This window comes from Mus caroli, unplaced genomic scaffold, assembly GCF_978045245.1.
Source record: "Mus caroli unplaced genomic scaffold, Mus_caroli_1 scaffold_3, whole genome shotgun sequence".
In the NCBI taxonomy this organism is placed as follows: domain Eukaryota; kingdom Metazoa; phylum Chordata; class Mammalia; order Rodentia; family Muridae; genus Mus; species Mus caroli.
In genome coordinates this window covers 384,495-456,583 of record NW_028227258.1, presented here as the reverse complement: position 1 = coordinate 456,583, position 72,089 = coordinate 384,495, and the positions used below count along the sequence as shown (strand labels likewise).

At 37.0% G+C, this 72,089-nt stretch overlaps 1 protein-coding gene and 1 pseudogene across 3 annotated transcripts; one reads left to right on the top strand and one right to left on the bottom strand.

Annotated features, from left to right (window-relative positions):
* Window positions 1–17,807: 17,807 nt before the first annotated feature.
* Window positions 17,808–18,669, bottom strand: LOC110291954 (developmental pluripotency-associated protein 2 pseudogene; annotated as a pseudogene).
* Window positions 18,670–24,246: 5,577 nt separating this feature from the next.
* Window positions 24,247–53,997, top strand: Depdc1 (DEP domain containing 1). Of its 3 annotated transcripts, none has more exons than XM_021158239.2 (12): window positions 24,247–24,294; window positions 27,071–27,336; window positions 38,874–39,030; window positions 40,215–40,336; window positions 40,727–40,857; window positions 41,590–41,637; window positions 45,648–45,788; window positions 47,344–48,174; window positions 48,590–48,762; window positions 51,310–51,486; window positions 52,698–52,883; window positions 53,706–53,997. In XM_021158239.2, exons 1-12 carry the CDS (start codon window positions 24,247–24,249, stop codon window positions 53,838–53,840), a joined length of 2,415 nt encoding a protein of 804 aa, XP_021013898.1. In that variant the 3' UTR covers window positions 53,841–53,997. The 3 variants fall into 3 exon arrangements, with proteins under 3 accessions (XP_021013898.1, XP_021013897.1, XP_021013899.1); XM_021158238.2 differs by having other exon boundaries at window positions 53,700–53,997; XM_021158240.2 differs by lacking the exon at window positions 47,344–48,174 and having other exon boundaries at window positions 53,700–53,997.
* Window positions 53,998–72,089: the final 18,092 nt, after the last annotated feature.

The window sequence follows — 72,089 nt, the reverse complement described above, 5'->3', positions numbered from 1 at the left end:
AAGATATTTGTCCTGAGTAGTATATAAAGGATAAAAGAAAAAATAAAATCAGAGAGAATGGGAAAAAATTAGAGTTTGCTTCAGCCATAATAAACCTGTGTATCTTCTTATCTCTGATCCCACATTTCCCTCTCAGAACCCTTATCTGCTGGAGCTGGCCTTTGGCAGAAAAAGAGTTAGAGGGTGATATTACTATTGTATTATGACTTTCTTTTAATGGTTGGGTCATAAGTTAGTGAATGCCTATAATATTTTAAAATATATAAACAAATATTTTGGAGACAGCTAAATTTAAACAGTTTAGTGGCAATTGAAAAATAGTGTGGGGAACATTATAATTAAATAGATTTAAACAGTGTAGATGCATATTTTGAAATAATAGCCTTGACAGTTAAAGTTACCTGAGAAAAGTTAGACCAGCTGGATATTCATTAGAGTGAGGGGAAGTGTTGTCTTGGCAAAGAAAAACACAGAAGGCAAACTAACTGCTATGAGTTAGGATTTTATGACAACCCAACCAAACTCAGATCAATCAAACAGGTGCATTTCAGGTTCTTGCTTTATGTACAGCTGCTTTGGAAAGCAAAAGATGGTAGGAGAGGTATCAACAAGTTCTACATTTGCACTCCATAATTTGTGGATACATTCAGAGTTTGAGTGTATTGTCATGGCGACATGAAACAAGGTTTATGAAAATCCATTTCTTCAGTATGGTGGGATAAGAACTTTGTAACCTTTCAAATCATATGTACTTCAAAAGGATAATGATAATAAAAAGGTAAAAATAAATAAATAAATAAATAAAAATAACTAATGTTATTTTAAGCAATCAAAATTTATTTGCATTTTCTGACTTTAATAAACACCTGCCAAACTTTCTTCTCTTTTTAGAAATTTCATCAGATGTTATCAGAATTTAGGTTGTACACTGTTTTTAAGATATAAGCTGTGTGCTAAGATATAGTTTCCCCATTGCAGTATATAGAAGATTATGATGTGATACTGACCAAGCCATCACAGTCAGTCAACAGGGTCTCAAGGGAGAGAGTGAGGATTGAAAAGAAAAAGACAATTAGACAACACTGCAGCATGACTCCAGCCAGTGCTGAGGCTGAAGTGGATTTATTTTTCTCCAGACTGCTTTTATATCATCCTAGATACATCCAAAAAAAATAGGATCAGTTCTTAAACCAAAGACAAAGTAATCAAAAAGGTAATAAACAGAGAGATCAAATAAGGCAATAAACAAGGCCCTCTCGGCACTGTTTCTAGGGGCTTATCAGGATGACCAAGATAAAAGGAATGACACACACTCTTAGGCTGAGTTTACATTGAGCTTTGTATTAGCCCAAATGTGAATATTCTTTTCTGAGCCTATGTGACAAGTGCTTGCCAAGTTTCTAGAAGCTGGCTCCAAAAGCACTCCACATGGTACATCACAGAGAGGGCACACAGCCACATAAACCTTGTCCCTCACAGAAAGTGTTAGATTAGTAATATTACCCTTTGTACATGTTTGATCATTTGGCTTGTCTGCTTCTGTTTCTAGTCTTACATGAAATCTAGCTGACCTTTTAGCTCCACACTCATGTTAAACACAGTAGATGCAAGTGCATTGCATACAAATTTTCTCTATAGCACACACTCCCTAGATTCTGACTTGTAGACCAAACATGGGACAGGATCATTAGCATTTTCACAGTGCTTATTGGCTATTCTAGCTTGTGAAAAGGTGACTACTTCCACTTGAGTTAAAGGCAATAAATGACAAGAATAATTACTTTGTTGATCCCTAACAAAGAAGAGGAGTAAACATTGAATTCCTGGTATGGGCTAAAATTTGGTGATATCCACTGGCCAATGGGAAAATTTCAAAGATGCTTGTTATGCACAAACATTGGTTTTGTAGGCTGATGCACAGTTGATTTAACCTAGGAACTTAATCATCTTGTGTAAACATCCTAGCTTTGTGGATTGGTCTGGGCCTTGTAATAAGATTGAGGGACTATACCGATACCATGCAGTTGATTCATGAAATCAAATTGAAGACCCAGGAGTAAACCCACACAGCTATAAACACTTGATTTTTTATAAAGAAGCCAAAACTATAAAGTGGAAAAATAAAGCATCTTCAACAAATAGTCCTGGTCTAACTGTATGTCTACATGTAGAAGAAAGCAAATAGATCCATATCTATCACCCTCCACAAAACTCAAGTCCAAGTGGATCAAAGACCTTAACATAAAACTGGATACACTAAATTTGAGAAAAGAGAAAGTGGGCAATATCCTTGAACCCATAGGTATAGAAGACAACTTCCTGAACAGAACACCAACAGCTTAGGCACTAAGATCAATAATTTCTAAATGGGACCTCATGAAACTGGAAAGCATCTGTAAGGCAAAAGACACTGTCAATAGGACAAAACAGCAGCCTACAGAATGGAAAAGATTTTTTAAATTAACTTATTTATTTATTTACATCTCAAACTGCTGCTCCTCCCTCACCAAGTCCCTTCCTCCATTCTCCCTCCCATTCTCCTCTGAGAGGGTGGGACTTACACTGAGTATTCCACCACCCTGGCAAATCAAGTCTCTCCCAGATTAGGTATACCCTCTCCCATTGAGGCAATACAGGGAAGCCTGTGAAGACTAAGCTGCCTGCTACATATGTGCTGAAGTGGGAGGGGGATGTCTTTGTTTCAGCCCTGGTATGTTCTTTGGTTGGTGGCTTAGATTCTGAGAGCTCCCAGGGGTCCAGGTTTATTGACTTTGTTGGTCTTCCTGTGAAGTTCTCATCTACTTCTGGACCTTCAATCCTTCCCCCGACTCTCCCATGGGTGTCCCTGAACTCCATCTAAACTTTAGCTATGGGTATCTGCTTCTGTTTATAGCCTCTGTTTCTCAGAAGATATTATGCTAGGTTCCTGTCTGAAAGCATAACAGAGTATCATTAATAATGTCAGGGATTGGTGCTCACCCATGGGATGGGTTTTGAGTTAGGCCAGTTGTTAGTTGTCCTTTCCTCCAGCCTCTGCTCCATCCCTGCTTTTCTCTTAGACAAGACAAATTTTGAAAGTTTAGTGGGTAGGTTGGTGTCCCTATCCTTCCATTGGGGAATCCTGCCTGGCTACAGGAAGTAGCCATTAAAGATTCCATTCCCCTACTGTTAGGCATCTAGGCTAAGGGCTAAGGTCTCTTGACTACAGGGATCCTCTCCTATATTAGGTCTCTGGAACTTCCTAGAGATTTGCCCTACCCTGACACAAATCAGAGATGCAGGTTTCCATTCATTCTCCTGCACTACTGGGCCTCTCTCCTGTCTTTCCCCCTGCCTCTGCCTCCTATGACTATTTTCTTTTCTGTTCTAAGTGTGAATCAAAGCATCCTTTGGGCGTTCCTCTTTATTTAACTTCTTTGAGTCTATGGGATGTGTCATGGAAATTCAATACCTTATGAGTAATACTAACTTATCAGTGAGTACGTAGCATGCCTGTCCTTTTTAGTCTGGGTTACCTCATTCAGTATAATATTTTCTAGTTCCATCCATTTGCTTGCCAAGTTCATGATGTCTGTGTTTCTAATGGCTGTATAATAGTCCATAGCATAAACAATCTACATTTTCTGTATCCATTCTTAGTTTGAGGGACATTGGGGTTATTTCTAGTTTCTGGCTATAAACATAGTGGAGCACATGTCCTTGGAGTATGGTGGGGCATCTTCTGGGTATATGCCCAGAAGTGGTATAGCTGAGTGTCTGCTTTCTTCACATCCTCTCCAGCATGTGCTGTCCCTTGAGTTTTTTTTATCTTAGTCATTCTGACTGATAATCAACGGTGGAATCTCAGGATCCTTTGATTTGCATTTCTTTGATGACTAAGGATGCTGAGCATTTAAGTGCTTCTTGGTCATTCAAGATTCCTCTGTTGAGAAATCTCTGTTTAGTTCTGTAACCCATATTTTAATTGGGTGATTTGGTTTGTTGGAGTTTAACTTTTTTGAGTTCTTTATCTATTGTGGGTATTAGCCCTCTGTCAGATGTAGGGTAAACGAAGATCCTTTCCCAATCTGTCAGTTGCCCTTTTGTCCTGCTGACAGTGTCTTTTGCCCTACAGAAGCTTTTCAGTATCATGAGGTCTCATGTATTGTTGATGATCTTAGGGCCTGAGACATTGGTGTTCTGTATTCCTGTCTCCTGTACTATTTTGTGAGCTCAAGGTTCTTTCTCACTTTCTCTTCTGCTAGGTTTAGTGTATCTAGTTTTATGTCAAGCTCCTTGATCCACTTGCACTTGAGTTTGGTGCAGAGTGATAAATGCAGATCTATTTGTATTCTTCTACATGCAAACATCCAGTTAAATCAGCACCATTTGTTGAAAATGTTTTCTTTTTTCCATTGCATATCTTTGGCTTATTTGTCAAAAGTCAAGTGTCTATAGGTGTATGGGTTTATTTCTGGGTATTCAGCTCTATTTAATTGATCAATATGTCTGTTTCTGTACCAATACCCTAATGTTTTTTATATGTTCTTAGATTCAATTTGCAAAAATTTTATTGATTTTGTATCAATGCTTATAAGTGAAATTGGTCTGAAGATCTCTTTCTATGTTGAGTCTTTGTGTAATTTAGGTATCCAGTTAACTGTGGTCTCATAGAATGAATTAGGTAGTGTTCCTTCTGTTTCTATGTTGTCGAATAGTTTGGGGAGTATTGGGATTAGTTCTTCTTTAAGTGTCTGGTAGAATTCTGCACTAAAACAGGCCCTGAATTTTTTTTTTTTTTTTTTTGGGAAACTTTTAATGACTACTCCTATTTCCTTAGGGTTTATGGGATTGTTTAGATATTTTACCAGCTCATGATAACATTGGTTAGGCTATTAACATAAGACCTAATGATTTTTTGGATTTCCTCAGTGTCTATTGTTATATCTCCCTTTTTTATTAATTTGGATACTGTCTCTGTGCATTTTAATTAGCTTAGCTAAGGATTTGTTTAATCTGTTGATGTTCTCAAAGAACCAGCTTTTGGTTTTGTTGATTCTTTATATTGTTCTCTTTGTTTCTATTTAGTTGAGTTCATTCCTGAGTTTGACAATTTCCTGCTATCTACTCCTCCTGGGTGTGTTTGCTTCTTTTTGTGCTGTTAAGTTGTTAATATGAGATCTCTCCAATTTCTTTATGAAGACACTTAATGCTATGAATTTTCCTTTTTGTGTTATGCCCAGATGACAAGGTTTCCACAGACCACCAAACACCACCAGGAGTCCAACTCATATGCAAAAGCAAAGAGTTTTTATTCAAGTTCAAGTTTGGATCTCCAACCTCTCCTGCACAGAGGATGGTGTGGGAGGTCCTGAGATGACAATAGCTTTGCCTTTTATTATGGTAGCAGGGTGAGGGACTTTCCAACTTGGCAGTTACATGATTGGTTGACATTCGCTTGGCTAATTTCTATTGGCTAGTAATGATTTCAGCTTGGTATGAAAAATGGTTGCTAGCTTAATCAATCTACTTTAGACATTAGGCATTATCCTTAAGAACTTACTGATTGTTGCTGGGAGTCAAGTGGCTATTTGCCCAGGGAAATTGTTTTGTTACCAGGTGACATCGCTCCTGGAACAGTCAGGGTTTTTCCAGTAGTTGAGTTCATTCAGAGAGCAAGTTAATCATAAAATGGAGTCTGAAAGCAAAATGGAGTTTGTAATGTTAAGCTGAGCCCTTCATTTAGCACTGCTTTTATTTTGTCCCATATTATATTAGTAATTATTAAGATATTTTATAATAGGATTGCTATTAAGTCCTTTCTGATGTCAAAACTGTAATGACAACTCTGTTAGTCTTCAAGTGTCACTAGTTAATTGTTTCTGAGATAGCATGCAGGCATTTACAACTTAGAGCATTGCTACGCCCCGGTCGAGTCAACTGGACAAGCCGAGAGGCTTAAAAGTCACTCATGAGGCAAAGAGTTTCAAAGAAGCTCTCCTCCTGGAGTCTAGCGTTCCCTAACCATACAGTAATTTTTCATTCCCGAGTTCCATTCCCGAGTTAGTCTAGTGTATGGATCCACGTGCTCTCTTTCAATATTTTCCTAAGTGCCTTTTAAGATTGAATTCCGACATAGCTAAACCAGTGTTCCAACAGTCCTAGTTCGTCCTTAGCAAGACCTTGGGCTTGGATTTCAGTACTGCCCCTGGTATTACACTAAAAGTTAGGTCACTGCCCTTCACAGGAATCTACCATCACCTAGGAAGAAAGAAGTTTCTGACCGTAGGGGAAACCAGAATAGATGCTTAGTATTATAGCTGAGTTACACCTATTACAGGAATTTACTATGGTTTAGGAAACAGATCAGGCTGTGGTTTTAGAGTATTGCATTATTCATGAGATGGTTAGCTAGAACGGAACTCCCTAGTTAGAACCATGACTTGGGTGTGAAAGCCCTTGCCCTAGGAGTGAAAAGTTCTCACACCTGGCTTCTATGACTATAGCTGACCTTAGATAGAGCTGACTTTGTCTCAGTTATTTTACTGCCCAGTTCCTTCCAATCTTTGTGTTTTCATTCCTCTGTTCTGTGTAAGAATCATTAAGCATCCGGTTACCTCATTTGTACCTTGCGGGTATGTCACCCAACTTCTTTATTGTCTTCTGTATAAAAAGTCTGAAGCTCGAATTGTAAAATTACATTCAGATTCTACACACGAACTCTCCTGTGTGTGTCTGTTTGTCACTCGCTCATCCACACTTTGCCCACCCGCGACGAGAGACCCCATTCCACGCAGACACAGGGACCCAGAGGGTCTGCGGCAGAGCATATTCCAATAGGTTGTAAAACAATTAACCAAAGGCCATAAAAAGTGAACTAACCATTTATTACAGGTGCAAGAGCAGAAGATAAAATATTGACTGGGTTTATCTGTACAAAACTTCAATGACAACTTAGTTATGGTCTTTAACTCTCCATGAACCTGAAGAGCTAATGACAGATAACAAATGGTTAGCCAGATAATTACTCTTAGTGGATATGCATGTAAACCTTTTCTGTTGTGAACTTCTTTTCTGTTGTGAAATTTATGATTTGAATTTATGTTTGAATCTTTAGTGAACTTTTATATATAAAAAAGGATGCTTAGAAAAATCATGTGATCTATTCTCCTTTTAAAAGTACAAAAGACTAGGAAAAATTACATTGCATGGAATTGGGAGTAAAGGCATTGGAAGCAAGGACATTGTCACATCAGAGCAAGAGGGGAAAGAAAGTTTAGAAGAAGAATACAGAATAGAATAAATTAGAAATTATAAGGCAACTTAAAAGTTAAGAGAGCAATATGCAGAATGCAGATGGAAAAGGGGGAAAAGAAGAAGCTGCAGAGAGAGAAGGAGCAGACAGGCTTCTCCTTATCATGGGACAGAACAGGATTTTTTATAATTGCAAGGCAGGCTTATTCTTGCTAAAGAAGTCAAAGTTTCTTCTTATAGACTTGAGTTTAACTCATTTAGCAATAAAGGGATAGAAGCATTTCCTTTATCTACACAATAAAGATTGGAGCTCATTTTTCATGTAGAATGAGTGAGTTCTTTTTGCACTGGTCTTTTGTTCCATTACATATGTAAATATGGAGGTGTATATGTAAGTATGTAATTATGAGGTGTGTATGCAGCTGAGCCCAATTGGATTGAATAGAGATGTATGAATGTTTAAGCATGAATTCTAATATACATTTATGTGAGTTTATCCATATTTGCTTGTGTAAAAGTTTTCCTTCTGTGTGTATGACTCTCCTATTTCAATAGAAGTTTATTGCTCCAAACTTTCCCTAGGACCTAGCAATTAATTCTTTACTTAACTCCCTGCTGTTTTAGGATAAGGTGCTAAATACCAGAAACTTCATTCAGTTTCTGGCGTCAGAGGAACTCAGACAGGCAGGTCAGCCATGCAACAAAGTGACTTAGACTTAAGAGAGGTAAAAATTTTATTATGGAGCAGCAACCCAAAATATCTCATAAGACTAAGTCTTTTCCCCCACCAATGCTCTTCCCTCCTCGGCTTACCTCAAGAGAGAACCAGAAGAACAAAGAAGTGCCAGAGCTGGCCCTTCCTGGTAAGTTGTCTCTGGTGTTGGTTTGTATGAGTGGCCTTTTGGGAGGCAGGTAGAGCTGTGTGTGTGTCCTTAGAGCCTGTCTGTTGGATTTGAACAGCACACTATAAGGTCTTCTAAAAATTGCAAAAACTATAATAAGCAAATGCACTTGAATTCAGGGACTTGAAGCATATGTCCTGCCATAACCACATTATTTCTGTGGGAAGGTCAAAGGCCTGGAATAATTTCTTTTGGCTCTTTTCACATGACTAGATGTGATAAGATATAACATCAGGCGAATTCTCTTGCTGCACTTATATTTGCTTAAGCTAAGTGTAAATGCCACCTAATGTTTTGCTTGTTTTAATAATAAAATTGAGAAGTGCTTCGTTTGTAATAATGGAGCTAGAGTACTGGAGTACCCTGGTTTGTCACCACTCAGATCTTTGAAATATATCTTTTTATACTGAGACTTGCTTACCATGGGGCACTTTTTCCTGCCCTGCTCTTGCAGTCAAGCTCAGAGCCTTACATAAGACAAGTACATGAGATATACCCAGATATCACAAAGACTTTTCATAAGCAATGAGAGGTAATCATCTCTACATGCTTTGATTTCTATTTGTTCTTTTCCATATCCAATCTAATATATAGCTTATCAATTCAGTAATTGATTCTAATACACTTTCTGGCCTGAAGGACATACCTCATCTCCTTCTGAAGAGAAGTTACTTTTATTTTGAAAGATATTTTATTCTAGCCACTAGCATGTTGAAAATCAGAATTATCATATTGAAATCACATAGCTGCCATTTCTTACATGAAACCTTCGGAAAATTTAACCCATTAACATTGTTTCATGGATGTGAGGTAGAGTTGTAACTTACACATGCGGTTTACCAGGAAGCCCAGGATACAACCATACTCATCCAGGAGGGGCTTAATAAGACCCTGCTCCTTTTTGAGAATATATAAATTATTAACAATTCCTGGTGGGGATTTTTTTATTTAGTGGTGTTTCCCATGTACCTGTAAGTAAGTGCTTACCTATGTTCTTATAAACAACCCTAATTACACTGATTGGTTAACCAAGTTAGATATGGGTAGAATAATTTCATTGGTCTGTTTTTGTTCTCTTATCTTAGGTGAGTAGATGTCTGTTCACACTTCCCCAGGTGAAGTTCACACAATTGTAGGTAGCTTCTATAACAGCTCCATTAAGATCCCACAACTACCTTCTAGTATTTGTACATTTTGATAGTTTCTTTCCCTTGAGTATTGACTGAAATCATTAACTAATTCTGACAATTATTCTTCTCTTCCTTGTTCACTCTGATGAAGCCAGCATCCACTTTGTAAGTAATTCCACAGAGATGTTCTGGTAAGAAACTGAAAGCAGCCACAGGCTACTCCAGTAGAGAACTGAGGCTTTGAAGAAATAAGGAGCTAAAAGCTGCCAACAACCAACTGAGGTTTCCTGACAGATGTTCAACAACAAGAAATCCTCTTTTAATGATCACAGCTTCCAGTTTGATGACAGTCTTCCAAAAACACTGATTCAGATGGCTTAAATAAGCCAGCTCCAGGTTTCCAACCCAAAATATGGCTAGATAATAAATGTGGTTGTTTACAGACAATGAATTATGAGCAAAATATTACATAACAGTACTAAGGTAGAACACTGAAGGTTTGTACTTGGTTAAACAAAATCACTGCAAAAAACACACAGCACCAGCAATAATAACAAAACCTTTGCCCCCACAGTAATGTTATTTTTTATTTCTTTATTATGAAATTATTTCCTTTACATTGATTTTTATAAAGCTGGACTCTCATTATCTAGTAATTAAAATATGTAGAGAAAGACAAGGTGAAAGATCATAAGTAAGGATGTCACAGAGATGAGGAAAGTGAATTGGTAGCTCCAGTCCACCTTCAGTAACTCATTTAAAATCTTATACACTGATCAGGCATGGAATGTGACAGTAATCTTCTTATCATACATAGTACTTTTAACTGTATCAACAATAGCTAATGGAGTGAAAGTCTTCATGTGTAAGAATTAGTGATGGGCAAAACTGACTCTTTAATTTTGAAGGGGGTTGATCTCTAGAGCTAGTTCCTGATAACTCAGCTCCTCTCCAGCAATCCTGATCACAAAAATTGGTGCAAAGGATCAGAAGTAGCACTTAGAGTCAAGGGCCTTTCCAGACCATTTAGAGAAGTATATATATATATATGTATATATGCCATATTATATATATGCCATATCCACAGACACTACTGAAAGAAATTTGAACAGTTAATATGAAATGCATCAAAGGAAATCACTCATGTAGTGTTCTTTATCTGTTCAACTTGAGCTTATCATTGATGTTTTCCTACCATTTAGATGATATTTCAGAAATGTCATAACCAGGCCTTATTTTATGACTATGCTACAATTAAGAGCTTAACTGTTTCCTTGGTTTTGATTCCCAATATTATTTCATTCTTTTAAAAGAATTATCCCACAAAATAGAAGCAGAAGGTACTCTACCCAATTCATTCTATAAAGCCACAATAACTCTGATACCTAAAACACAGAAAGACCCAACAAAGATAGAGAACTTCAGACCAATTTCCCTTATGAATATCGATGCAAAAATACTCAATAAAATTCTCGCTAACAGAATCCAAGAACACATCAAAACAATCATCCATCCTGACCAAGTAGGTTTCATTCTAGGGATGCAAGGATGGTTTAATGTATGGAAATCCATCAGCGTAATCCGCTATATAAACAAACTCAAAGACAAAAGCCACATGATCAACTTGTTAGATGCAGAGAAAGCATTTGACAAAATCCAACACCCATTCATGATAAAAGTCTTGGAAAGATCAGGAATTCAAGGCCCATACCTAAACCTGATAAAAGCAATCTACAGCGAACCAGTAGCCAACATCAAAGTAAATGGTGAGAAAGTGGAAGCATTCCCACTAAAATGAGGGACTAGACAAGGCTGCCCACTTTGTACCTACCTATTCAACATTGTACTTGAAGTCCTAGCCAGAGCAATTCGACAACAAAAGGAGATCAAGGGGATACAAACTGGAAAGGAAGAAGTCAAAATATCACTTTTTGCAGATGATATGATAGTATATATAAGTGACCCTAAAAATTCCACCAGAGAACTCCTAAACCTGATAAACAGCTTCAGTGAAGTAGATGGATATAAAATTAACTCAAACAAGTCAATGGCCTTTCTCTACAAAAAGGATAAACAGGCTGAGAAAGAAATTAGGGAAACAACATCTTTCTCAATAGTCACAAATAATATAATATACCTTGGCGTGATTCTAATTAAGGAAGTGAAAGATCTGTATGATAAGAACTTCAAGTCTCTGAGGAAGAAATTAAAGATCTCAGAAGATGGAAAGATCTCCCATGCTCATGGATTGGCAGTATCAACATTGTAAAACTGGCTATCTTGCCAAAAGCAATCTAAAGATTCAATGCAATCTCCATCAAAATTCCAACTCAATTCTTCAACGAATTAGAAAGGGCAATCTGCAAATTCATCTGGAATAACAGAATACCTAGGATAGCAAAAACTCTTCTCAAGGATAAAAGAACCTCTGAGGGAATCACCTTGCCCAACCTAAAGCTGTACTACCTAGCAATTGTTATAAAAACTGCATGGTACTGGTATAGCAACAGACAAGTAGATCAATGGAATAGAATTGAAGACCCAGAAATGAACACACACACCTATGGTCACTTGATCTTCGACAAGGGAGCTAAAGCCATCCAGTGGAAAAAAGACAGCATTTTCAACAAATGGTGCTGGCACAACTGGCTGTTAACCTGTAGAATAGTGGGAATCCATCCATTCCTATCTCCTTGTACTAAGGTCAAATCTCAGTGGATCAAGGAACTCCACATAAAACCAGAGACAGTGAAACTTATAGAGGAGAAAGTGGGGAAAAGCCTCGAAGATATGGGCACAGGGGAAAAATTCCTGAATTGAACAGCAATGGCTTGTGCCGTAAGATGGAGAATCAACAAATGGGACCTCACAAAATTGCAAAGTTTCTGTAAGGCAAAAGACACTGTCAATAAGATAAAAAAGCCACCAACAGATTGTGAAAGGATCTTTACCTATCCCAAATCAGATAGGGGACTAATATCCAATATATATATAAAGAACTCAAGAAGGTGGACTCCAGAAAATCAAATAACCCCATTAAAAAATAGGACTCAGAGCTAAACAAAGAATTCTCACCCGAGGAATACGAATTACTGAGAAGCACCTGAAAAAATGCTCAGCATCCTTAATCATTAGGGAAATGCAAATAAAAACAACCCTGAGAGTCCACTTTACACAAGTCAGAATGGCTAAGATCAAAAATACAGGTGACAGCAGATGCTGGCAAGGATGTGAAGAAAGAGGAACACTCCTACATTGTTGGTGGGATTGCAAGCTTGTACAACCACTCTGGAAATCAGTCTGGTGGTTCCTCAGAAAATTGGACATAGTACTACTGGAGGATCCAGCAATACCTCTCCTGGGCATATATCCAGAAGATGTTCCAACCAGTAAGAAGGACACATACTCCACTATGTTAATAGCGGCCTTATTTATAATAGCCAGAAGCTGGAAAGAACCTAGATGCCCCTCAACAGAGCAACGGATACAGAAAATGTCGTACATTTACACAATGGAGTACTACTCAGCTATTAAAAAGAATGAATTTATGAAATTCCTAGGCAAATGGATGGACCTGGAAGGCATCATCCTGAGTGAGGTAACCCAATCACAAAAGAACTCACATGATATGTACTCACTGATAAGTGGATATTAGCTCACAAACTTAGAATACCCAAAGATACAAGATACAATTTGCAAAACACATGAAACTCAAGAAGAAGGAAGACCAAAGTGTGGACACTTTGCCCCTTCTTAGAATTGGGAAAAAAACACCATGGAACATGTTAGAGAAACAAAGTTTGGAGCTGATACAAAAGGATGGACCATCTAGAGACTGCCATAACCGGGGATCCATCCCATAATCAGCCTCCAAATGCTGACACCTTTGCATATACTAGCCAGATTTTGCTGAAAGGACCCTGATATAGCTGTCTCTTGTGAGACTATGCTGGGGCCTAGCAAACACAGAAGTCGATGCTCACAGTAAGCTATTGGATGGATCACAGGGCCCCCAATGGAGGAGCTAGAGAAAATACTCAAGGAGCTGAGGGGATCTGCAACCCTATGGGTGGAACAACAATATAAACTAACCAGTGCCACCCGGAGCTCGTGTCTCTAGCTGCATATGTATCAGATGATGGCCTGGTAGGCCATCAGTGGAAAGAGAGTCCCATTGGTCATGGAGACTTTATATGCCTCAGTACAGGGGAATGCCAGGGCCAGGAAGTGGGAGTGGGGGGGATAGGGGAGTGGGGGGACAGGTGTGGAGGACTTTTGGGATAGCACTGGAGATGTGTATGAAGAAAGTACCTAAAAAAAAAATTATCAACAACAACAAAAAAAAAACCTCAGACTTTTTCTGTTTTCCTAATCTACTATTTGTAATATAATCAGTAACAAAATTAAAAAAGAAGCTGACTTATGGATGCAACTGAAATAACTTGGAAAACAAGAACAACAAAAACAAGAACAAACCAAATCCACTATGGAGGGGAATAAAAATCAGAGCTAAAATTAATGAAATAGAAATAAAGACAACAATACAAAGAATCAATGAATCTAAGAGCTGCTTCAGGTCAAATCCACAGAGCCTTGGCTCAATCAAAGTGAAACAAAGAAAATCCAAATTAACAAAAGTAGAAACGAATAGGGAAACATTATAACAGACAGTAAAGAAACTCAGATTATAAGGGTTTAAAATACTGCATTCCTGGGTTGGAGAAATGGCTCAGGAGGTAAGAGCACTAGTTGCTCTTTCAGAGGTCCTGAGTTCAATTCCCAGGAACCACATGGTGAATCACAACCATCTGTAATGGGATCCCAGGCCTCTTCTGGAGTGTATAAAGAAGTAACAGTGAACTCATATACATAAAATAAATATTTTTAAAATCTGTATTTCACTAAGTTATAAAACTTTAAAAAAAGAAGGAAGAGGAGGAGGGGGAAAGAAGAAAACAAGACAAATTTTTAGATTCAGCCAAAACACCAAAATTAAACAATGAGACCAACATCCTAAACAGACCTCATAAAATGAGGATATTTAAAAGCCTTCCAATTAAGACAGCAAGTGAATTGGTTCCAGAATTTTCTAGACTTTCTAAAAGATCGACAAGTGATCCTTCTTAAACTCTTCAAATGTGTGTGTGTGTGTGTGTGTGTGTGTGTGTGTGTGTGTGAAGGAACACTCCCAAAGGTCTTATATAAATCCAGTATCACACTAATATCAAAACTAAATTAAGACACAACAAAAAATAAACTATAGTTCAATAGCTTTGATGAATATAAATTCAAAAGTCATAGGTAAAATGCTGGCAAAATAAGTACAAACATACATCAATAAGTTTATCCACTATGACCAAGTTAACTTTTTCCTAAAGATCCAGAGATGGTTCAACATATGCAAGTCAATAAATATAATAAATCACATAAATGAACTTAAAAACAAAAATCACATAACCATCTCAATCGATGCAAAAAAGTCCTTTGACAAAACTCAACATGCCTTCATGTTTAAAATCTTAGAACAAGTAAGGCTAGAAAGATCATACCTTGTTATGGGAAATACTAAAAAGTGAACCGGCACATTCCCACACAGGTACCTGTACCAGTGGGCCACAACACTATGTCCCAGAGGGGTCCTGCCAGCTCTGTCCCACATTCCAATAACCTCAATTCTTATAGTTAACCAGATTTATATGTCAATAAATTCTCAATACACAAGAATGTCAACACAATAATTTCAGAACCAGCTGATAATGATAAAAGCTGCCTACCTAGATTACACAAATTATCCCAATACTCTAACCCTTTGCTTTCATAACTCTGGCTGATTAAAGCCACACTGGATTATGTAGGCCTCCATTCTCCTTCCTCTCTCTACTATGAGACACATCCTGTCTCTGCAACTATTAGCTCCGCCTCCCTTTCCCTGATCAATCACAGGCCTCCCACTGCCCTAATGTAATGGACACGGAAAATCCTGCTACAATACCTAAACATAACAAAAAAAAAAAAAAAAAAAATATATATATATATATATATATATATATATGAGAAACACACAGCCAACATCATCCTAAATGGAGCAATTCTTGAAGCAATCCCATTGAAATTAGGAATGAGACAGGAATGCCCATTACCTCCACTCCTTTTCAATATTGTACACTAAGTATTAACTGAAGCTATGATGCAAGAGAAAAAATTAAAGGTATACAAATAGAAAAACAATACCTATTTACAGGTATAGGAAAACTATACCTATTTACAGACGACATAATATTATACATAAGAGATCCCAAAAATTCTGCCAGAAGAAAAAATCTACAAATCATTAGGAATTCCAACATGGCAGGATACAAAATCAACTTACAAAAATCCAATAGTTTTTTTTTAATATAATACCAACAAGCAGAGAAAGAAATCATGGAAACATTCCCACTCATAGTAGCCTGGAAGACAATAAAATATTTTGTTATATACCAAAGAAAAGAGGTTATATTTAATGGCTAGGGTTTATTTATTATTATTATTATTATTATTATTATTATTATTTAACTTAAAACCATAAATGTTAAAGAGTTTTTGCTTGTCAGAAGTGATATTTTCATTAGAAGTCTTTGACCACGCAGAATGAAATGTTCAATTCAAAGTGTTACATGTATTCTATCTGCATATGCCACTTCAACTAAGCAAACTAGCTCACCTCTAAGAAATATTTTTTCATTATAGCTTCTTTTAAAGATTTCTTGCCACTTGTATGCTCTCACTATGATAAGTTGACATTGTAATTATTTTAACTCCAGTGAAGTGCACTAGAAAAAGACTAAAAGGTAATTACTTGAATGAATTTTTACTTTCTCATTAACACCAAAACAAACTAAACTAAAGATATGTCTCATATGATTTTTTTACTTCCCTAATGATATGACTTCATATTACACAGCAAAAATGTCTCACAATAGCAACTCACATTTACAACAATAGAATATCAGAGACAAAGTGGAGGAGTTGCTTATGGGGATCACCATCTGCATGAGAGCATCCTAAATGTCCATTCTTGGCAGAAGCAGCAAACTGAGGCTGTTATGAGTTCAGAGTGGAGGAAATTAACATTGAAGCACTTCAATTGCAAGCATAGTGCTGTGGTCTTGAAATAATACTCTGTCATGAGGGTATTTGCTAGTAGTTTACTAATCACCCAGTGTTCAGTGTGGCTACTTACCTCCCAGGAGACACCAGTTATCCTCTTTATTAGCCAGCTCCAGAGTATGGAGTTGAGAAAACAAAAACTTCTATTAGACAAAAATCTATCTCTAGAAAGAAAGCAAATTCAAAGTAAGATTACATAATCTTTTACACACATCACCCATGGGCTCTTATCAAAACATCACCCCACCATGGTACTGTACTTAAATTAACCCTGATTTTTCCAAGCAAAGTATACAATTTTTTTATAGACATATACTACATATTTCCATTTTTAGGGCTGCATATCTGTACAGGTCGTTTAGTTTTAATTAAACTTAATGAAGAAAATTACTCTGGAAAGTTAAACATTTCAGTATATTTCTTCATATTTTATTTGTTCTAAATGAAAAACTCTTAAACACATACAATGAAAATTTTAAGCAATTTTTAAAGTTATACTTTCAATGATATTGAATTCACAAACATACAAAAAAAATACAATTTCTTTTTTTTTTTTCACCAGTATAGCATCAATTCATAAGGCACATCTTGGACAATGGAATCTCAGCATTAAAAAGAAAAATCAATCAAGGACATTCTCACATGCATATTGCTAGGTAAAAGCCAATCTGAAAGTTAGCATGCTATATGATTTCAAATGTATGGCACTCTAGACACTTGTCAACAGCCACAGATTGTTTAGCACAAGCAATGAACTCTATACTATAGTCAATAATATATCTATACTAGCTAGACAGTGTGTTACAGGCATGTGAATCTCAACATTTAGTAAGACCACCACAAGTTTCTGATCTGCTTAGAAATTCCAGGCCAGCTAGAGTTACTACATGATAAAGCCTTTCTCTCCCTCTCCCTCTGCCCCTCCCCCTCCCCCCTCATGTATGTGTGTGTGTGTGTGTGTGTGTATATATATATATATATATATATATATATATATATATATATATATATTACTTTCTGCTTTGCTAATTTGAAACTGCTCCCTACCTCCCCCAAAATCTAGGGGAAAAAAGTACAACCAAACAAACCCACTATAACAATATTATTTCTCAGATAGCTTAGCATTTAGAAAATTCAGCACAAGACCATGAGGAGATGCTAAAAATGTTAGGATTCGGCAGGGTGTTATTAGAAAGATGGATGCTTATTTGTCTGCAGATTCTCCACTCTGCTGGAAGAGATAGGAGGAGGGGCTTCTGAAGACTGATGTCCAGTTTTGTTTGTTTTTGTTTGTTTTCTGTTTTGTTTTGTTTTTAGCCATTATAAGGAACACAGAATTTTTGTCTTTGCTTCTTCCATTCCCTTCAGATATGAATAAAACCTTGATATTTGTCTAAGGCGGCATATTTGGGAGTTGACTTCTAATTTTAAAGTTTCTCATGATCTCTTGTTGCTATGAACACATTCAGGCCATAGCATATTATCTTCCACTCCTGGTTCTGGGATAACACAGGCTGGTTACAGGAAAAGAAAATTCATTTTTGTGGGGAGTGTCTAGAACCCAGGTCTGGCCATCATGAAACTGTAGGCGAACCCAGCCCTTCCTATTTGCAGAGCACTGCCTGCCATGGACAATACACCATCTGAATTCAATGGTTTGTGGCAGAAAGGTCTCTGCAGAAGAGGGAAGAGGACAGCAATTCGCAGATACTGGGTAAGCAGCTCTCATAGCAATTCTTCTTAGGCTGCAAATGTGGACCTCTGAGCCCATGAGATGAAGTTAAAATTTCCACTGTACACTCTCCTGCTTCCTACTTTGGCAGCATCTTTGATGTCCGATTCCTCTGAAAACTGTCTTCATTCTGACATTATGAGATGTGTTGAGAATATAACATTTTTGTTTAGAGTATGAATGTTTCTGGTCTCAAATAAACCTCAAATTTCTTGCCATCAATACTCAAATTATGATAATGACACCACTCCCAAGGAGTGTTTCCGGACACATCATTAATAGGTGGCAGGGTGTCTGGTGAAGAGATGCTGGGTATGGTTCTTTTGAGGGGATTTATTTCCTAAGAAGTCAGCAGGGGAGGGACTGGTGGTTTGTGGTCTATGATTGAAGAAACATTTGATTCTGTATGTTGTTCTGTGGTTGGCTCCTCAGTAAATGGGAGCACCATTAAAACCATACTTTCTTCATCCAATTCTTCCTCAGATTGGTTCTTGTAGTAAGTATCCTGGCCGAAGTATGACATTTTCAGGAAGGCTTTGGAGAAGACAAAGGTCTAAATATAATTTCTTATTCTTTGGTGCTTTTGCTATTAAATCTTGCATATATATATATATATATATATATATATATATATATATATATACACTCTTTAGTTAAAGATAGTGTTATGTTACCCAAATACAGTGGTATGCTCTCTTTAAAAATAAAAATTCTATTCAAGATACATAGATTTTTTTATTTTTAAAATTTAAATTATTTATCTAATATCAGTGGGAGGCTAGGCCCTTGGTCCCAATAAGGCTCAGTTCTCCAGCATTGGGCAATGCTAGAGCAGTGAGGCAGGAGTAGATGGGTGGGTGAGGGAACACCCTCATAGAAGCAGGGGTAAAGGGGGAAGGGATAGGGGGTTGGCAGAGGGGAAACTGGCATAACATATTCCCATATTCATGCAAGCAACCATGATCAAACACTCTCTCTCTCTCTCTCTCTTTCTCTCTCTCTCTCTCTCTCTCTCTCTCTTTCACACACACACACACACACACACACACACACACACACACATTCCCTCTCTTTCTCTCTCAGTTGTTGTTTCAATATGTTTCAATATTCCATCCTACAGGGTTGTCTTAGTCAGTTTTTTTATTGCTGTGTAGAGACATAATGGCCTTGACAAATCTTATAAAGAAAAACATTTAATTATGACTTGCTTAAAGTTTCAGATGTTTTTAGTCCAGTATCATCATGTCGAGGAAGCATGATGGCATTCAGGCAGATGTGGTACTGCAGAAGTAGCTGAGATTTCTACATCTGGATCCACAGGCAGTATGACGAGAGTCACTGGGACTGGTTTAGGCTCTTGAAATCTCAAAGCCCATTTCTATTATCCCGAGCTTTTGTCCCCGCCAGCAAGAACACACTCAGGACAACCGGAATCTTCTGCGGCAAAGCTTTATTGCTTACTTCTCAGGAAGATCCCGACCCCAGAAAATGGAGTCCCTTATATAGCACTCAGCCATGACGTTTCAGCACCTGATGTGGCGTGACAGCTCTTGATTCGTTGCTCGCCCATCACACCACTATTACACCCCGAGAATGGGCAGTGACTAGGAGTGAGTTCACTCTCGCACTTGCGCACAAGGCTTGTTTACTAGTTAGTCACAGCGGACGCCAGCGCCATCTTATAATGGTGATTGCTCGTGGCACTCGCACGGCTCTCCACAGCGATTGCTCGCTGCACGGCTTTCCACATTCTATGACACAATTTCTCCAACAGGACCATACCTACCCCAACAAGGATACACCTCCTAATCCCTCCCAAGTAGTACTACTTGCTGAGGACTAATCATTCAAACTTATGTCCCTAAGTAAGCCATTCTTATTCAAACCACCCCAAGAAGTCTACTTAAGAATCAGGAAGTTCTGGTGATACCAAAGAAGCAAATATCCCAGGTTTCTGTAGCAGATGATGATGATGAAAGTCTTCTAGGACATTTAATGATTGTTGGCAAGAAATGTGCTGCAGATCTGGGCCTGAAGCGCGGGTATCAGATGGTGGTGAATTAAGCTGTAGACTGGGGACAGTCTTTCTATCATATTCACCTCCATGTCCTTGGGGGTCAGAAGATGAACTGGCCTCCTGGTTAAGCAGGTTGAGGATAAGTGTTCTTCTCTAAGTAATTGGCAAACTCCAGTTAAATGGCATGATAGTTTTGCCTGTGTATGGAGAAATTTAAGAGATCATTTAAAATTCTGTGCCTAATGAAAGACAATTGTTGAAAAAAAAAAAAGAATCAGGAAGTTCATATGGAGCAACACATGGCTCCAGCCGCATATGTAGCAGAGGATGGCCTTGTTGTGGGAGGAGATTCTCTGGTCCTGTGAAAGCTCAATGCCCCAGTGTAAGGGAATGCCAGGGTGGAGAGGCAGGAGTGGATGGGTGGGTAGGGGAGCACCCTCATAGAAGCAGGGGGAAGGGGGGATGGAATAGAGAGGTTCTGGAGGGGAAACTGGGAAAGGGGATAACATTTGAAATGTAAATAAAGAAATATCCAATAAAAGAAAAAGAAAAAAAAAAAAACAACAACAGGTAGTTCTAACATGTCTCATTAAGACCCAGTAAATCGATTCAAAAGTCTAGGGAAGTCTAAAACTCTTAAGGTTCACAAGGGCCTACCTCTTCAAGATTATATAAGCAGTAAGAACTGCTGAGGAGTGCAAACTCTCCTATCTGCTCGTCTATATGCAAGTTCTTCCAGCTTTCCTGGGCCATCATCCATAGTAGAGTGGGTTTTGGTAATACAGTTGCCCTTGAATCATCCTATAAGTAACCCTTCACTCTTTCATACTCCTTTAAGTAACCCCAAAGACTCATTGGTTCACCAACTTGGACTATGGTAGTATTGTTACTTTTGTCTGTCATCATTTTCTTATCAGTATATGTTCCTTTATATCTCCCTATGTATTATGTTACACTAACAAGATTTAGAACTGTCAAGTCTTGTTCTACATCTCTGTGCAAGTTTATGAGCGCATTTCCAGATTTAGTTGAATATGGAAAACCTATCATGAATGTGGATAGTGCTATACCATGGGCTGAGATCATCTACAGGAAAGGAGGAAGGAAAGAAGGAAAGAAGGAAAGAAGGAAGGAAGGAAGGAAGGAAGGAAGGAAGGAAGGAAGGAAGGAAGGAAGGAAAACCAAGCTAAATACCAGAATTCCTCTCTCTTGTTTTTCTGATTGTGGATGTAATATGGCCAATGGCCTAATGCTCCTATCATCTTAATCTCAGTCATGGTAGACTATACACTCAAACTACAAAACAGTATAAACCCCTCTTTAAGTTGATATTGTTGGGTATTTTACAACAATATGAGAAAATAGTTAATACATATCATTGTCCAGGAAAACAAAGTAATACATATTTTAAATTTAAGTAGAACCTCTGGAACTCATAAAACAGAATTAATTTTTGTATTACCCTAATCTTAGATGGAAATAAGAATACATTGATAAAACTTTTGAGAAATCATTCTTAAAAAAAAAAAAAAACCTCATTTAGTAAATAACGTAAAAACTACCCACATTTGGAGAAAAGATATACATTTTAGATTAAATAAATGCAGCAAATCTAAATAACAAAAATACATATTCAGAACTATCATATTCCAACTACTGAAAACTATATGCAAAGATATATCATTGAAGCATCTCAAGAAAAATAATGCACCATTTCTAGGAAAATTATTCAGATGATTACAGCTGCCTCATTGAAGCCAGAATGAAGTAAGACAATATTTATAAGTGCTGAGAGAAAAATAATTCTTAACCCAAAACTTCATATTCACAGAAAAACTCTTTTAGAAATGAAGATGAAATATTTCCAAATAGGGATAAATACAATTTTAAAAATCGTTGTCAGCAAACATGTTTTAAAAGAATTTTTAAAAGACTTCTTTAGACAGAGGAAATAACACCTAAAATGACCAGTAGATTTGAAAAGGAAACAGAAATAAAAAATGCCTCTGTAAATCTAATATACTCTTGTTGTCCTTTACACTTCTATAAAATACATGTGATTTCTGAAAACAAGAATCAAAACATATCTTGTCTACAGTTTATGTAGATATAATACAAATGCATACCATAACAAAGCAAGGGAAAATAAATGAGACTATCTGGTAAAAAGTTCACTAGATGCCTTATGGAGAATAAACTATAGAAAGCAAAACTAGATATAAGCCGGGCAGTGGTGGCGCACGCCTTTAATCCCAGCACTTGGGAGGCAGAGGCAGGCGGATTTCTGAGTTCGAGGCCAGCCTGGTCTACAAAGTGAGTTCCAGGACAGCCAGGGCTATACAGAGAAACCCTGTCTCGAAAAACCAAAAAAAAAAAAAAAAAAAAAAAAACCTAGATATAAATATCTTCATGCACACTGCAGCTATCTACAGAAAAAAAATGATTATTAAAATCAGAGGCAAGATTAACAGGAGTAGATTTGTCATGTTTTAAGGTGAAACTCATACTTAGAAGGCAAGTAACCTGGACCATTATGCTTTGCCTGTACAACTTCATATCACTCTTAAAATCCCCTTAAAACTCCATTCTACCATGGCTTCATGATTCTGTTTCTTTTTCTCAATAAACACCCTCTCTCCATGTGGCTCACTCTAAATCACAATCAGCTCTGGTAATTCCTTCTTAAACAGACCCTACCAAAAAGAAAGGCTTCATAACTTTTCAACACATTCCACATAGTTCATTAAGGTTATCATAGTGATTTAGAAAATACATCATTGATTTAATTACTTCACAACTTATATAAATCATGAATGTGTGCTCAGTGTAAATTTAGGCAAATTAAGAGAAAAACTTCTAAAAGAGACAACTTTTTTGCATAGAGTAAACCTTTACAGACCCATTTACCCAGATTGATGTTCTTCCAATTTTTCAATAAATCCTCTTTTCATGAAGCTAGTAAAGCAGCGAATAAATCAGACCATATACAAATACACATATTAGTAAATACACACATACATATTAAAGATCGTGCAAAAGAATAAGAGAAGTAGAAGGAGAAAGAAAATGTTGGTACTGCAAGTAAAATGTGGACGAGAAAACATGATGTGAAATTTATAAATAAATGTCAACTACTTTAAAAGAATGTTCCTTTTTCTATGAATTTCTACCATACAGGTTAATTTCCAGACTTTTTGGTGACCTTTTCTCAACAACGACAACAAAAATTCATAATGTTTTCACTATTCTGTGCAAATGATTTCTATGACATTATTATTATATAAATCATTACCTTTTCTAGAAGGTGATAGAAGAGCAAGTCAAAGGAATTTTTATAGAGGTGTGAACACACACATGTATGTATCTTGATCCTATAAAACAGTACAACTAAAGACAACTGATTTTTAAACAGTAATAATTCATCTAAATTGAAAAAATAATATTAAATAATGCTAAATATAGACATTTGGTGTACACATGTCACATAAGCCAGTACTACCCTCTAACAGGTAGGTACTGAAAGATGATAGGGAAACTTGCAAGTAAAGTCTGTTTGAAACGTATGTGTGTGTGTGTGTGTGTGTGTGTGTGTGTGTGTGTGTGTGTGAGAGAGAGAGAGAGAGAGAGAGAGACAGAGAGAGAGAGACAGAGAGAGACAGAGACAGAGACAGAGACATAGAGACAGACAGACAGAGACAGAGCTTGAAAGAAAATAGACAAACACACACAGAGGTCTTTTAGGGGTAGTGTCCAGGTGAAACCCAGTCTGGTTTATATTAACATTGCTGAAGAGCCCCTAGAATCAAGAAGGGAGAGTCGTTTCTGCTGTCGTGCCGTTCTTTAGTTATACAATCGCTTTGGTTCTGCGCTCCACAGCTCTCCTGCACTACCCAGACAAGCTGTGCTCGCGTCATAGCGCCTTCCCCTCCGTGTAGCATCATGTGACTCAATGGCGCCGCCAATCAGCTTCGCTCGGAGATATTCAAATCAGCAGCGCGGCAGTTGTTTCGGACACCAACTCCAGGCCACAGAGGTTCCTGCTACCGCGCATTTTCCGCAGCCTCTCAGCCTGGCAATGCTAGCATGGAGCGTCAGGGTCCTCCTCTTGGACCTTACCGGGCCACCAAGCTGGTAAGAACGTGGAGGAGAGGGACCAGAGACCGAGGTTTTCCGAGGGATCCTGGGTGTAAAAAAGTTTCCTGAGGGGATTCAGAGCTACTAGATTCGTGAGCCAGGGATCTGGTATCCCGAGTGAGCCAAGGCTCCTAGATTTCTGAGAAAGGTGCAGAGGGAAACGATGCGGCTGCTCCTGTCCGGATCTTTGACTTGCACTCCTCTCAGGTGTTTCTCAGTTTCAGATCCAAAGTGCTCTGCCCCAAAGTTGTACCACTTTCTGACTCTGCGAGACAACTCCTCAGATGTCTTCTTTCCCCCTGATTCGCATAATAGTCTTAGCCACTTTTCACTTGTAATTTACAGCCTCTCAGAATTAGAAATTAAAGTTTCAAGTCTGGAAGCCCAGGCATGACAGCTTGGCTTATGGACCCTATAGAATTTGTGAGTAGCACTAGGAAAGAACTATTCAACCTAAACCCCGAGTACTTTAGTAATCACTTTTAATAGTCACTGGAGCTGTGCATTTGGATTACATCGAGATTCACCTAACCTCAGTTTCCACATTGGTAAAGTGGCACAATACGAGCCCACTTTAAGAGATTTTCTAAAAATATACTGTGTATGAGAATGTGTGGTAGTCTATAGAATAACAAGCAAATTGTCCTTTCACAAACGCTGGTCCTACTTTACCTTGTGGGAACTAAGTCTCAAAGAAGGAACTCTCTGAAAGCCACATAAATGGTGGATGGAAGAACTAGAAAATGTACCACTTTCTGTCAGGGTGATCTTGATATTCTATTGCTCAACAAGTAGTGGTGGTTATGTTTATCAGAAGAAAGGATGGAATTTAGTTTTGCAATGTACCGTAATGAGGTAGTCCTGTCATATTAAAAATTTACCATCTTATATGAAAGTAATATAAGCAACCCCACACACAAAAAAATGCCAAGTACTAACAAAAATTTACTTAAAGTAAGGGTTTTGTTAATTACCGCAAGATAGGTATTAATACAAGGATATTGAGGTACAGGGAAGGAAAGAACAAAGATTTATAAACAAAAAGTAAGCAAATCCAAAATGTTTCAGTCTGGGAACTTACAAATCCATCATATTTCAAAAATATTGTGACGTCTGTGAGTGCAGAGTCACATGTTACTTTACTACTGTGGTGAAGCAGTTCAGTACAGTTTCTTAAAAGTAAGTAATGAGAGAGGTTTGGGGAAAAAAGAATTATATTTACTGTTTTTCAGCTGGAAAACCAATATTGTGATCTTACATGTGACACAATAGTAATATAATTAATAGTCTCGTATATAAGGTTAATAATCTGATTTCTAACATGATTTTTTTCTATTAAAAAGTTGTGTTAATTGTATTATGTTCTAGTGTTAATGTCACAAATCTAGACAGTTGACATATTTGAAGGTAACTCAGAAAATAAGTGGTTTTCTTTACATAAATATGCATAAGTTCATTAAATGTGCAATGGATTTGTTTTACTAATCATTTTATCTATACTATCTATGTTCATTATAGATATTTGTTTGTTTGCTTGATTGATTGTTTTGAGGCAGGTCTTTCTATGTGGTTCTGGCTGTCCTGCTACTCACCATGCAGACCAGGTTGTACTTGAACTCACAGAGATCTACCAAGCTTTGCCACCATGCCCAGCACTATAGGAATCTTCATAAGAAATAGTGTACTAAATACCTAGCATTAAAAGCCCTTTGGCATTATAATTGCTGCATGTCAGAAGTTTTATCTAGCTAGTACTGTAATTGAACACAGATTCTAGACAGAGAACCTGTCTTTTGCTGTTGTTTGTTCATTTTGTTTCAATTTTATTTTGTGATAAAAAAAAAAAACCTATGGTGCCAGTTCTACTTTTAATTTTGGAATAGGGTTTCACTAGATTGTGCAGGCTGGCTTTGAACTCACTTTGTAGCCTATCCAGGACTTGAACATAACAAAGTTCATTCTCAGCCTCTGGAATTATAGGCTTATAATTATAGAATTATAGACCCACTTGAATGTTTAAATCAGCAGTTCTTAACCTGTGGGTTGTGACCTCTTAGAGGATTATATGTCAGATATCCTGTATATCAGATATTTACATTACAATTCATAACAGCAAAATTACAGTTATGACGTAGCAATGAAATAATTTTATGATTAGGTATCTTCACAACCTGAGGAACTCTATTAAAGGGTCCCAGCATTAGGAGGCTTGAAAACCAATCATTTAGATATATGATCTTGGTCAAGTTAACAGTCTGTGCTTCTTTTTCCTTATATGAAAGTGAGATAATAATATCTTATAAAACTGTGAGATTTATAGTTAAATACTGAACATAAACATGTTTATGTAAAAGCTACCAGCATATTAAAAAAACTAATAGTAAATGCTTCATTGACTAAGAATATTATACTTCTTTTCATTCTGAACTCTCCTAAGTAATTGGAATGCCCAATGAATATTTAGTAAAGAAAGCCTACTAAAATAAAATACTATCTTGACACTAGAATTAGTAATGAGAAATCTGTGAGATAAGATTTTATGTAGCACAGATAAGATGATTTTCTTTCCTCAGTAGTATTTACAGTATAATTAATTACCTGTGAAATAAAGAATTTTCTTTCTCTAAAGATTTTCTTTATTCCATTTGGTTCTTTTGAGACAGGGCCTCGTGTAGCCCAAACTAGCCTATAACTGGCTACATACCCATATCAATGAGGTTTCATTTTTGCTATATATAGTTTCTTTATTAAAGTATTTTTCTTCTCTTTGCAGTGGAATGAAGTAACCACATCTTTTCGAGTAGGAATGCCTTTAAGAAAACATAGACAACATTTAAAAAAATATAGTAATTGTTTCACTGCAGTTGAAGCTGTAGATTGGCTTTATGATCTGTTAAGAAGTAATAGTAATTTTGGTCCTGAAGTTACAAGACAGCAGACTATTCAACTATTGAGAAAATTTCTTAAGAATCATGTGATTGAAGATATCAAAGGTAGATGGGGATCGGAAAGCCTTGATGACAACAATCAACTATTCAGGTACTGAATTGATATATCATTACAAAGCCTAATTTCCTCTGCTTTCACCATTCTACCAAAGAGAAATAGTCTTCCTTGGTAAAAAGCACCCAAAATAGTTATCCAATACCAGTTGGTCATCCCTGAAATCATACACTTACAAGTAATTTATGTGGACTGAATGGGTTGTGTTTCTATTTTTAAAATATGTATAAAAATATATACATGAATTTGAGAGAGCAAGAAGGGGTTATTGGGAAGGATTGAAGGGGAAAAGAGAAGGGGGAAATCATGTAATCATATTTTAATTTCAAAAATTAAAAAAACACAAGAAAAAAAATTGAAATTACAATGTAGTTGTAACTCCATATTTTCTATAGCTTTACTGCAATAGCAGCTTCTTTCAGACAAGTAATTTTTTTTAGAATGGTATTGCTGCTCTTTTTTTTCTTCTTTTTATTGAAAATAGATGATTTTTGTACAATATATTCTGATTATTAATTTCTCTACCTCAACTCCTAATCACTCCACACCTCTACTCCCACCCAGATCCACACCCTTCTTCTCTTAGGAAAAACAAAAAAGGAATATATATAAATATATAAGGAATAGTAATAAAATATGATAAATAATAAATAAATCAGAATATAATAAAACAACCAAAGGAGGAAAAGACCCAAAGAAAAAGCACAAGAAATGATTAAAGATGCAGAGACACACACATTGACATTCTTAAGAATCCCATAGAAGCACAAAATATGAAGTCATAATATGTGGCTTAGGTAAAGGACCTATAAGGTAAACAAAACAAAACACATCTTAACATTATGAGACAGAGAACCTTCGAAGATGTCATCAAGTTCTACTGCCGGGTGCAGGGCAATACCCTTAAGAGTGTTTACCCAAAGAGAACTAATTTTTCCCTTGAAGAAAACTAATTTTTAATTTGCAAGAGGATATCAATTGCAGATAGCTTCTGGGTGAGGGATGGGTGTATATGTCTACCTCTTTCAGCTGTAGGACCCCTTATGATGTAGACCCTGTGCATTCTGCCATAGTCTTTATGAATTCATCTCTTGTGCCAGTCTCTTGTATCTAGAAGGTCTTTGTTCTTTACTGTTCTCCATGTCATCTGGTTCGTACACTCTTTCACCTTCTCTTCAGTTTTTTTCTGAGACCTGAGAGGAGGGATTTGATGGAGACATACCATTTACATTTCAACAGAGTGTTCCAAGATCTCTCACTCAGCAAAATGTCTAGCTGTGTGGGTCTCCATACATTATTCCTACCTGCTGCAGAGGAAAGCTTCTCTGATGATGGCTGAGCATGGCACTGATTTATGAGTATAGCAGAATGTCATTGCTATGTTATGTTTTGTTTTAAAATAGTAATGTTTAGTTTTCGCCTAGTTTATCTAGTCCAGGTTCTTGGTCAGCCAAGCAGTATTGGGTATCAATTCCATCTCATTGGGTGGACTTAAATCAAATCAGATATTGGTTGGTTACCTCTACCAGCTTTGTACCACCATTTCATTAGTATATCTTGTAGGCAGGATGCTATTGTAGATCAAAGGGTTTATGGCTAGGTTAGTGTTTACATTTCTCTTTTCATAGTGTACAGAGTAACTTCCTGTATTAAAGATACTAGCACATAGGGGTAAAGGCTTTATGTAGGCACCATGTTTTTTCATGTTTAATGAGTTGTGTTGATGTTGTCTTCAGCAGTAGGGTTTTACCATAGGTTTGTGGAGAGCTGCCAATAGTCTTGGCATTAACTTGGGTTGTTTGGGATTCTTACCGGTCCTCTTTGACCAACAACTCAATTAGATGTAACCCATTGCTGGTACTGGAAGCTTCATTGTTGATGAAAGATATCCAGTTGGGGCTTTGTCTCACTAGTTATTTGGTGATTTTATTTAGGTTTTTTTCATATATGTATATATTAAAGAAGTTTTTACTATATTACTATATTAAGTTTCCAAATGGCCCTTAGTTTTAGATGTTCTTCTCCAGATCCCTTGCTTGCCCCACACCTCACTTCCCTCTTCTTTCTCACTTGATTGTCCTGTTCTAGCCCCCCTCCCCCACCACCCACCCCCAACAAACTCACTTCTCCATCCATAGCTATCAGTTCTATTTCCCCTTCCTTGGGACATCTATTCTTCCACCCTAGCCCCTTATTCTCTAGCTCTGTGGTCCTATGGATTGTAGTTTGATTATCAATGACTTAACAGCTAACAACCACATATAAGTGAATACATACCATATTTGTCTTTAGGTCTGAGTTACTTCACTGAAGATGAATTTTTTCAAGCTCCATGCATTTAACTATGAATTTCCTGATTCCCCCTTTTTTAACTGCTAAGTAAATATATCATAGTTTCTTTATCCATTCATCCATTGGTGAACATTATGTTGTTTTCAATTTCTAAATTTCTAGCTATTATGAATGGATTAGTAATGAATATGATTAATCAAGAGTTTCTGTAGTAGGATGGAGAGACCTTTGGGTGTATGCCAAGACTGGTATAGCTAGATCATTAGGTGGATTGGTTTCCATCTTCCCAAGGAATTGCCACAGTGATTGTACAAGTGGTTGTACAAGTTTTTGATCTTACCAGCAATGGAGGACTGTTCCTCTCTCTCCACATCCTTGCCAGCATCTGCTGTCACCCGACCATTTATAAATTATTGTTGTCAGTGCCTATCCTATTAATGTTTTATTAAGAATGACTTTTTTGTACCAACCAGTTCAAGACTATTCCCTACTTTCTCTCAGATTCATTGTATCTGGTCTTATGTTGGGTATTTTATCCATTTAGACTTGAGTTTTGTGGAGGGTGATAGATATGGATCTATTTGTATTCTTCTACATGCAGACATTCAGTTTGTCCAGTATGTTTTATTGAAGATGCTCTCTTTTTTCCCATTGTGTATTTCTAGCTTCTTTTTTTGTTTGTTTGTTTGTTTGTTTTAATTAGGTATTTTCCTCATTTACATTTCCAATGCTATCCTGAAAGTCCCCCATACCCTCCCCCCAACTCCCCTACCCACCCACTCCCACTTCTTGGCCCTGGTGTTCCCCTGTACTAGGGTATATAAAGTTTGCAAGTCCAATGGGCCTCTCTTTCCAGTGATGGCCGACCAGGCCATCTTTTGATACTTATGCAGCTAGAGTCAAGAGCTCCAGAGTACTAGTTAGTTCATAATGTTGTTCCACCTATAGGGTTGCAGATCCCTTTAGCTCCTTGGGTACTTTCTCTAGCTCCTCCAATGGGGGCCCTGTGATCCATCCAATAGCTGACTGTGAGCATTCACTTCTGTGTTTGCTAGGCCCTGGCATAGTCTCACAAGAGACAGCTATATCTGAGTCCTTTCAGCAAAATCTTGCTAGTTGGGTCCTGTTTGTGTAGCCAGTCTGTTAGTCTGTGCCTTTTTATTGGGGAGTTGAGTCCATTGATATTAAGAAATATTAAGGAAAAGTAATTTTTGCTTCCTATTATTTTTGTTTTTAGAGTTGGCATTCTGTTCTTGTGTCTATCTTCTTTTTCGTTTGTTGATGGATTACTTTCTTGCTTTTTCTAGGGTGTTATTTCCGTCCTTGTATTGGTTTTTTTCTGTTATTATCCTTTGAAGGGCTGGATTTGTGGAAAGATAATGTGTGAATTTGATTTTGTTGTGGAATACTTTGTGTTCTCCTTCTATGGTAATTGAGAGTTTGGCTTGGTATAGTAGCCTGGGCTGGCATTTGTGTTCTCTCAGTGTCTGTACAACATCTGTCCAGGATCTTCTGGCTTTCATAGTCTCTGGTGAAAAGTCTGGTGTAATTCTCATAGGCCTGCCTTTATATGTTATTTGACCCCTTTCCCTTACTGCTTTTAATATTCTATCTTTATTTAGTGCATTTGTTGTTCTGATTTTTATGTGTCGGGAGGAATTTCTTTTCTGGTCCAGTTTATTTGGAGTTCTGTAGGCTTCTTGTATGTTCGTGGGCATCTCTTTCCTTAGGTTTGGGAAGTTTTCTTCTATAATTTTGTTGAAGATATTTCCTGGCCCTGTAAGTTGAAAATCTTCATTCTCATCTACTCCTATTATCCGTAGGTTTGGTCTTCTCATTGTGTCCTGTATTTCCTGGATGTTTTGAGTTAGGATCTTTTTGCATTTTGTATTTTCTTTGATTGTTGTGCACATGTTCTCTATGGAATCTTCTGCACCTGAATTTCTCTCTTCCATCTCTTGTATTCTGTTGCTGATGCTTGCATCTATGGTTCCAGATTTCTTTCCTAAGTTTTCTTATCTCCAGCGTTGCCTCACTTTGGGTTTTCTTTATTGTGTCTACTTCCCTTTTTAGGTCTTGGATGGTTTTATTCAATTACATCACCTGTTTGGTCGTGTTTCTCCGCAATTCTTTAAGGGATTTTTGTTCTTCCTCTTTAAGGTCTTCTACCTGTTTAGCAGTGTTCTCCTGTATTTCTTTAAGTGAGTTATTAAAGTCCTTCTTGATGTCCTTTACCATCATCATGAGATATGCTTGTAAATCTGGGTCTATCTTTTCGGGTGTGTTGGGGTGCCCAGGATTGGGTGGGGTGGGAGTGCTGTGTTCTGATGATGGTGAGTGGTCTTGGTTTCTGTTACTAAGATTCTTAATGTTTGCCTTTCACCATCTGGTAATCTCTGGAGTTAGTTGTTGTAGTTGTCTCTGGTTAGAGCTTGTTTCTAAGGTGTTTATGTTAGCCTCCATCAGCAGACCTGGGAGACTAGCTCTCTCCTGAGTTTCAGTGTTCAGAGTTTTCTCTGCAGGCAAGCTCTCCTCTTCCAGGGAAGGTGCCCAGATATCTGGTGTTCGAACCTGCCTCCTGGCAGAAGTTGTGTTCCACTCACCAGAGGTCTTAAGATCCCGTGGAGGGTCCTGTGAGGACCTTGGGGGTGTCCAGAAACTCTGCGCACAAGAAACCCCGGTGCCAGAGTAGACCGGAAGGGACTTGTGCCCCTGATCAGACCGGGTTATCTGCTTCCTTAATTAATGCAGTCTCAGGTCCCTTGAGATTGGATTGGAGCAGCAGCTGTGTTCCTCTCGCCAGAAGTCTTAGGATCCCGTGGGGGATCCTGTGTGGGTCCTTGCGGGTGTCCAGAGACTCCCCGGGCCAGGAACCCCGGTGCTGCAGAGGACCGGAAGGGACTTGTGCCTCTGATCAGGCCTGGTTTTCTGCTTCCCTAATTAATGCAGTCTCAGGTCCTGTGTGATTGGATTGGAGCAGCAGCTGTGTTCCACTCACCAGAGGTCTTAAGATCCTGTGGAGGGTCTTGTGGGTAGCCTTCGGGTGTCCGGAGACTCCGCCTCCAAGCTACCCTGGTGCTGGCAGGGACTGGAAGGGGCTATTTCTAGCTTCTTTATTACAAACCAGGTGTCCATAAATGTGTGGATCTATGTTTGGGTCTTCAGTTTTGTTCGATTGATAACAGATCTGTTCTTGTGCCAATATTATGAATATATATATCCCTATAGTACAATTTGAGATGTCATATAATTTGAGATCAAAGGTGGTGAAACCTCCAGAAGTTCTTTTATCATTCATGAGTGTTTTAACTATTCTGAGTTTTTGGGTTTCTATGTGAAACTAAACACTGGCCTTTCAAGTTCTGTGAAGAATTATGATGGAATTTTAGTAAGGATTGCATTGAATCTGTAGATTGCTTTTGGTAGGATGGCCAATTTTTGTATGTTAATCCTACAGATCCATGAGCATAGGACATCTTGCCATCATCCTCTGATATCTTCTTCAATTTTTTTCTTCAAAGATTTAAAATTTTTATCATACAAGTCTTTCTTATTATTTGACCCTGTTGTTTAAACAGTTTCTCAGATTTCTTTCCCAGGAAGTTTGTCATTTGTACATGCAAAGGCTACTGATTTTTGTGATTTAAATTTGTATCCAACTGCTTTGCTTAAAGTATTTATCAATTATAGAATTCCCCCAGGGAAAAATTTAGGATCACTTCTGGATACTATCATATCATCTGCAAATAATGATACTTTCTTCTTTTCCAATTTGTATCCCCTTGATCTACTTCAGTTGCCTATTGCTCTAGCTAAGATTTCAAGTACAATGTTGAATATGTGTGGAAATAGTCCACCACCTTGTCTTGTTCCAGATTTTAGTGGAATGCTTTGAATTTCTTTACATTTAAGTAGATATTTTGTATGGGGTTAGTATAAATGGCCTTTATTCTGGTGCAGTATGTGCTTGTATCCCTAATCTCTCTAGGACTTATATCATGAGGTGGTGTTGAATTATGTCAAAGGCCTTTTCTGTATCACATGAAATGATCATGCGGTTTTATCTTTCAGTTTTTTATATGATGGATTATATTTATTGATTTACATATGTTGAACCATCCCTGCTTCTCTATTGGATCATGGTGGATGATCTTTTTAATATATTTTTTGAATTTGGTTTGCAAGTATTCTATTGAGAATTTTTGCAATTATGTTCATAAGGGAGATTGGTCCTTAATTCTTTCTTTGTTGCGTCTTTATGTGATGTAGGTATCCGAAACTGGCCTCATAAAGAGTTGTTTCTTCTGTTTCTATTTTGCAAAATAATTCAAGGAGTATTGGGGTTAAGCCTACTTTGGAAATCTGTTATAATTTTTCACTAAAGCCCTTGTGGCCCTGAGTTTCTTTTGGTTTGGAAATTTTAATTACTGCTTCTATTTCACTAGGGATTATAGGTGTTATGATCTAAGCAGTGGACACTACAAAGTCATACCATGTGACAGATTTTACATGGGAGGTTTGTTGGGGATGGGGTATATAGATGCTACCTCTGGGCATGGGTAGAGGGGAAAATGAGAATGGGGAGGGGAGGCACTGGCTTTTTATAAGAGGTTAAAGTGCTTGCCCATAGGGAGAATGCAGGACTCATGATGACAGTGGAAATGTGTCTCATCTTAGCAGCTAGTGATAATGTATCCTGTTGTTGCTAGGCCCCTGGGGCAGGAAGTAGAGATGACTAGTTGCTAACAATAGGTCTGTTTAAATTGCTTATCTCATTTTGATTTAACTTTTATAAGTGGTATATATCAAGAAAATTATACATTTCTTTTGGATTTTCCTATTTAGTGGTGTACAGGTAGTTAAAGTATGCCCTTATGATTGAGAATGTGGTTAGTTTTGGAGAAAGTTTCAGGAGCTATTCTTTTTCATATGTGTAAAATATTCCATAAATATATGTTAGATCTAATTGGCTTATGATGTCACATAGTGCTAGTATTTCTCTTTTCAATTTTGTCTGGATGAGTTGTCAGTGGTTTGTCGAGGGTAGGATATTAAAGTCACCTGGTATCACTGTATGAGGGTCAATATATAGTTTAAGCTGTAATAGTGTTTCTTTTATGAACTTGGGTTCTCTTGTGTTTGATGTACAAATGTTAACAATTGCAATATTTTCTTGGTGAATTTTTCCTTTGATGTTCTTCCCTATCTCTTCTGATTAGTTTTGGTTTGAAGTCTATTTTCTTGGATATTAAAATAGCTAATTAGCTTCCTAGGAACATCTCCTTCTATTCTTTTACCCTGTCTATCCTTGATGTTAAGGTGTGTTTGATGCATGCAGCAGAAGGATGGATCCTGTTTTTGAGTCGATTCTGTTTGGTTATTATAGAATTGAGTCTGTTGATGTTGTGTTAGAAATGAGCAGTATTTGTTGATACCCCTATTTTCTTGTTGTATGTGGGTCCTCTCCTTTTTTCATTTCTAATTTATTCTTTTTGTTTTCTTGGGTGTGGTTAGATTCTTCTGGTTGAAGTTGTTCTAGTACTTTCTGTAAATAGACTGTTTAAATTTAGTTTTATCATGGAATGTCATTCTTTCTCCATCTATTGTGATAAAAAGATTTGCAAGGTAGAATAGTCTAGGCTGGATTCTGGTTTCCTAGAGTTTGTAGAATATCTCTTCATGTCCTGCTGACTTTTAGAGTCTCCATTGAAAAGTCAGGTGTTATTCTAATGGGTCTGCCTTTATATATATTTGGTATTTTTCCCTTTCAGTTCTCAATATTCTTTCTTTGTTCTATATATTTAGTGTTTTGATTATTATGTGACACTGTGAATTTCACTAATCTAGTCTATTTGGTGTTCTATATCCTTGTACCTTGATAGGCACCTCATTCTTTAGGTTGGAAAATTTTCTTCTATGATTTTTTAAAAATATTTTCTGTGCTTTTGACCTGGATTTCTTTCCCTTCTTGTGTTCTTGCTATTTATTTATTTACTTACTTTTTACTTATTTATTTATTTATTTTTAGTGTAGAATAGACTTTGTTAAGGGCATGGGAAGGGGAGTTAAGAGGGTAGTAAAGGCAGAGAAAGAGAGAGAGGAGGAGGAGGAGAGGGAGTAGAGCAGAAGAGAAGAGGCTGGCCATGAGCATGTAGACAGAGTGGGGGGAGAGGAAATGGGAAGAGAGAGGGGAAGGGAAAGCAAGAGCAAGAGAAAGCAAGAGTCTTGTTATTCTTTGACTTAGTCTTTTCATAATGTCCCAGATTTCCTGGATATTTTGTCCCTGAATTTTTTTTAGGTTTAACATTTTCTTTGACCAAGGTATCCATTTCTTCTATCTTGCCTTCAACACCTGAGATTCTCTCTTCCATCCCTTGTATTCTGTTGGTGAGACCTACCTATGAATTTCCCATTCAAGTGCCTAAATTTTTTATTTCTAGTTTTCTCTCAGTTTAGATTTTCTTTTGTTGATTCTTTTTCCACTTGCCAATCTTGAACTGTTTTTCTCATTTCATTCCACTGTTTGTGTTTACATAGATTTTTTTAAAGAGCTATTCATTTCATCTTTAAGGACATTTATATATGTATAAAGGCTATTTTGAAGTCCCTTTCTTGTGCTTCAGCTATATTATATTTCTCAGGACCTACTGTACTGTGGTTGCTGGGCTTTAGTGGAGACATTGTCCTGTCTCTTACTGATTGTGTTTTTATGGAGGGTCTAGAAATCTGGGTTTGGGATGATTATAATTCTAGGTGCTGATATCTGGTTTTGTCTTTATTGTGGGTGTTCTATTCCTTGTTTTCTGTTGCCCTGTTTCTTAGGAGAGTGTGGTGTCTGTAAATTGCCTGGTAGGGAACGCTTCTGAGATCCTGCCAGATGTGGCCACTGTGAGTTCTTGGTTAGAATGTGTTTCTTGGTATTGAGAGCTGATCTAGCTAGATGTGCTAGAAATGGGAATGCTGAGAGGAATCACAGGAGGGATGAAAGTAGGATGTGCCACCCATATCTGTCTTGTCCTCTGGGAATGGGAGAAGAGAGGACGGAGTGGCCACAACAGGTGGTCTGCTAAAGAGTTGGAGATGAAAGTGGGGAGTTGGGTTTGTAGGAAAGGAAGGAGTGAAGATCTGAAGATTGCCTCCATGTTTTCCTAGGTTATCTGCTCCCCAGGGAGTGTCTATAGAAGTTGGAGGTGAGACGAGTAGATTGGGAGGTGAGGACAGGTGTAGAAGATCTTCATGGTCTGCTAGAAAAGGGCATAGAGAAAGGGGAGATATCAGTAGGTGATCTGCTACAGAACCTGACATGAGATTGGGGGATTAAATTTGGAAAAGAGGAGGGTGAGTGAAGGTCTGGAGATTGCCTAGTATTGCTGCTCTTAAGTCAATTGGAACTATGTAGAAAACTGTATGGTTGAAAGTTGTGAGCTACAAAGTTCAACATTTTTGAGTATTAAATAAATAGTGTATAATAAAGTAGGAAATTGAAAGGATAACAGATACTTGTGGTTTCGTATGTTACAAAAGTTTTATCACGATTCATTGACATTATTATTGAGCTTAAGTTTCATAAATTCCCTAATTGCAAAACAAAGTCACTGGTCCTTGCCCTTAAATAATGTATAATTATTATAATAACTTATAATGAGATGATGAAGATGAATCAGATGTCTCTGGACTCAGAAGGCACCTATAGTTACATGTATATACCTACATGCAAATACTAATTAAAAATTAAATATTTTTTAAAACAAACATTATACCTGTTCAAATACCTCAGTATGAAAAACAAAACTTGTATGAGATAATTTTAAAATTATATTGTAGCAAAGAAAGTTTCCAATGCCAAAAACATTAAGTATTAATTTAGTATATGATGAAAGATACTGAAAAATAACAATACACAAGACTAAACTGTTTACATATGTTTATTGAAAGCCTAAACACATAAAAAACATGATGTGTGTGTGTGTGTGTGTGTGTGTGTGTGTGATTCCCCTTAGGAGAGGGACAAGATTTTAAATAAGAGAATATTTTCTTGTACTTAGAAAAAGGACAACTATTTAGTAAAATATCAACAGTTATATTGTTTGACGGTTTATATTTTGTTCTTGTTTTTATCCTTGAAATGACTCATATTAAAATGAAAAACCATAGTCAAAAGAAGCAAGAGACTAAATCCTAAAGTTGGAACAAACTGTCCAAAGGCTGGAAGTATATACAAACTATAGGGTTTTTGAAGTTTTTGTTTGTTTGTTTGGTTGGTTGGTTGGTTGGTTTTCTAAGACAGAACTCTGTAAATCTCTGGCTATCCTGGAACTCACCCGTAGACCATGCTGGCCTCAAACTCAAAGAGCTCCACCTGCCTCTGTTTCCTGAGTGCTGTAATTAAAGTCAGACACCAACACTACACAGCTATGTTTTGTTTTGTTTTTTCAAAGAGATTTACACTACAGTTTCCTAAAGCTATTTATATGTAAGCATTATTTCTTCAACCAAATTAGTCCTGATTGTAACCCTGAGCTGAATATAAGCAAAACTGAAATGTGCACAGTAATCTAGATTTTTTTATTTTATTTAATTAATTTATTTATTTATTATTATTTTGGGGGGGGGCGGTTTGGGGGGGGGTTTCGAGACAGGGTTTCTCTGTGTAGCCCTGGCTGTCCTGGAACTAACTCTGTAGACCAGGCTGGTGTCGAACTCAGAAATCCGCCTGCCTCTGCCTCCCAAGTGCTGGGATTAAAGGCGTGCACCACCACACCCAACCTAATCTAGAATTTTTATTACTTGATAATGTAAATTGTCTTAGTCAGGGTTTCTATTCCTGCACAAACATCATGACCAAGAAGCAGTTGGGGAGGAAAGGATTTATTTAGCTTACACCTCCATACTGCTTTTCATCACCAAAGGAAGTCAGGACTGGAACTCAAGCAGGTCAGGAAGCAGGAGCTGATGCAAATGCTTGCTTTTACTGGCTTGCTTCCCCAGGCTTGCTCAGCCTGCTCTCTTATAGAATCCAAGACTACCAGACCAGAGTTGGTCCCACCCACGAGGGGCCTCTCCCCCTTGATCACTAATTGAGAAAATGCCCCACAGCTGGATCTCTTGGAGGCATTTCCCCAACTGAAGCTCCTTTCTCTGTGATAACTCCAGCCTGTGTCAAGTTGACACAAAACTAGCCAGTACATAAGTAAATCAGACTTTTTGTATGACTTTAAAAATACTCTAGAAGTTTATTATTTTATCACATCCTATTTAACTCCGTATTATTTTCATACCAGATTTCCTGCAACTTCTCCACTTAAAACTTTTCCACAAAGACATACAGAAATCAAGAAAACCAACACAGAGTACTTTTCCAAGAACAAAGATGGTATTTTTAAATTACGAAACTTATCTCAAAAAACTTCTAAGAAGCGTGGATTACATTTCTCTCAGGTAAAATATTCTTTTATTAACCAATAGTTTAAATAGCATTACCATGTGGCTAATAGTAAGATTATTTAAAATAAATGATGTTTTAATATTTGAAGCCAATACTGAAATCTCCTAAATTACAATTATTTTAAAGATTTATTTATTTATTATATGTAAGTACACTGTAGCTGTCTTCAGACACACCAGAAGAGGGCGTCATATCTTATTATGGATGGTTGTGAGCCACCATGTTGTTGCTATGATTTGAACACAGGACCTTACAATCAGTTTCTTAACTGCTGAGCCATCTCTCCAGCCTCCTAAATTACAATCTTAAGAATGTGTGTGTGTGTGTGTGTGTGTGTATTAATGTGTTTGGAACCTACAGAAACAGTGTTGAATACAGTAATGAGGTATTCTTGAATAGAAGTTTTGTAATGTAATATTTTGTCATTTGTTATTCTTCTTATTTGTGTTAATCTGATTTCTACCACTGTGATGAAATACTTGAAAATCACTCTCAAAGTAGGCAAGGCCAACCTCAGATTCTGTTACTTTGGGTCTTATAGCAAGGCACTGCACTCATAATAGGAGCATGTGAAGGAGGAAGCTACTTATGGAAATGGGAAGGTGAAAGAAGGAAAAGGGTCCTGGATTGGGGTACCAACAGCTCTTCCCCCCGCACCTCCCCCACCCCCGACAACCTGCTGCCTGTGATACGATTCCTTTCCATAAGGCCTTGCCTCTTAAATGTTCTGCTACCTAGAAGAACCAGGCTGGACATTTAGACTTCTATATGGATGGTTTGCAGCACGTTTATGATCTAAACAATAGCCTAGAATTTTATAACTCTTCAACTCATCTCTGTCACTGTCTTTTCTAAAAACCAAACTATAAAGTAACTAGACACAAAGTTGATTTGTATGTGTTGGGAAAGCTACAAAACTGAAAACTATGTGTCCCATTACTTTTCAGACACTTTGTAACTCCACAGTATACTTTGACTTAAACAACTATTAAGTATGAAAAACACTGCCTCAATAAAGAAACTAGAGATCCATCAAGAAAGACACCCAATGTCAACTTCAGTCCTATACACACATATACACACATATGAAACAAACAAATCTGTGTTAAAAGTGTTCAATATTCCTTTTAGTTTGAGTATAAACTAAAACAAACCAAAGCATTTTTTCCCCCTTCAGGAAAATACAGAAAAGATAAATCATGAAAGAATAACCAATGAAGATCTAGAAATTGCACCTGACAATCAAGAAATAAGCCAGGAAGATGTTGAAGAAGTTTGGAGATACGTTATTATGATCTAGTAAGACAAAAATAAGCAGTATTTAAGATTCTGAATTATGTGGATTATTAACTTGATTTTTTTCATCCAAATATGCAAATGAATAAAAGTATTACTTTTCAAAGCTTAGAATTTAAATATGCATGTATGATTTTTAATAATTGCTTTTGGTACAGATCTAGTACAATATAAAGAAAGAAGTTATACATTTTAAGTCATCACTGTAGTTTGAGATTTTTATTGGACTCCTCTCAATTTTGTTGAGTAAGTATATATGTAAAAGTAAATAGTAAATATAATCCTTGAATTGTTTTAAGAGAAAAATAAAGTACTCTTATGGCTTTGTTTGTTGCAAGTCATGTTCTTTTCCTCTTATTTTATAAAAAAAAACATTGTTTATACTCTCTTTAGCCTGCAAACCATTTTAAGTTTGCCATCCATAGAAGAACTCTTAAACCCAAACCAAGTAATTCCTCAATATATAATGTACAACATGGCCAACACAAGTAAGCATGGAGTGGTCATACTACAAGACAAATCAGGTAAGTGTTTAGAAAAGAATCTGAAATCTTTTCAAACCTAGTAACCAAAGGTGCATTTATAGGTTAGTGTAAAAGGAGAACATTTTCCTAGGACACATTCATTTAGCAATAATGATGGAATTTCTGGAAGTAAATATTATTTATGCTATCACAAAAAAGTATTTAATTGCTTAAATGAATTAATATGACTTTAAAAGTATGGCAGTGATAAACATCCAAAATGTAGACAATAAAAACTATTATTAACAACAAGTGTGTTAAGTACCTACAATGTGCCAAATATTTTGCTAAAGATTTGGTGATGAATAAGCTGGATATGGTGCCAACTTAAATATTTGAAGCAGGCCTCAATGGAGGAGTACCCTGATATTCAGACATAATTAATTTCAGTTATAAGCTTCACCTAAATCAGTAATACTCATGTAGGATAGTAATAGAACCAAAGTGGAACTAACGAGAAGTAGTAGAGTAGATAATGATGAAAAAACCTTCCTAGATAATTCTTGATTTTGAGTAGCTATTTCTTTTAAATATTATAGATAGAATCAAACTCAAGATCTTTATAAATTTTAATTCTTGTATTTTAAAATATTGATCTGTCCTGGGCTAATAGCTAAGCTGGTAAGAGCCCTTAGTGCTAAGCAAAATATAAAGCCTAAAAATAAAACAAAATAAAATACACTATCATAAAATGGTATGGCTTAATATACATTCTTTGCATTTTTTTTCTAGACGATCTTCCACATTGGGTTTTATCTGCAATGAAGTGCCTAGCAAATTGTAAGTTAAACCAAACCACAAGTGTGTGTGTGTGTGTGTGTGTGTGTGTGTGTGTGTGTGTGTGTGTGTGTGTTGTGTGTGTGTGTGTGTGTTTGTGCACGTGCATGCATGTATGTGTGTGTTGTGTCAAACTGTCCATTTGTCTGTCTGTCTGTTTGTTCTATTAATAGTATTTAAGAGTATTAAAGAAAATATTTAAAATTGTGAGTCAAATGATAGTCAAGTAAAATTTATTATAAGCTCTTTATTTTCTATGTAAAAGGTTATTTTGTGATTAGAATCTGTCATTTATGGTTCAACTTAAATAAATCATAAACTCATAGGCTCATAGGATTTGGAAGAGTCTTAGTTAAAATCTAAACTGCAGCAATTGCCACAGTGAGACCCAAAGGCTTAAAGGTGGCAGTTTAGAAGTAAAATAGCATATGTGTAAAAGAAGTTGAATCAGAAATAAAGTTTCATACAGCCCATGTTTGTCCTTTTCATGATAGATTACTTCACAGAATATATTAATAGAAAAAGCTATGTTAGTAATATATAAACCAGGTTTTAGCATTTTATTGCTCAGCCTTTGTTGTAGTGAGTATTTACTCTCAAATGGGGATTTCTACCCCACCTTAAATCATTCAGTTCCCAGATAAAAGGCACACAATTGTTATATTTATTATAAACCTTTATCAGAACTAAAGCTGGGCCAATATCTACCAACTATACTGGGGGTTTTTGTTTTGTTTTGTTTTTTAAGATTTATTTATTATATGTAAGTACACTGTAGCTGTCTTCAGACACTCCAGAAGAGGGAGTCAGATCTCGTTAAGGATGCCAACCATACTGTTATGTCCACTTCCCTATCAATAACCCCGAGTTGTAACTTGCTGTGTTCCACCTGGGATGCTCATAACTCCAAATGGTCAGCCCTCATGGCCATGATTTCATAACTCACCTATCCCATGGCATCTCTCTGCTCTCCACTTTCTACTCCCTCTTCCTCCTCCTGGTGGTTTCCTATCCTCAGCCTGGAATCCAAATCTTGCTGACCTCTCTTCAGCTATAAGCTGTAGGCATCTTTATACCACCAGTAGTTTTAAATTAAGGTTACAAAGTATTACTTTGTGTACATGCAGATTCTCTCATCCCTGGGAACAACCAGACCTTGGTGGCAGTGGCAGGTTGTTTTAAGCATTACAATACATAGCAGAAGACCAAACTTCAACGAACCTTTTTCTTAATAATCAGTGATACTTGGTTTTTATAATGTAAACCTCTGGTTCAAGTACAAAAATCTTACTGCTTTCAGTAAATTTGAAAATTCACAAAGATATATGTTTTTACGATATCAAAAGTTAAAATATATCTTAAAAAATTTAGTGATAGGTGTCATTTTTCAGTTATTGTAAAATTAGTATTGGTGAAATTTTAATGGGGTTAAATGTTGAAGATCATAATCTTTATTGTATGTCAAAATGACAGAATAGCAAAATAAATAGCCATTATGTAATAAGTTACAGAAACATTTTATTCATGGAATTAAGTCAAAGAGCCAGGGTTTAAACATAGACTTCTGAGTATCTTTTTCTATCGTCCCTGTTCAACTGTCTTGTTCTCCTATGGCTCATGGTTAACAACACAGATAAGCATACTCACAGAAACTTATCTGTCCATTTTTAGGGATTTGTATTTTCCCTTTCTTTGCAGTTCATTTTATAGTTAAATAATAACAATTACATAACTTACTGGATTTCAGTTAATAACAATGTGTTTAAACTTGAGTCTATAGTGATGGTTCTCAACTGTGGGGCATGATCTCTATCTCCAAAGCTATTTACATTGCAATTTATAACAGTAGAAAATTTATAGTCATGAAGTAGCAACAAAACTAATTTTATGGTAGGGGGTCACCACAACATGAGGTATTAAATAAAGGGTTATAACATTAGGAAGGTTGAGAACCATTGGTCTACGGGAAGAATAATTTTGGAAAATAGTCTTAATAATACTATCTACAACTTTTTCCCAAAGTTGAAAAATCAAAATTGAAGAATAATTTTGGAAAATAGTCTTAATAATACTATCTACAACTTTTTCCCAAAGTTGAAAAACCAAAATGCTCAGAACATTCTGTTAATGCAATAGACCTAGAACTCAAACCTTAATTATCTAACTGTAAGTTCTTTGGTTTTGTTTCTAGTGAACCTATGTTTTATATTTTAGAAAACTTACTAATGATTACTTACTATTCTATATATTAAAGGTGGATTGAGACCAGCCTGATCTACAGAGTGAGTTCCAGGATACCCATAGCTACAAAATAAAACTGTTTCGAAAAGAACAAAACAAACAAAAAAATGTAGAAGTTAGGTCTGGTTCCTTCCAGCCCTATGCCCTGAGATATAAGACTCAGACTCAAAATATATTTATAAATACCTTGACCATATAGCTAGGCTCTTCTCTGACTAGATTATAACTTCATAGAAACCATTTATTCTGATCTACATTCTGCCCTGTGGCTAGTTACCTGGGCTCAGGTACTATGTGTCTGTCTCGTCACATCTTCCCAGGTAAATCTCCCATCTGGCACCATCCCAAAATCCTTTCTACCTCCCAGATGTCTCACCTCCTATTTCTTGACTAAGTTATAGACCATCAGATTTTTATTGACAAAGTTCCATACAGGCAGAAGATATTCTCCCTACAAAGAACATTTCTTATGTCTGTTTTAGAGAAATACCAAGTTTGGCCTCTATAAAAATAAAGATTTGCTTTTAAACTATTATGTATGTATGTGATTTGCTTTTTCTTTAATCATTTTGCAATGTGTATGCTTACACATGTAAAGACATAGAAAACTTGGAGACAGAAAAAAAAAACCCTTTGTTTCAGGAAAAAGAATATTTGATAATAATGGCTGTAAAATTTGAATGCATATTTTATTCACTTGGGAGATATCCCCAAGACTCCCAAGTGGTTGAATTTTTTTTTTTTTTTATAAACCATGTCCTTGAAGATTTTTATAAGGAAGAGTCCCAAGTGAAAGTTTAGAGACCACTAAATTAGAGAGTGCAGAGCAAGAAATTCTAAGGGTGTAACTTCCTAACTTTCCCTTGGTGGATTCTAACCTGTGTATAGAAGTTTTTATTTTTAATAGATCAACAGTGATTAATTAGTAATCATGGTTATTTCAATAGTAGTATTAAGTATAAAACTTAACAATGGTAAAATATTAAAGTGATTTAAAATTTTTAAAGAAGTGAATAAGGAAAAGAACAAAATAAAATTTTAAAAAATTGAACGTAATAAAAACTTGGAACAACATCTAATGGTAGTGAATTTACATGCAAACAATTCCATTTAGCCTTCTTGATAAGCTCATGTTGTAACTGCTTTTTCTACTAATTAATGTACTAAAATTTATTCATAAAAGTATTGACATACAAAAGATGATTTAAAAGTATTTATCATTCAGTATTCTTGTCTTCACAAAATAAGTTGCAACAAAATCTCATTAAAATAATTGATACTTTAAAAATAAATCATATTTTACCATACATATTGCTTTATGTACAGTTTTTCATATATTAAAATAATATTAAAACAAAATACTAGCCAGAGGCTGCTTACAGTAACTTCCAGTGAAAGGATGAAAAATGGGACTGAAGAGATGACTTGGAGGTTAAGAGTACTGTCTGCTCCTCTAAAGTAGCCAGGTTCACTTCCCAACACCCACATGGTAGCTGACAGCTGTCTATAACTCCAATTCCAGGGATCTATGTCACCAGGTATACATGTGGTACACATATATGTGCATGCAGGCAAAATACTCATACACATAAAATAAATAAATCTTTAAAAAGAGAGCAAGAGAGACATGAATTGATGAATTACATATATTGTAACATGAATTGTTGTTAACCATAGCTCCTACATGAATATAAGTTTAAACTTAAGCATATTTTTAATTGTATTTGAATTGAAATTTATTTTGCCCATTTCTTTTGCCTTCTGCTTCTTAGGGCCAAGAAGTAATGACACCAATAATCTAACTTATGTTGGATTTGAACGTGATGTATTCAAAACAATTGCAGATTATTTTCTAAATCTCCCTGAACCTCTACTTACATTTGAATATTATGAATTATTTGTGAACATTTTGGGTATGTGTGAATTTTACTTAATATTTAAATTTATTCTATTAAAGTCTTTAAGTTTCTTTAAAGTTAAAAATCTAAAAACATGGTAAACATGAATGTGGTAGGATATAAATTATTTCAGATTTTAATAATACTATGGTTATACCAGATCAAATGGTTCAAATATGCTTTAACACCACTTGCCCTGAAATCAATGGTCATATAGTTCTATGTAGTTCTGACATGGCTCCCTAGAGTTAGCCCTAATCTTACAGGAGAAAGGCTCATATCCACAAACCTACCCTTACTTCTGGTGCTGGCAACAAATAAGCTCCCTTTGCTTTCTACACTTATGCTTGGCTACCTACCAATTAAAAGGTCCCTTTGAACTCCTCTATAATTTAGTAATTCACTCACAAGACCCTGGAAAGTAATTATGTTTGTTACTTTGTTATAAGAAGGATAGAATTCAGGAATAGACAAAGAGAAGTGATACCCATGAAAGAGAGTAGGGGGTGACACAGAGCCTCTATAACCTCTCAGGAAAGACACCCTGAACATCTCTGTGTTCATCAACCCATAGCTACCTAAGCTTAATTGTTTCAGAATTTTAAGTAGGTTTTATTAACTAGATACAATTGTGTAGTTGATTAAGGTTTGTTGTTGTTGTTTGTTTGTTTGTTATGGTTTGGTTTGGTTTTCTTGATATTGATCTCAATCTCCATCTCCCTTCCCTTCCCAAGAGGTTGTAGACAATACAGATATGTGACTAGCCATGTGTTACATTAACACAAACTCATGTATGTGGCAATAGCTACTCTTGAATAACAAGATTTATCACTCAGGAAATTCAAGGATTTTAGTAGTTCTATATCAGTAACCAAGAAGAGATACCAAGTATAGGTATAATAGTCTTCATGTGCTATTTTTACCTACCATTGGATTCAACCAATCCATAATCAAAAATGTTTACTTTTTAATGTAGTTACTACATAGAACTACCAGGTATTTTTCTTTGTTTAGTTTTGTTTTTTGTTATCATTCTCTAAATAATAAATATATACATAGTGCTTACCTTATGTTATATGAATAATCTAGAGATTATTTAAAATAAATGCTTAGGTTATATGTATGTATATGGTACACCATTTTAGATAAGAGTCATAAATTTGCAGATTTGTCTATGGGCATCCCTGGAACCAGTCTTCCCATAAACACTGAGATATGTGTGCCATTATATATACAGTTTTTGTATAATTAAAGGCTTTTACGTACTTGTAAAAGTAAAAACATATTTTAAATGTGTTCTGATTTGATCTTCCCAATTGTGTTGCTAAATTAATTTTTAAATGGTTTATATCACAAATGGAAATACCACTAGTCAGTCTTGCATGTTTATAACTGAATGTTGCATGTGTCCTATTGAAATGGCTTCCAAATTAAGCAACTGCTATGTGTTCTTTACTAACAGTATATATTATTATAGTAATGCCTTTTTTTTTAACTTTACTTTTTTTCTGTTTTATTTTTGTCCACTGTCTTGCAGTTGTATCTTAATTTTTGTTTCATTTTCTGGTAGTTGTTTGTGGCTACATCACAGTTTCAGATAGAACAAGTGGAATACATAAAATACAAGATGATCCACGGTCTTCAAAAATCCATGATTTAAGCAATTTGAATTCCTTCAAATCAACTGAGTGTCTTCTTCTCAGTCTGCTTTACAAAGACAAAAGCAATGAAGAGTTGGATTCTACTAAAAGACTACAAAGAAATGATCAAGGATTTCAAGAAAGATGTGCCAAGAAAATGCAGCTAGTTAATTTAAGAAACAGAAGAGCTAGTGCTAATGACATAATGGGAGGAAGCTGTCATAATTTAATAGGCTTAAGTAATACAAATTCCCTGTCCTCTAACATCAAACCAAGGTGCTCTTCTTTGGAAGGAATTGTAGATAGGCCAGTGAATTCAAGTGAAAAGAAGTCCAGTATCTTCTACCAGTCTCTTCTGAACATAGAAGAACAAAATAGTAAGCAATCATTAGTGTCTGCACCCAAACAGAAACCCCTATTTAATCTTCACTCAGACGAAAATGCTCAGCAGCCACACTGTGTTGGTTCTAAAAGAACCTCTGCTTTGACTGTTCAAGACCAAGAAGAGTTATATAATGAAAAGTATAAGTCAAAACAGCTTTGTAGATCTCAGAGTTTACTTTTAAAAAGTAGTACAAGACAGAATAGTTGTATCAATAAACCAGTGGCTGAAATTATAATGAAACCAAATGTTGGACAAGGCAGTACAAGTGAGCTCGGAGAGTCTAGTACCACAATCAATAAAAGACTGTGCAAAAGCACCGTAGAACTTTCAGAGAAATCTTTACCTCCAGATGCTTCTGTGTTGACTGGCACACAAAGTAAGGCTGTTTTTGGTGCATGCGATGTTAACTTTTAATGTTTACTAACTCAGCTTTCTATTCCTGGCTTTTCTTCTCTGAAATTACTTGGTCTTTCCTCGAGAAGAAATTATTGTAAAATACTTTGGTCATGGCATAACCAACATTTATTCTATACTACTTAAAGCACTTAATTTCTTTTCATTTAATTTCACTTAATCTGTGTCACTTTGTTTTATAAGTGAAGTATTTTAATACTTAGAAATAGGTTGCAAAATAAGTTTTTATCTTGCTATATTTTAAAGGAATGTAGAAATTTATAACCATAATTTAAAGAATACTATTATTTTACCCTTGTTATGTAACTGTATTCTATTCACTTGAAACCTATTTTCATTGATGATTTTTTCGGGGCGGGGGTGACTTTGCCTTTTAGGTTTGCTGCAACCTCATTTAGAGAGGGTTGCCATCAATGCTCTACAGTTATGTTGTTTGTTACTTCCCCCACCAAATCGTAGAAAGCTTCAACTCTTAATGCGCATGATTTCTAGAATGAGTCAAAATGTTGATATGCCCAAACTTCATGAAGAAATAGGTACAAGATCATTGGTAAGTTGAAGTTTTAAGTATAATTTTTTATTAATTTCTCAAGAATTTCATAAATCTTTACAATGTATTTTGACCATATTCACCCTTTCTTACCTCTCCTCCCAACTTCATATCATCATTTTAAAATAAATCATTAAATCCAATTAATGTTGCCCATATGTACGTGGAGATACGGCCATCACCTGAGTCATTGATCTAGCTGCCCCCCCCCCAAAGTAAACTGACTTTCCCTCCCCTAATAACCATCAGCTGTCAGTAGTTCCTTGGCTATGGATGGGGTTTATAAATCCCTCCTCCTCCATCCTGGAATGTTGATTGGCTTGATTGTGTGCAGGTCTTGTGCAGGCAACCATTTTTGTGAGTTCATGAGTTCATTAGTCCTGTCATATCCAGAACACCCTGTTTCCTTCAAGTTCTCCCTGATCTCTGCATCTTTTATGATGAATCGTGTGTGTGTGTGTGTGTGTGTGTGTGTGTGTGTGTGTGTGTGTGCGCGCGCGCGCGTCTGTCTGGTGGTGTTTCTTATAATAGAAAAAGTAAGCCATAAAACTAAAAGAAGACCAAGCTACTTGAAAGTGCTACTTAAGTGATATTTCTATCTTATAATGCTTGAGTTAGAAAATCCTTCAATAATAAAATAAAATATAAAATATTTTAAAAATAATTTTAAAGAAAACAAAGCAACCTCAGAAAAGCATTGCCATGTATGCAAAGCACAAAATAGAGTTTAATAATTTCATAGTGGTAAACTATTCTACCAAGGTTACATTCTTAGTTTTTATTTATTTTGTATGATTGGTCAGTTCATCGTTGTTTCATTTTATGCCAAATATTTGGATTAAAAGTTGATTAAATTTTAAAACATAAGAAAAACAGACCCTAAAAACTTGACCTTTTCTAGCAGAAAATAGTGTTACACAAATTGTTTGTGCTTAGGCTCTTATACTTTCACCTTTTATTAATCTTAGCAGAAGATTCTGTATTCTCACTCATTTTGTACACCTCACAGTGATTGTATCACCTTGTATTAGGTCTGTCTGATTTGGTGGGAAGAGGATCTGTAGGTACTGTTAACCTGAAAGCACTACAACCGAGAAGTAGAGAATGAGGAAATAATGAATAACCTGTCAAAGTATTTCAGAGAATATGGCAGTGGGAAAGTTGTATCTGATGAGTTATGACAATAAGTCATTGTGGACAAGAAGTAGTGGAAAACAAAACAAACAAACAAAAGAGAACTGTTACCAAGCAGTCCCAGATACAGGCTCCTTGGAGAATGAGGATAGAGGGATTTATATGCAGATATCAATGGGAAATGAATCTTTGAAATTCTCATTCTCTCTCTCTCTCTCTCTCTCTCTCTCTCTCTCTCTGTGTGTGTGTGTGTGTGTGTGTGTGTGTGTGTGTGTCCTCCCCCTCCTCTCTTATTGTTTTTCTTAAGAATTGTCACCTTTGAGATTCCAGCTTAAATCTATAAAATGTTCTCAAATTAAGCCTAGTCTGCTCATCACTGTGAATAATTCATTAACAATGACAGAATAGATAGATAGATAGATAGATAGATAGATAGATAGATAGATAGATAGATATATGTTAGTAGATATTTATTGTATTATTGAAAAGCATAAGAATTTAGTGCAGACTGGTGTTTGAAATAATTTTGGTTTTCTAATTTTTGGTTTTAAAGTTATTAGGGCATCTAAGTAAAATTTATCTAGCAGAATTTTGGAAATGTGAGTATTGTAAAGGAAAATCAAGGCAGAAGAAAGATTGGTTTTTTTAATCATCCTCATTGAAATGGTAGTTACAAGTATAAAAAAGGTCCTAAGAAGAGAAGAATATAGACAATAAGCACAAAGCTGAGGACTGAGCCTAAGAATGAAAAGAGAATATTTCATGTCAGTAATTATGCTATGTGCATATTATGTTCAAATATTTTAAATAGAATTTAAATTCTAATTATTATGTATTATAGATATGGACTATATGACTATGAGAGTAATGAGTTTTGAGGCAAAAATTTTTCCAGAGTTTCAAAATTCTTATGATGGAAATAGAGATGTGTGCATTAACTCACTGCCTAAACACTAATTATCCACTTTCCAGAGTTTCAAAAGGTAAATAGTGCCAACTTTGCAACTTCTGCTGAACATGCATTCTATATATTATATAGTCCTGGTTTGTGGTTTTGTGGAATTGGTTTAATGTAATAAGTCCTTATTCTCTAACAGTTTTTGGCTTAAGGCTTGCATCTTTCTGTTAATGGAAGTTGTGACATATATTTTTAAAATTATGACCAACTGAAATAAAAACCTGTTATACATGACCCATTAGAATTTTGCTAACACAATACATAACAAATGTTTTTACTGTAATGTAATATAATAACATTCTTATCTTCCTAATTATAATAAATTATTTCCATTATTTCCTCAACTGAAGGATACTTATCATTTTATCCCTATATATCATGTAATGAAAATTGGAAATTATTGACACTGTACTTTATATGAAAACTTGAGTTCTTAAATTGGCATCTTTTTGTAGATGATAAATACTTTTTCTCGATGTGTACTATGTTGTGCTGAAGAAGTGGATCTTGATGAGCTTCTGGCTTCAAGATTAGTTTCTTTCCTAATGGATCATCATCAGGAAATTCTTCAAGTACCCACTTATTTACAAGCTGCAGTGGAGAAACATCTTGACTACATTAAAAAGGGCAATGTAGGTATTTTGAGCCTTAAAAATCTCTGCATTACTTATTATCAAGTAGCAAATCCATCTCAAAGTAACACCATAAAAATGGGCACTTATTAGCTCATATAAGCATTCTCAAAGTCAGGAATGTATGGAGCCTGGAGACTCATACAGCACTGGGACTTTTCTTTCCTTTTCCTCTCTTGCAGTTCCATGTTGACAGATGTTTCCTTTATATTATGAGTAATATGATTATTAAATATGAAATATGATTATTAAAGTTCCTGCATACAACATTGAGTTTCAAATCAAAGTAAAAAGAAAAAAAATCCCTCTACCTCCAATTTAAAAGAGAAAAAAAAATGTACCCTCAGCTCTGTGTAAGAGGAGCATGCCACTGTGGCCAGTGCTGTATTGGCGCTGGGAATCCAAACTCAAGTCCTCATACCTACTTGGAAAATACTTTACCCATTGAGCCATCTCCCCAGTTCCTATGTATGAATTCTTGATTATCTCATGCTTAATTAAATGTCTTAGAAAATATAAGGGTAAGTAGGATGAAAAGAATCTTATTCTGAACCATTCCTACATAGTCAAAGCAGAATTTGTTGTTGTTGTTTTTTCCTTCTTTTATTTTTAATTTATTTTTTACACTCCATATTCCATTCTCTGCCCCCTTCCATCCATCCTCCCTAAACAAGATATCTACCATATTCAGATGTTGACTAGCCAGCACATTTTGTTCATGCTTTTTCTCATGTATATTATTATAATATTGTACTGGCTTACTATAAATATGTACCTTAACTTCATTATCAATAGATATGTAAGCTCTGATAGTATTCTGGGTCTCAAAAACAATTGATCATTACTTCATTACTAAGTGAAAATATAGGTGTTTTAAATGGGATTAAAACATCATTTAGATTGTTTTATACTTCAAATAATTTGAAAATCATTAATAATTTACCTTTAATGTTTTTATATACATGAAATCTTCATTTTAAAGATTAGGAAACAGATCAGGAAAAGTTAATTCAGAGCTATTAAATAGGCTGTGGCACTTAGATTTAGATCCTGCTCACTTACCTCTAGTGTATAATCTTCAGTTTTCTTAATACACCAAATGTGTAATTGAGGCCAAATGATAGATTTTAGATTCCACCAAAAGTGTTCTATATGGCAGAATTATGACCAGAATGTACACATTTTCACTGTCTTGTTTTGTTCACTGACAGGTTAAAAATCATGGAGATGGACTAGTTGTTCCTTTGCCAACATATTCTTACTGTAAACAGATTAGTGCTAAAGAATTTGATGAACAGAAAATTTCAACTTCTCAAGCTGCAATTGCAGAACTTTTGGAGAATATTGTCAGAAGTAAAAGCTTGCCTCTAAAGGAGAAAAGAAGAAAATTGAAACAGGTACAAGAATGTACAATTTCTCCATCTTAGAAATGTTATCCAGTGTGTGATCAGTGATTGCTGTTTCTATGACATTAAAGATAAAATTTTAACTTTTAGATATATAGATTACTTATTGATCTTCATTATATACTTAAAGTATATGAATGAATATCTATTTGGTTTTACTCTATTTTAAATTTAATAACAGTATTAATTGATCCTCTTTTATGTTACTGGTATTTTGTATAATTATATCTTAGATTATTCTGAGAAAGCATATGTAAAATCTGGATTATAATACATATCTCTGAGTGACTCATTCCTGCCACTGTTTAGAACTTTGGGCTCTAAAACAAAATCCAGTATTCACATGATCCTAGAAAGAACACAACCTAAGAAACTCAAAAGCGAAATACAAACTGTACCAAATCCCTGTAACCTTCATAGGCTTTACCAGTGAGAAATATTGGGTTTAGGGTAAAAAGTAACAGAAGAGAATCCTAGTATTTTAACATTGATGGGAGTCTGAAAGATTATGCAGTGTCCCCTTCACAAATGTACAGAGAGGTGAGAGTCAGATTAAAGAATTCTTGACTAGCTTTACATAAGAAAATATTCAGAAGGTTTTTTTTTTTTTTTTTTTTTTTTTTTTTGAGAGGGTTTCTTTGTGTAACAATTCTAGCTGTCCTGGAACTTGGTTTGTAGACAGATGTAGAAAGACCAGTCTGGCATTGAACTCTTAGATCAGCCTGCCTCTGCCTCCCTAGTTCTGGGATTAAAGGCATGTGCCACTACACCTGGCCAGAATTGCTAATTCTTCCCCTCCTTTTTAAGTTTCAGAAGGAATACCCCTTGATATATCAGAAAAGATTTCCAACCACTGAGAGTGAAGCAGCACTTTTTGATGATAAACCTACAATCAAGCAACCGATGCTGAATTTAAGAAACCCCAAGCTTCACAGTCTGCGTTACTGACCTAAAACTTCAACAAATGAAGCCATACATGAGACTATTTCTACTTAAAAGAACACTGTTGATATTATAGGTTCCCTTCAAAGGACATTTTACAAGGAGGTGACAAAACAGTCTTTATCTGTGCTAGGCTGCTAAAGCTACTGGATCTGCCCTAAGTGCCTAATGAAAGGTGATACCAAATATTTTAATCAGAAACTATTTTTCAATATAATGATCTGGTAAGACTATCAGAATTGTACCATCCAGATAAAATTGTGGTGCTTTTAAAGAAGAAAACACGCCTGTGTCTATATGTATATTAGCTAAAGAACTGGTTGTTTAAGATTGCTTCTTTATTTATAAGTATCAGATCATGAAAAATATTGTATACTTTTGTATAATCTTTTTATACTTATGGTCTATTTAACTTTATATAAACACACTTGTAGTTTAGCTTTTTAAATTGGACTTTGGTTTATTGGGGGGCAAAAGGAGGTAGTTTTTTAGATAAAGTCTCTCTATGTACCCTATTCTAACCTCAAACTCATATTCCTCCTGTCTTATTCTCTTGAGTAGTAGGAATATATATATGTGCCACCATTCCTGGCTTATATGTGTGTTTTAAAGATATGTTTCTGTGAGATTTTTGTTTTCCCCTAAACATTTTCTTAATTATTTCAGTCTTTTTTCCAGAAATATATTTTGAATCCTTACATTCATTATCTATCCTAATACTGAAATAGATGTATAGTTGTTATTTAGCAACAGAAATTTGTCTTTCATTGTTTCTTAAATGTGAAGACCATGATGAATAAAGCAAAAATTCCTGTCTTAAGACATTTATTTTTTTCAATCAAGGAAACTAAATTTTTCAGGCCTGTAAAATAATGATATACTTGCTGACATCAAGATATGGCGATTCCTTCAGCTGAAGACTGGCCTCTCTGAAAATTCTTTAAGCTAATGTTTTGTTTATTTTTATTCTCTTTAATTTATTTATTTATTTTACTTATTCACTTTACATCCTGCTCACTGCCCTCCTTCCTGTCACTCCTTCCCACAATCCTTCCTCTATCCTTTCCCCTTCTCTTCTGAGCAGGTCAGGGGTGGGGGGTATCCCTCCCTCCACCCAATCCTGGCTCTTCAAGTCTCTGTGAGGCTAGTCACTTCCTCCCCACACTGAGGCCAGACAAGTCAGCTCAGCTAGAAGAACATATCCTACATACAGGCAACAGCTTTTGGAATAGTCCCTGCTCCAGTTGTTCAGAACCCACCTAAAGACCAAGCTGCACAACTGCTACATATGTGCAGGGAGACCTAAGTCCAACACATGGTTAAGACTCTGATAGCTCCAAAGGTTCAAAATACTTGACTTTGTTGGTCTTCCTGTGGAGTTCCTATTCTCCTTGGGGCCCAAAATCCTTCCTCCTATTCTTCCATAAGATTGCTCGTTTGATCCACAGTTTGGATGTGGCTGTCTATATGTGTCTGAGTCAGCTGCTGAGTGGAGTCCCTCAGAGGACAAGATCCTGTCTGCAAGCATAACAGAGTATCAATAATAGTGTTAGGGATTGGTGCTTGCCCATGGGATGGGTCTCAAGTTGGGCTGATTATTGGTTGGCCATTCCCTCAATCTCTGCTCCATCCTCCATGACTGCATTTCTTGTAGACAGAATAAATTTTGGGTTGAAATTTTTGTGGGTGGGATGGTGTCTCTGTCACTCACTGGGGATCCTACCTGGCTACAGGAGATGTCTTCTTCAGGTTCCATATCCCCAATGTTGTAAGTCACAGCTAAGGTAACACCCTTTGATGGTGCCTCCTATATCCCAGGTCGTTGTCTTGTCCTGGAGATGCTACATTCAACAGACCCAAAGAAGCCAAAAAGGAAGGAAGGCACAATTCAAGATGCTTGAATCTCACTTAAAGGGGGAATAAAATTGTCATAAGAGAGAGATGAAGAGAAGGAACTGGGAGTGGGTAGGGAGGGGAGTGTGGAGGGTTCAGGATCAGATGTGGGAAAGGACAGGAGAAATGGCCATATGGCCATAAAATCAAATGGAAATCTACAACTGACATAAGTGAGGAGGTCACTATTTAGCTAACTTTGAGAATCAATACCCTAAACATTACAAATATTTAAATATCAGAATGATGGTCCACTAACAATACTTTCACCATAAGAAAATTCCCAGTGTCAATGCCATTTAACATGGGTTTTCCAGAAATTGTTTGATTAGCTTGATACAGCCTGAAGCAATTGTTCCTTCATTTTATTTTTTAATTAACATTTAATAAATGCTCCCTTAAGTGTAAAAATGTATAAGCAGTAGACTCAATGTTAAATGACTATTCTGATTTCTAAATGTGATTTTACACTGTTGATATATGTAATGATAGTATCCCCTTTAACATTACTATATTTCATCTTGTATTCGGACAAAAAATGACAAATATAACGTTAGTCCAGAAAACATCCCTGTGAATTAATTAGATGAAATAGAAATTATGTGCATGCTAAAACTTTTTCTGATTAAAAGTATGCTCTCTTACTAGCTAATAATTTCAGGCAAGTTACTAATTTCTTTAAGTCCCAGGTTCTTTGGGTCAATAAATATTAATAAATAGTGCCTGTCTTAGGATTATTATGAAACTGTTTACAGTGGTATAGGAAAATCACTTTAAAATATTAGCTATTCTCAGAATTACAATATTAGAGGATATCAACTATAGCTACATGGTTAGTTTAGATTGACTTGAACCAAAACAAACTTATGAACAATTGTTATTATTCCACTTTTTAGGTAATGACACTCATATTCTGATTATGGAAGTATTCTTATTGGAAATTTTGAGCAGAAAAATATGCTAAGGAAAGAGAAATTGTGTGGGACTCTGCTGAGTGGAGTCCCTCAGAGGACAAGATCCTGTCTGCAAGCATAACAGAGTATCAATAATAGTGTTAGGGATTGGTGCTTGCCCATGGGATGGGTCTCAAGTTGGGCTGATTATTGGTTGGCCATTCCCTCAATCTCTGCTCCATCCTCCATGACTGCATTTCTTGTAGACAGAATAAATTTTGGGTTGAAATTTTTGTGGGTGGGATGGTGTCTCTGTCACTCACTGGGGCTCCTACCTGGCTACAGGACCAGAAGATAAGGGGAGAATGTTAACAGAGCCCACAAAGATTCCTGGATTCAGACTCCAGAGACTGTCATCAAGGTGCAGATCTAATTTTATTATTTAGTACATAAGCTTATATATTGTTTTTCAGCCAATTACGGTACAATTATGTATTCAAGGGCAAATGAGACATGACATGTGTTGTTTAGCTAAATCTAACTGGTCTGCCCATGAGCCTGTGGGGGAAAGGCTGATCAACAGGGGAGATTTTTGGGGTGTAGAGGGGCAGCCACACCTGTGCACCTGGGACCATCTCAGATGGTTTACTGTGTATGTAGATCAGGTCTCTTTGAGGAGTTGCAAGAGCCTATAGGGCTTAGCTCTCCATCCCACTTCTTCCTCCACCAGGTTTACTTCCATACTCACACAAAACTGGATATTTTCTTTATTTTTATTATTGTTTTTTTCATCGAGAATACAGCTTTCCTTCCTCCTCTCCTCCCAGTCCCTTCCCCCACCTCCCCTCTGCCCTGCCCCCAATCCACCTCTTCTCTTAGGAAAAGGGCAGGCCTCTCATGGATATCAGCCAGACATAGCATATCAAGTTGTAGTAAGATTAGGCACCTCCTTTCATATTAAGGCTGTAAGAGGCAAGTTAGTGTAAGGGAAAGAGTCCTTGAAGCAGGGAAAAGAGTCAGAGACAGAAACTGCTCCCACTATTTGGAGTCCCACAAGAGGACCAAGCTCCTGTAATATATATGTGCAGATTAGGTCAGTCCCATGTAGGTTTCCTGGTTGTTGATTCAGTATCTGAACCCCAATGAGCCCAGTTTAGTTGATTCTGTGGGCTGTTTTCTTTTAGTGTCCTAGATCCCTCTGGGTCCTACAATCTTACCTCCTCTTCCACAGGATTCTCTAAGCTCTGTCTAATGTTTGATTGTGAGTCTCTGTATTTGTTTCCATCCGTTTCTGGATGAAGCCTCTCTGATGACAATTATGCTAGCCAACTATCTCTGAGTATAGCAGAATATCATTAGAAATCATTTCATTGACTCTATTCTAGGTCTCTGAGCTATCCAGTCTCTGGATCCTGCCCCTCCATGCAATGTCAGGGATGGGCTCTGACTTCTGGCATGGGTCTCAAGCTAGACCAGTCATTGGTTGGCCACTCACACAATTTCTGTATCTCCTTATAAGTACATCTTATAGGCAGGACAAATTGTACGCTAAAGGTTATATATCTGGGTTGATATCCCAATCCCTCCACTGGAAGTCTTGTGAAAAATGGATATTTTCAAAGCAATATCTCAGATTCAGAAAGCAGATGAGATCTTGTTCAGTTAGGGTCTAGTCCTGCTACAACATAAACAGATCTTATAGGCATAGTCTCCAAGTTGAGCTGTAGAAGTTGAACTGTAGAGCTTTATCTTAGTTGCAAGTGGAAATCCTCCTTTGGTTATATTTGATTTTTCTGGATTTAAAAATCAAAGCCAAAATCCTGGGAATAAAGTAGAGGTAGATTAAATACATGTTTTAAAAAGATAATGTATAAAATACTCTTTTTAAATCCATTGAAATGCTTAAGTTATATCAAATTATGTCTGATTACTTCATTCAGTTTTGATTCTAGAAGCAATCCCCACCACCATCCCTAAGTATCCTCATCTATAAGATGTGAATAAGAATACCTAGCATGACAGTTTCCTTGGGATTAAAGCATTATCTCTAGGAGGGAAAAGGAGGCTCATGAGACTCAGGAGTTAAACCAAAGGCCATAGGCCTGGGAGAAAAGAAACTTGGCAGATTCTCCATAGACCCTCCCAAACAATACAAAAAAGGGAATAAGTAAACTGCTGGGGTAAATAACTTACCAGCCAAATTGAAAAGACGGGGGACTCTCACATTGTCCAGCCCCATGAGTGCTGTATAGAAACTTTTAGGGCTTCAGCTTTAGTGAGTGGTCACTCATGGGACTGAGCTTTTTTATGGTGCAGTGCTTTTCTGAGTCATTCCTGCTTCTGTAGGTAACCCCTCATTATATTGCTGTTAGTAACATAAATAAAAATAAATGACAAAAACAAGCAAGCAAAAAACTTCACTGATCCACCAAATTGGACTTTGGTTTGGTACAATTGTTACTTTGGTCTATCATGGATTTGTTTTCTGTATCTGAGTAGAGTATGCTTCTCTCCAGGGATAGCAGATAGCAGAACATTTCATAAATAAGTGTAGTTAAAAAAAAAAAAAAGCGATGGAGGGATGGAGGGTGGGGAGGACTGAAGCGATTGCTCAACATTTAAGCTGTTCTTCCCAAGGACCCAGGTTTGAATCCTAGCACCAATACAGGCCTCACAACTATCTGCAACTTCAGCTCCAGGATTCCTGATGCCCTCTTTTGGCCTTTGAGAGCACTTCATGCACAGAGTGCACATGCATTCATTTAAGCAAATATCCAAACACATGAAGTAAAACCAAAGTTGCGGAGGGGGGACAATGGGTTTGTGTCAGTGTACCATTAAAGTAACAAATACAAGAAGTAATGTAGAGGCTTCAATCCATGACCAATTTTTCATTACTTTTCAGCCACTAGTAACACAAAATACAGCAGGAGTTCATTATAGAGCAAAACCCCTCAGCTTCTGGCCAGAGAACAAAAAAGGAGACTGGGATCCCAATATTGCTTTCAAGTACATGCCCTTGATGACCTGAAGACCTCACCACCACTAGACCTCATTTCTTAATGTTCCTACAATCTCCCCATAGGACCATGTTTTCAGTAAGTTGAGCACACATGACAGACCATTTAAGTTGAATGCTGTGGCATTATTTGTATCTTTAAAAGACTGTGTTCAATTCTTAACAGTATAAGAAACAAAGGTCAAATGTCTAGTTTAAAAAAATAGACAAAACATAAACAAATTATAGCCAGGATAAAAATTAATCAAAATAGAATACTTAGAAATGAATGAGATAATGGAATTATTAGAAAAACAAATTTTAGAGGTTATTATAAACATACATGTACTAAAGTAAAAAAGAAACTAAAATATAATAACAGAAAAGACATTAAAGATCCAAATACAAACTCTAGAGATAAAATATACAATATGCTCAATGTGTAGAATAATAGTAAGAGCAAAATTAGAGACAGCAGAGGAAAAGGAAGGTCTGAATTTGAAATAAGCTGTACAAAATAGATAAAATCAAGACAAACCAACAGCTCAATCAGCTATGTAAAAGATACAAAGCTGATTAATAAGGGTAGTGTGATACTGGAAAGAAGAAAAAGAAATAAAGGTCACCAAAGCATTATCCTTTATTTAACAGCTAATATCTACTTAATAAAAGTGAGTACATGCCAAGTTTGTCTTTTTGAGTCTGGGTTACCTCACTCAGGATGATTCATTTCTAGTCTCATCATCTGCCTGCAAATTTCATGATCTCATTTTTAAAAGCTGAGTAATATTCCATTGTGTAAATGTGCCACATTTTCTTTATCTATTCTTCAGTAGAGGGACATCACAAGTGTTTTCAGTTTCTGATTATTATGAATAAAACTGCTATGCACACAGTTGAGGACGAGTTCTTGTGGTAGAATTTAGCATCTTTGGGGTATATGCTCTAGTAAAATAGCTGGGTCTTGAAGTAGAGAGATTCCCAACTATCTGATTTATGATGTACTGTACAAGTTTGTACTCCCAACATCAATGGATGAATGTGGCCCTTAGGATATTGAACATTTCTCTAAGAGTTTCTCAGCCATTTGAGATTCCTTTATTGAAAATTCTCTGTTTAGATCTGTACACCATTTTTAAATTTGTTTTGTTGATGTTTAGTTTCTTGAGTTCTTTATATATTTTAGATATTATCCCTCTGTGAGAGAGTTGGTGAAAATCTTTTCCCATTCTGGAAGATGCCATTTTAACCTATTGGTGGTGGCCTTTTCCTTACAAAAGCTCCTGTTTCATGAGGTCCCATTACTGATCTTAGTGCCTGAGCTGTTTTGGTGTTCTGTTCAGGAGGTTGTCTCCTGTGCCAATGTGTTCAAGGCTATCCCCCACTTTCTCTATCAGGCTTAGTATATCTAGTTTCTTGTTTGTTTGTTTGTGTGTGTGTGTTGGAATTTTTGTTTGTTTGTTTGGCTTTTGATGGTTTTTTTACACTCCATATTTTATCCCCCTTCCATTCCACACTTTGACTCCTCCCTGCTTCCCTCCCTGTCTCCACAAGGATGCCCCCCCCACCTCCCCACCAATCATTTTTGTCTCTTTCCACAGCATGGGACCTCAGAGCCCTCTGTCTTTGAAGGTTCCTGCTTTTGAGTCCACATGACTCATACCAGTGCCATCTTTCTCTCTATTAGAAAATAAAATTCTAACTCTCAGGCTAATAATCTTAAATTTCTAGTGGATTCTTGCCCAACACATTGGTTGGGTGCCACCTGTTGAGGGAAAAATTTAAAAATTTGCACCATCACTCACTTATACCCAGCTACTCTCCGCCCTGGTCTCTCTACCTCTAGGCTAGCCCCATGACACAGTCTTCGCAACTTGGTTCACCTGCCTCAGAACCACTTGTACCTTTTCAGCCATTTACCTACCACAGCTAGATTTCACAAAACCCCTTAACCCAGAAAGTCAAAATTCTAGAAGCTTATAATTAATCAGTCAAATTTATATATCAATAAATTCTCAATTCACAAGATGCCCACAAAATAATTTCAGAGCCAATTGATAACGATACAAGTTGCCCACATAGATTAGACAAGTTATCCCAATTATTCTATCCTTTTATGATTCAATTCACAGCTACCTGTGGCTATTTAAAAGCCACGAGGAATCTAGATAGTCTTCCTCTTCCTCCATCTTCCTTCCTTCCCCTCTGCCCTCTCTTCTCCTCCTTTTCCCCCAAAGTTTTCAGCTCCACCTTCCCTTCCACTGCCTAATCACTGACTCTAGCCTTTATTTTACAAGTTAAGGTGGGGAGAAGGTTCATACATGATTCACTCCTAGTCCGCAACCCCTCCTAGGAAAGTGGAATTAGCATCAAAATACAAGCAACACCAGGGCTATTCACAACAGAGGATAGTCATGATAGGCCCTCTTTTGTGAGCACTCCACAGCCTCAGTAATAGTGTCAGGCCTTGGGAACCTTCCCTTGAAGTGGGTTCCACTTTGGACATGCCACTGTACCTCCTTTTCCTCTCCATATGGCTCTTCTCCATATTTACCCTTGCAGTTCTTTGAGACAGGAACAATTATGGGTTAGAGTTTTTTACTATGGAATGGCAACTCCATCCCTCACTTGATACCCTTTCTGCTTAGAAAGGGGAACAAGCCACCTGACCTCTAAACTCCCTGGTACCGGTCCTCATCTCTTGAGGGTTAGGGTTAGGCTTAGGGTTAGGTGCATTATCTCTGAATGAACACAGACCTGGCAGTCCTCTATTGTATGTGTGTTGGAGGCCTCATACCAGCTGGTGTATGCTGCCTGTTTAGTGGCCCAGTATTTGAGAGATCTCAGGGGTCCAGATTAAATTATACTGTTGGTCCTCCTGCAGGATCGCCCTTCTCCTCAGCTTCTCCCAGCCTTCCCTAATTCAACAACAGGGATCAGTTGCTTCTGTCCATTGGTTGGGTGCAAATATCTGCATCTGACTTTCTCAGCTGCTTGTTTGGTCTTCCGGAGTGTGGTCATGCTAGGTCCCTTTTTGTGAGTGCTCCATAGCCTCAGTAATTGTGTGAGGCCTTGGGACCTCCCCTTGAGCTGGATCCCACCTTGGGCCTGTCACTGGACCTTCTTTTCCTCAGGATCCTCTCCATTTCCATTCCTGTAATTCTTTCAGACAGGAACAGCTATGGGTCACAGTAGTGACTGTGGCATGGCCCCCTTCTCCATCATTTGATGCCCTGTCTTCCTACTAGAGGTGGGCTCTATAAGTTCCCTCTCAGCCCTGTAGAGCATTTTATTTAAGGTCCCTCCTTTTGAGTCCCAATAGTCTCTCACCTCCCAGGTCCCTGATACATTCTGGAGTGTCTCCCAAACTCCTTCCTTCAGAAGTTGCCTGTTTCCATTCTTCCTGCTGGCACTCAGGACTTCAGTCCTGTTTCCCCACCCACCCAATACTTGATCATGTTCAAGTCTTCCCATCCCTGTACCCTTTCCCACCCAGTACCCTCTGCCCACCCTCCTGTGAGTGCTTTCTTCTCACTCTCAAGTGGGATTGAGCATCCTCACCTGGGCTCTTCAGCTTGTTAACCTTTTTGAGTTCTGTGGACTGTATCTTGGGTTTTCTGTAATTTGGGGGGCTACTATCCACTTATTAGTGAGTGCACACCATGCATGTCCTTTTGTATCTGAGTTACCTCACTCAGGATGATATTTTCTAGTTCCATCCATTTGCCTGCAGAACTCAGGATGTCCGCATTCTTAATAGCTGAGTAGTATTCCATTGTGTAAATGAACCACAATTTCTGTATCCATTCTTCTGTGGTGGGACATCTGGATTGTTTCCAGCTTCTGACTATCACAAATAAGGCCCCTATGAACATAGTGGAACAACATGCCCCTGTGGCATGGTGGGGCATCTTTTGAGTATATGCCCAGGAATGGTATTGGTGGATCTTCAAGTCGATCTATTTCCAATTTTCTGAGGAATCTCCAGATTCATTCCCAGAATGGTTATACCAGTTTGCAATCCCACCCGCAATTAAGGAGTGTTCGTTCCTCTTTCTCCACATCCTCTCCAATATGTGTTGTCACCTGAGGTTTTGATCTTAGCCATTCTGATTGGTGTAAGGTGGAATCTCAGGGTGATTTGCATTTCTCTGATCATTAAGGACTTTGAACATTTCTTTAAGTGCTTCTCAGTAATTTGAGATTCCACGGATGTGAATTCTCAGTTTAGTTCTATACCCCATTTTTTATTGGGTTGTTTGGTTTTTTGGTGATTAAATTCTTGAATTCTTTATATATTTTGAATATTAGCCTTCTATCAGATGTGGGGTTAGTGAAGTTTTTTTCCCCAGTCTGTAAGTTGATAGTTTGTCCTTCTCACAGTGTAATTGGGTTACCGAAGCTTTCCAGTTCGATGAGGTCCCATTTATCAATTCTTTATCTTAGGGCATGAGCCATTGGAGTTCTGTTTAGGAAATTTCTCCCTGTGCCAATGAGTTCAAGGCTCTTTCCCACTTTCTCTTCTATTAAACTCAGTGTGTCTCATTTTATGTTGAGGTTCTTCATCTACTTGGACTTGGGTTTTGTGCAAGGTGACAAATATAGAACTATGTAGGGATATTGGGGTCCCCCATCTGCTCCACCATAGGGCATAGCCACTGGGGAGGCAGGACGTGGGAGCTTTGACCGCACTTATCCTATACTGTCAATGGGTGGTTGTTGGCCCATAGGGAAGCCCTGGGACACTGATCCAGGGGTGGGAAAGAACAGTCTAAAGAGAAGGACAGCCAGAGCTGGTTTGGAGGTCCCTGGGTCTGTGACAAGGCTGGGACCATCTGGTTCTCAGGACAGCTGGGAGCCTGGAAGAGCTAAGAACAGAGTGGGGACCTGTTGGCTGGATTTAGCTGGGGCCAGGGGCAGGAGGGAGCTTTGGCTGGTCCTGGGGGGTGAGGCCTTGACTTTTTGTAGGTTGGCTTGGCTTGGGCTTAGTGTCGGCCATGGCTGAGAGCATAGAGAAGCCTTCTACAGGAGATTACAATTTCTGTCTAACAGACACCATGACCAAGGTAAGTCTTATTTTAAAAAACCAAAAAACCAAAAAATCAAAACATTTAATTGGAGCTGGCTTACAGGTTCAGAGGTTCAGTCCATTGTCATCAAGGTAGGAGCATGGCAGTATCTAGGCAGGCATGGCACAGGCAGAGCTGAGAGTTCTACATCTTCATCCAAAGGCTGCTAGTGGAAGACTGACTTCCAGGCAACTAGGGTGAGGGTCTTAAGCCCACATGTCACACCTATTCCAACAAGGCCACACCTCCAAATGGTGCCACTCCCTGGTCCAAGAATATATAAAGCACGACATTCCACTCCCTTGTCCCCATAGACTTGTTCAAACACATGAGTCTGGGGTGGGGGTGGGGGGGCATACTTAAACATAGCATAATGCAAAACGCATTTAGTCCAACTTTCAATGTCCTCATAGTCTATAGCAGTCACAACAACGTTAAAAGTCCAAAGTTCAAGGTCTCTTCTGAGATTCATCCAATCACTTAACTGTAATCCCCAAAAAAAGACAGGAAACCAGCTGGGCAAACTCCAAACTCTGTATTTCCATGGTTGATGTCAAACTAGTCTTCAATCTCTACTCCTTTTTCATCTTTGTTGACTGCAACCGACTTCTTTCTACTGGGCTGGTTCCACTCCCTGTTAGCAGTTTTCCTCAGCATGTATCCTATCCCATGGCTCTGGCATCTTTAACATTTTTGAGTCTCTGAGTCAATTTCAATGTTACAGCTTCCTGTTTCAGTATCTGGAATTCCACTTGATCCTTTGGGTTCCTCCTAAGGGCTGGCATCACTTCTCCAGCTCTGCCCTCTGTAGCACTCTAAGCTCAGGTTGATCCACTCCACTATGGCTGCTGTTCTTGGTGATCATCCCATGGTACTGACATCTCCAATACACTGGGATATATCAGTCCAAACTAGACTTCACCAATAGTCTTTCATAGGCTCTCTTTATGGTGCCAAGCCTCAAATCTTTTGTATGACCCCTTCAGTCCTGGGCCATCAACTGTAACTGAGACTGCACCTTCTCCAATGGCCTTCCATGACCTCTCACAGTATCAAGCCTCAGCTGTTCTTCATGACAAATTCATGCCTTCAAAATCAGTACCACCTGAGTAATTCTTACACATTACTATGTCCAGCTGCAGCACAAGTTAAACCTTGGCAAAGACCTTCTCCATGGCTCCCCATGTCAGATTCTGATGAAAAGAGGCAGTCCATGGTTTCAAGGCATTTATTTTCATGCCGGAAAGTGGATGAGTAAAACCATACCCCCTTTCTCAGGATGGGCCTCAGGTTAAATACTTTTTGCAGGGAGGAGTGTCTAGGAAGGAAAGCTTGTTGGCTAAGCTCTCCAGGCTTTTAGGTACCTCATTAAAATGAAGATATGTTTGTCCTCTACATGTGGAGGGGCTTAGAGCATTGCCCATATGTGATTGATTGATGACCTCAAATCTATGGAGGGCTGCAGCTAATGTCAGTGGCCTGGTACCCAGGAACAAGCAAAATGCCTACTGTCCCTTCAGGGTTTCTGGGGTTTCTAGCCTTAGCTCAACCAGGAACCTGAAAGGCTACCTTTCAGGATCCCATAGATCTATTTTCATTTTTCTACAAAAGGACTGCCAGTTAGACCAGAACCATTTATTGAAGATACTTTTTACCATTGATATTTTTGGCTTCTTTGTCAAAGAGCAAGTGTCTATACATGTATGGTTTTATTTCTGGTTCTTCAATTCTATTCCATTGATCAACATGTCTGTCTCTGTACCAATACCGTGCAAGGGTTGTTTTGTTTTGTTTTATCACTGTTGCTCTGTAGTGGAGCTTGATGTCGGGGATTGTGATTCCCCCAACAGTTCTTTTATTGTTAAGAATTGTTTTTGAGATTCTAGGCTTATTTTGCCTTTCCAAATGATTTAAGAATTGCTCGTTCTGTGTCTTTGAAGAATTGTGTTGGATTTTGATGGGCATTGCGTTGAATCTGTAAATTGCCTTTGGTAGGATGGCCATTTTTACTATGCTAATTCTGCCAATCCATGAGAATGGGAGATCTCTCCATTTTCTGAGATCTTCTATTTCTTTCTTGGGAGACTTGAAGTTATTGCTGTACAGATCTTTCACTTGTTCGGTTAGAGTTACCAGAAGATATTTTATGTTATTTGTGGCTATTATGTTTCCCTAATTTCTTTCTCAGCCTGTTTATCATTTGTATAAAGGAAGGCTACTGATTTATTTGAGTTAATTTTATATCTGACCACTTTACTAAAGTTGTTTATCAGCTGGAGAAGTTCTATGGTAGAATTTTTGAGGCACTTATGTATACTATCATACCATCTGCAAATAGTGATACCTTTACTTCTTCTTTGCCAATTTGTATCCCCTTGATCTCTTTTTGTTGTCTTATTGTTCTAGCTAGCACCTTGAGTACTATATTGAATAGATAAGGGGAGAGTGGGCATCTTTATTTTAATGGGATTGCTTCAAGTATCTATTTAATTTTATATTGGCTGTTGTTTTGCAGCAAATTGTTTTTATTATGTTTAGGTATGGGCCTTGAATTCCTGAACTCTCCAATACTTTTAACATGAAGAGGTGTTGTATTTGGTCAAATGCTTTTTCAGCATCTAACATCATGTGATTTTTTTCTTTCACTTTGTTTATAGAGTGAATTATGTTAATGGATGTTTGTATATTGAAACAACCTTGCATCCCTGGGATGAAGCCTACTTGATTGTGGTGAATGATAGTTTTTTGAAGTGTTCTTGGATTCAGTTTGCAAGAATTTTATTGGGTATTTTTGCATCGATATTCATGAGGAGATATAGCCTTGGAGGAAATGTGTCTACTGTGTAAGTAGACTTTGAGGTCTCTTCCTATGCTCAGGCTCTGCCTAGTGCAGAGATCCTCCTCCTGGTTGACTGCAGAGCAATCTCCTTCTGGCAGCCTTTGGGTCAAGGTGTAGAAGTCTCAGTTCCTTCTCCAACACCATGTCTTCCTGCTTCCCTCCCATGCCTGCCAGTTTCCATGCTTCCCACAGTAATGATGATAGACTGAATCTCTGACACTCTAAGCCAGCCCCAGTTAAATGTTTTCCTTTATAAGAGTTGCCTTGGTCACCAGGTCTCTTCACAGCAATAAAACCCTAACTAAAACAACTTGTTTGGTCAGAATTATACCAAGATACTTTATATTATTTATGGCTATTGTGAAAGGTGTTGTGTACCTAATTTTTTTCTCAGCTAGTTTGTAAGTGGGCAGTCTTATCTTGCTCCTGATTTTACTGGAATTGATTCGAGTTTTTCTCCACTTAATTTAATGTTGGTTATAGGCTTGCTGTAAATTTGCCTTTTTTATGTTTAGGTATATTGTTTGTATCCTTAACCCCTCCAAGATATTTATGATAAGGAAAGGCTATTTCAGTATCTAGTGAGACGATCATTTTTTTCTTTCTTTCAGTTTATTTATATGGATAACTACATTGACTGATTATTTTCTGTTGAACCACTCTGCATCTCTGGGATGAACCTTACTTGCTCATGGTGGATGATCTTTATACCGGATTGTTTTGTGTGTCAACTTATACAAGTTAAGACTTATCAGAGGGAAAGGAGTCTCAGTTGAAGAAATGTCTCCATGAGATCCAGCTGTAGGGCATTTTTTCAAATAGTCATCAATGGGCAAGAGCTCAGCCCATTATGGGTTATCCGTGGACTGGTAATCCTGGTTTCTATAAGAAAGAAGGCTGAGCAAAATATGTGAATGAAGCCAATAAGCAGCACCCTTCCGTGGCTTCTGCATCAGCTCCTGCCTCCAGGTTCCAGACCTGCTTGAATTCTTGTCCTGACTTCCTCCAATGATGGACTATGATCTGGAAGTGTAAACCAAATAAACCCTCAAACTTCCTTTCCTCTCAAACTTTCTTTTTGGTCATGATGTCTCCTCACAGAAATAAAACCCTAAGACAATCTTTTTGATGTCTTCTTGGATTTGGATTTCAAGTATTTTATGCAATAACTTTGCATTAATGTTCATAAGGTAAATTGGTGTGTAATTCTGGACCTTTTTAAATTGGGGACAGGGGGACACTATTTAATGGCTGCTTTGATGTTCTTATGCATATATGTCTATTTAAATTGTTTATCTGATCTTTATTTAAGTTTGGTAAGTAGAGAAAATCATCCATTTCTTTCCTTTTTTATTAGATATTTTCTGTATTTACATTTCAAATGTTATCACCTTTTGGAGTTTCTCCTCCAAAAATCCCCTCTCCTCTTTTCCCTACCCCTGCTTCCCGTCCTACCCACTCCTGCTTCCTGGGCCAGGCATTCCCCTATACTAGGGCATAGAACCTTCACAGGACCAAGGGCCTCTCCTCCCATTGATGACCTACTAGGCCATCCTCTGCTACATATGCAACTAGAGCCATGAGTCCCACCATGTGTTTTCTTTGATTGGTGGTTTAGTTCCAGGGAGCTCTGGGGTTACTGGTTAGTTCATATTGTTGATCCTCCTAGGGTGCTGCAAACCCCTTCAGCTCCTTGGGTACTTTCTCTAGCTCCTTCATCGGGAACCCTGTGCTCCATCTAATGGATGACTGTAAGCATCCACTTCTGTATTAGTCAGGCACTAAGAGCCTCTCAAGAGACAGCAATATCAGGCTCCTGTCAGCAAGCTCTTGTTGGCATCTGCAATAGTGTCTGGGTTTGGTGGTTCTTTATGGGATAAATCCCCAGGTGGGGCAATTTCTGGATGGTCATTCCTTCAGTCTCTCCTCTGAACTCTGTCTCGTAACTCCTTCCATAGGTATTTTGTTCCCCCCTCTATGAAGGATTGAAGTGTCCACACTTTGGTCTTCCTTCGTGAGTTTTATATGTTTTGCAAATTGTATCCATTTCTTTTTATGTTTTACAATTTCATAGACTACAAGTTTTAAAAGTATGACCATTTGGATTTTCTTGGTGTCTTTTCATTTCTGATTTTGTTAATTTGGCTATTCTCTTTCAGTGTTTTAGTTAGTGTGGATAAGGGCTTGCATATCTATTTCATTGTCTCAAAGAATCAATGCTGTTTCAGTGACTCTTTGAATTGCTCTTTGTTTCTATTGTATTGATTTCAACCCTCAGTTTGATTATTTCCTGCTGTTCACTCCTCTTGGATATGTTTGCTTCTTTTGTTCTAAAGCTTTAAGTTGTTTAATTTCTCCATTGTTTTCATGTAGCCACTTAGTGTTGAGAACAGTGCTTTCATTGTGTCCCATAAGTGTGGGTATGTGATAAACTCATTTTCACTAAACTCTAGAAAGTTTTTAATTTTCTTCTTTATTTCTGTCTTTACCCAGTTATTATTCTATGGAAAGTTGTTCAGTTTCCATGAGTTTGTAGGTTTTCTAGTGTTTCTGTTGTTTTTGAAATCCAGCTTTATTCTGTGGTGGTAGGATAAGGCACATTTAAATTTTTTTGTGTTTGTTGAGACTTGTTTTGTGACAGGGTATGTGGTCAATTTTGGAGAAAGTTCCATGAGGTGCTAAGAACAATGTATATTCTTTTGTGTTTGGGTAAAATGTTTTGTAAATATCTGTTCATTCCATTTCATTTATGTTAGTTTCAGTATTTCCCTATTTAGTTTTTGTTTTGATGACCTGTCTTTTAGTGATAGTTGGGTATTGAGGTCTCCCATTATCAATGTGTGAGGGTCACTGTGTACTATGTAAGTTTTAGTAATGTTTCTTTTACAAGTGTGGATGGCCTAGCTTTGGGGGAATAGATGGCAAGAATTAAATATCATTGATGGATTTGTCCTTTAGTGGGTGAGTATGAATGTCCATTCACATTTATTTTTATTAACTTTGGGTGGAAGTCTATTTTGGTAGATACTAAAATCACTACATCAGCTTCCTTCTTAGATCCATTTGCTTGGAAAAAAAATTTTTGACAACCCTTTACTCTGAGGTAATGTCTATCTTTGATGTTGAGTTATAGTTTTTGTGTGCAGAAAAAGAATGGATTCTGTATTTGCATCCATTGTGTTAGTCTGTGTCTTTTCATTGGGGAGTTGATCCCACTGGTATTGAGATATGTCAATGACCATTTTTTTTTAATATAGAATAGAGTTTGTTCAGGGTATGGGGAGGTGAGTTAAAAGAGTAGTAGAGGCAGAGAAAGGCAGAGAGAGAGAGAGAGAGAGAGAGAGAGAGAGAGAGAGAGAGAGAGAGAGAGAGAGAAGGAGTAGAGGTGGGCCATGGGCACATGGAGAGAGAAGGGGAAAGGGAATGGGGAGAGAAGGGGGAAGGGAAGCAGAGAAAGAGCAAGAGAGGAGCAAGAGTGACCAATGATTGTTAATTACTATCATTTAATTGGTGGTGGTGGTGGCAGTTTGTGTGTGTGTGTGTGTGTATGTGTGTGTGTGTGTGTGTGTGTGTGTGTGTGTTTCCCTTCTTTTTGTTTGGCTAGTGTTGGATAATTTATTTCCTCTGTTTTCATATGTATAGTGAATCTCCTTGGATTTGAGTTTTCCTTTTAGTATCTTCTGCCAGGCTGGGCTTATAGATAGTGTATAAATTTAAGTGTTTATACAATATGAATATCTTGTTTCTCTGTGGTGATTGAGAGTTTTGCTGAGTATAATAGTGTGGACTGGCATCCACACTGTGGTCTCTTAGAGTTAACAGGACATCTAAAGGTCTCCTGGCCTTTAGAGTCTCCACAGAGAAGTTATGTGTAAGTCTAATGGGTCTGCCTTTATATGTTACTTGCTTTTTCCCCTGGAAGCTTTTAATATTCTTTCTTTCTTTATTCTGTATGTTTATTATTTTATTATGTGGTAAGGGAATTTTCTTTTCTGGTATAATTTATTTGTTGTTCTGTATGTCTCTTGAACTTTTTTAGGCATCTCCTTTTTTAGGCTAGGAAATTTCTCTTCTATGACTTTGTTGACAATATGTTCTGGGCCTTTGAACTGGGGTTCTTCTCCTATTCCTATTATTCTTAGGTTCTGGTCTTTTTATGGTGTCCCAAATTTCCTGGGTATTTTGTGTTAAAACTTTTTAGACTTAATACTTTCTTTGACTAATTTATGTATGTATTGTATGATATCTTCAGTGCTCAAGATTCTCTTTCATTTCTCATATTTTGTTGGTGAAGCTTGCTTCTGTAGATCCTGTAAGCTTTATTAGATTTTTCATTTCTATAATTCCCTAAGTTTGTGCTTTCTTTCCCCTTCTATTTCCATTTTCAGGCCTTGAACAGTTTTATTCCTTTCCTTAAACTTTCTTTGATGGGGGTGGGCTTTCTTTAAGGAATTTATTTATTTCCTCTTTAAAACCACTATCTTCATAACATTAGTTTTAAGGTATTTGTGTGTGTGTGTGTGTGTGTGTGTGTGTGTGTGTTTCAGCTGTATTGCAATATTC

What these genes read in the sequence shown, in the direction of transcription:
- Depdc1 (XM_021158238.2), top strand. Translation starts at nt 24,247, where the DNA reads ATGGAGCGTCAGGGTCCTCCTCTTGGACCTTACCGGGCCACCAAGCTG. An exon ending in CTTACCGGGCCACCAAGCTG is followed by an intron (nt 24,295 to 27,070) that starts GTAAGAACGTGG and finishes TTCTCTTTGCAG; the next exon opens with TGGAATGAAGTAACCACATC. An exon ending in TGTGTTGACTGGCACACAAA is followed by an intron (nt 48,175 to 48,589) that starts GTAAGGCTGTTT and finishes TTTGCCTTTTAG; the next exon opens with GTTTGCTGCAACCTCATTTA.